At 38.7% G+C, this 72,089-nt stretch overlaps 1 protein-coding gene across 4 annotated transcripts; it reads right to left on the reverse strand.

Moving 5' to 3' along the window:
- Positions 1-2,867: 2,867 nt before the first annotated feature.
- On the reverse strand, positions 2,868-55,078 carry LOC143890009 (uncharacterized). 4 transcript variants are annotated; one of them, XR_013255099.1, is made up of 6 exons: positions 54,879-55,078; positions 48,563-48,630; positions 44,328-47,478; positions 24,621-24,730; positions 22,094-22,163; positions 3,221-3,290 (listed from the first exon to the last, which is right to left on the reverse strand). XR_013255099.1 is itself a non-coding variant. In XM_077394489.1 (5 exons), the coding sequence occupies exons 1-5, from the start codon at positions 54,994-54,996 to the stop codon at positions 3,253-3,255; spliced, it is 3,423 nt and encodes a 1,140-aa protein (XP_077250604.1). In that variant the 5' UTR covers positions 54,997-55,078; the 3' UTR covers positions 2,868-3,252. The 4 variants fall into 4 exon arrangements, 3 of the variants coding, with proteins under 3 accessions (XP_077250604.1, XP_077250603.1, XP_077250605.1); XM_077394489.1 differs by lacking the exon at positions 24,621-24,730 and having other exon boundaries at positions 2,868-3,290; positions 22,116-22,163; XM_077394488.1 differs by lacking the exon at positions 24,621-24,730 and having other exon boundaries at positions 2,868-3,290; positions 54,879-55,075.
- Positions 55,079-72,089: the final 17,011 nt, after the last annotated feature.

The raw sequence follows: 72,089 nt of genomic DNA on the forward strand, positions 1-72,089 counted from the left end.
CCGCTTTAACTTTTATTTTTTCATCTTTTTTGCCAACACCGCAAACCAACCTCGCCTCCCTCTTTATGACCACACTACGTATCAAATTCCTTTTCCACCACCTTTTCTCGTTGGAATATCTATCTTCCGAGATTTTGTTTGAGAGCACCCCCTTTTTTTCTAGCCCAATGAAAGATCCTAACTTGAGAGGTGTGAACCATCCTAATTTAAATACCCTGGAGGAGGTTGTCCCAAGTTAAAAATATGGGGCGAATATATCACTTCCTTTTTAATTTTGCAAAGGTAAAGGTTATATTCGCTTCTGTTTTTTTTACTTGGGGCAGACCCCTATAGTGTAAAAGAGTAATCATAAATACACTTGAGTGGGCTGTCCAGAGTTATAAATAAGGAGCTAATATACACTTGAGTGGGGCCCACTGACATAAAACGGGACCCAGTCATGCTGGAATATTCCTTGCTTATTATTGTAAGTAATTAATTTTAAGAACTTTTCTTTTACTATTTTTACAAGATGGATTCGTTTTGCTTCCAGAAAATAAGTGTCATCTCTTAGGTATAAAACATGAATTAGATAAGTCGTGATTCACATTTTATATTTTCTTTGTCGTTACTCGTTGCCCATAACATCAAATTTGGAGCATATTTGGCCTTTTCAACTTCAAGACACCCAATTGAAACCATTTTAACCTCGTGACTCTTTGGATCTAGGGCAAAAATATTCATGAAAAATAATTATTCAATGAAAAAGAAAGTTCACGATTCGATCACGAATAAAATTTACCTAGAAAACGAGGAAATTTTTTTATTCTTAGAAATACTTTCTATGGAAATTATTTAACCAGGTAAGAAAGCTTCCTTTCTTTCTTTTTCTTCTTTTGTTTTTATGACATAGGGTATCCCACCCAAATTTTTAGGGCCGACTATTATTCCCTACAGATGCGCCCAATCACTCGTAAACCCTGTGCATTGGGCAAGCCCGAATGGATTCGAACTCGCATCAGTGTGGGGCACACCCATGACTCTTTAAGCCAATGGAGCAACTCGCATCAGTGTGGAGCACACCCATGACTCTTTAAGCCAATGAGCCACACCGCACGGGTTGAAAGCTTCCTTTCTTGGTGGCCTTGCTGCGTTATTAAGATCTCTGGGCTTAGCAAGATTGGCAGGTTTTAATCTCAGAATATTGTTAAGTTGAAGATTAAAGGCACCAGAAGAAAAAACCTTTTAGGGACAGATAATTAATCTCTAACTGACCATTGCCAAAAATGACTTATAGGGATGATTTTTTTGGGAAATGACATCTGCGCCAAGGTGTTTTGATAAACAAGCGCTCCACTTGTTTGTCATGTAGTATTTAAAGGGTTTAAAGAGCTTTTTGAGAACCGTAATATCCTCTAAAATCCCTTTAAATACTACACGACAAACAAGTTGAGCGCTTGTTTACCGACACACCTTGATGCAGATATCAATTCCTTTTCTTTTTTTCTCGCAGATATCAATTTCCTTCTCTCTTTTTTCTCTGTATCTTTTGTGACGGGACCTTATAAACCGTTGCCGATTATATACATCTTTTGTGATGGGACCTTATAAACAGCTGCAGATTATATTTCTTTAGCGATGGTAACAGACACACCGTGGAAATGATTTTTGAAGCGCAACTGTGCCCCGTCTAATGGACGGTTTGGATCATCCTATGGCGTGGGCCATACCGTACGTTTTAATAAAGTGAGGACTGTGATCATCAAAATATGGTAGTGGTGATATTATTTCCCTATAATTATTTGTTAAATATAACTGGAGGTTCCCTCACCATAAGTGCAATCAGGCAATCAGCAATGGTGGCAATAGTGTTTTGATGCTATCGCCTCCTAGTCCCACCTAAAATTTAGGGAGATGATATTTTCACTCCCCTGCATTACGTGCACGCTCTCATGCATCATGCATTTAATGCACTTCGACTTTTACATTCTATAAATGCACCGTAGTGAGTCGACCCAAGAGCCCTTTGTTCTCTATGGTTGGTAGAATGAGGGATCCAGACACAGCAGAAGAGGCTTTGGAGAAATAGAAAACAAAAAAATTCCTCTTTATTTAACCCAGAAATCTTAGACTACAAGATTATCTTTGGTGATTGAATTGAATAGAGAACAATTCCAAAGTAATTACTCCTTGATCCACTTCCCGTTCGACTTCGAAGTTTCTTTGATCTTACAGATGCTATGCTCATTCGACATGAAACCTAACTTGCGAGCCACGTTATGACTGGTTGTCGCCTACTCGAACTCATGGAGGGACATTAAAAGTGTAACAGATTAAATAACGCCATCCCCCCTATAGCTTTAAGGTTTTGGAGTAATTGGTCATTTCACATGCTATCAGATCAAAGGTCCACAGTTCATAACTACTTGCTATTAAAAATCCACATCTAATGGCCAACCCAAAAGAGGGACCACATGTGCCATGTGTAGGCCATCCCTAAAAAGTGGGGCCACATGTGATGGGAAGTGTTATATTGGTTGTTTCCCAAACAGGACTCATGGCCGGCCCTGTTTGGATTTCAAGAAAAACATTTCTGATAGAAAATGTTTTTCTTCCCATGATTTAGAGAGAAATATTATGATTAAGATTAATTTAGAACGATATATAAATTGAAAGTCAATCTACAAAAATTGACTGGGTTTGTTTGTTTCATGTGATATTTTTTTCCTGCATAAAAGAGGTAAAAGATTTAGAAATATTTTTCCTTTCCAAATAATTCCAACAATCCAAAAGTAGCCTTATGGATACTAATTTTACAGTTATAAACAGTGGATCTCTTTTTGCATAAAACAGAAAAGCTGTATGTAGCTGAATCTAGCAACCATTCATCTCAGAATCTATAACGTAGCTTGCCATTGTGAACCCTGTACAAAAAAGCCAAGGCTCATGCAATCCACTATCAGATAAGATGCACAGAAGAAACGAGTGTAAAGATGGTTTTCAAAGAGGACAGATGAATAATCCCTATTAACCATCAAAGACAGAAGCAAAATTGATTATCCATGAACCCTGTAATAGGTTGGTTCCCAAGGGAGCAGATTATGGCAAGGAGATTATACAAAACCAATGCAAAAAAGTAAACTGCCTACTGAGATTAGACTGCGTCTGCAAGGCTGTCCGGAACCATATCAACAGGTTGGCTTAATGTGTCCTCAAGTTTGGACTGAGAAGCTGAGAGCTTGGCCTTTTTGTAGCGATTTGAACTTCTCAATATCATGTTAAGCGGCTTCTTTGTACTGGTTTCTGTAGATCTGTTCATATAGATAAACCAAGAACATAATAACAGTTAATTTCACAAACATCTGTTAGGCCCTGTTCGTTTGAGATTATGCTGACCGATTGTAAGTGTTGAACCGATTATTAGATTCAAATTTAAACTTAATTTTGAGTCCGATAATAGGTTCGACACTCACAATCAGTTGTCATACTCTCAAACGAACACGGGCTTGATAGTGTTTAGCCTGTGATAAATGACATCTCATTTGTGCCACCATTGGTGGAAGCAATGGAACCTAAATATAGGTGAAAACTGGGTAGATTTTTTGGTAATTCGGGTTGAGCTTTTACCATAAAATTGGGTTGGGTTTGGGTTAATTAATAGCATGACCCAAAAGATTAGTAACAATGAGAAAATTCAGGAAAAGTAATAGCAGCCACAATTCCTAATGACAACCACAGCTTTAGGGACTCAAATAAAATAATTAAAAGCCTAAAATCTAGGAGATTTATTTGTGTCAAGATTTTACAGCCGTTTTTGGAGAATCCACATTCCACACGCATCATTCCTTCCCTCATAGAAAAAAACTTGTCCTCAAGATTGAATTAATGGAGAAAATGCTTCAATCCACAGGGGTCCCGAATCATATTGGGTATGATTTTGTTGTGTAACACAACTTATGTTGGACCTCCATCTTCAAAAGTAAGGTTCTCGATTTTTTGAATTCCACTTTCAAAATCCGCTACGATCAAACTCAAGAGGACTACAATTTTTTATATTTGTCGCCATCAATTCTTACACTTTTCTCTACGCAAACACCAACATTTTCAAGATTCTGCTTTTTCTCATCGTTGTGCATTTCCTCGATCACAATGCTGATTTTTTTCAAAGCTTCCAAAAATTGATGTTGTCCTTCGATCATTTTCAAAACTAGTGCTTCGGGCCGCAGATTTTCACGTGGATTCGAAAAATTCCGAAGACACAGCCATGGAGCAGGATCGACGGCTCTAATACCACTTGTTACATGCATAAGTGGTTGTAACACAAATGAACAAAAAAAAAAGGAAAAGAGGGGGGAGAGAGGTTGATTCGAGGCAACCGGAGCTCCTAAGGGCTCAATACGAGATGAGCCATGACTCTCCTAAATAAAGACACCTTTGTTATAAATTTCTCCTTTATTAATGATAAACATACATTTTAAATAGAGCAACTCCATCCCACGTTTTACGGTTACATGGATAATAGGATGACCCAAAAGATAAGTAACAATGAGAAAAACCAGGAAAAGTAATAGCAGCCACGATTTCTAATAACAACCACACAACTTTAAGGACTCAATAAAATAATTAAAAGCCTAAAACGTAGGAGATTTCTTTGTGGGAAGATTTTGCAGCCGTTTTTTGAGAATCCATCTTTTTTGGAGAATCCACATTCCGCACGCATCATTCCTTCCGCCATAGAAACAACCTTGTCCTCCAGGTTGAATTAATGGAGAAAATGCTACAATCCATCGGGGTCCCAAATCGTATTGGGTATGATTTTGTTGTGTAACACGACTAATGTTGGACCTCCGTCTTCAAAAGTAACGATCTCGATTTTTTAAATTCTAGTTTCAAAATCCGCTACGATCAAACTCGAAAAGAAATAGAATTTTTTATATTTGTCGCGCCATCAAACACCAACATTTTCAAGATTCTGCTTTTTTTCATCAGTGTGCATTTCCTCGACCAATGCTGATTTTTTTCAAACCTTCCAAAAATCGTAGTTGTCCTTCGATCATTTTCGAACCCAGTTCTTTAATCTCCTGCAGATTTTCGCATGCAGATTCGAAGACTTAACCATGGCGCAGGATTGACGGCTCTGATACCACTTGTTACGTGCCTAACTGTCCGTAACACAAATGAACAAAATAAAAAGAAAGGAAAAGAGGGGGGAGAGAGGTTGATTCGAGGCAACCAAACCTCCTAATGACTCAATTCGAGAGGAGACATGACTCTCCTCAACAGAGTCGCCTTTGCTGTAAATTTCTCCTTCATTTATTAATGATAATCATACCCTTTAAATAGAACAACTCCATCCCACATTTTATGGTTAAGTGGATAATAGCATGACCCAAAAGATAAGTAACAATGAGAAAATGTTTCCTAATAACAACCACAACTTTAAGGACTCAAATAAAATAGTTAAAAGCCTAAAACCTGGGAGATTTATTTGTGAGAAGATTTTGCAGCCGTTTTTGGAGAATCCACATTCCGCACGCATCAAAATGCTGATAGACATGCTGCTATTCCTTAGCCCCCATCTTTTCTATGACAGCAGAGCTTGCCTAGTTTGCCAAATCTAATATAAGTTGGCATCTTACTGCATACCTGCTGTGTGTGCAATCAAATCCAAAATTAAAGATTTTGTCACTGTTGGAAGGTTAAACATAGAGATTTGTGTTCATTAATGAAAATCTGTCCAGGGTTTCATTTTTTGGATAATTTATGTAAATTTTATTAAAGAAACTCAAATTTAATGAAACAAGAAAAGGAGGAAAGCTCACCAATCCTAGCCTGAACCTATCTAGCTAAACTATAAGCTGAGCTAAACTATAAGCTGAATCATTTGCTTCCTTATGACATGGGAAAAAGTTCATATCTACATCTCTGAAAAAAATCAACTATCTCATTCATGATGTGCCAAATCCTCGACGAAACAGCACTTTGTCGTAAGGCCCAACCAATGGCATCTGATGAATCACATTCCACTCACAAACCCTGGTTCACTTCGCTACTTTGAAGCACCTAGACCCCTACTCGATTTGAATTTTTTGAGCTGATCGGGCCCCACTGAATCTTTATTTCCTTCTCTCTGTCATTTTTACCGTCCCCTCAGGATGGAATTGTAGCTGCTGATCTACCGTCAAAAATAAGCTTGAAGGAGCTACGATACATGTCACCACAACTCTGTCCACTTGAGAATGCTCCCAAACTATAGTAGTGCGACATCTCTCTCTCATAGTTAGCTTTTCACATGTTAATAATCAAGATACTATCAACATCCAATTAGAAAAGTGCAAACAAAGCGAGTGGTGCCATTATCAAAATATGGTAGTAAACTTTCAAAAACAAATATCAATACACACACACACACACAATCACTGATCTAGGACTCTAAACTTGAAGGTCCAATATTTTACTAAACTTCAACTTAGAAACCCTCTTCAAAAAAGGTATTATAATAGTTTTGATATGAAATCAAAATCCATGGGCCCTATGTTGATCAGCAAGAAGCTGTAATAATAGTAGTAGTAGTACGACTACTACTACTACTAATAATAATAATAATAATGGAAAATTATTAAAAAAATGCAAAGTTTATGCTAAATTGTGAATGAAAGGTAGACATTTCAATTTTATAAAAAAGGGACTGTCAGGTACGAAAATATGCCCTTTAGGACAAATATACCCCCTTGCTTTTTCCCACCATCTTTTTAGGCTCTAATCCCTAAGCTATTTTCACCTACCCATTTCACCTTTTTCTTTCTTCTTCCCCAACCCTTCCAACGTGAAAAATAGCCATTGCCATACTTTGCAAGCTCGATTCCCATTGTATGTTGGAAACAAAACACCATTACTTGTCACAAATTTCTACTTGGGTGATAAACATAGCTCTAAGTAGGTCCATTCTCCTTTACTTGAATAGGATTTACATCTTCTTTTCATGTTGTCATGTTTTCATGTTATTTGTGCTTTAGTTTATTTTCATAGTCACTACCAGCCTCTTTGTTTGGTTATTACCATGTTTATCTTAACCTCTCTCTATCTCTCTCCCTCTCTCTCTCTCTGTGTATAGAGAGAAGCCTGAATGGACATCGTATGTATAGTTAGACTCGTGGAACCATTACTTAGGCCTCGGAAGCACAATTTAGTGGTTCTGAGGAGGTTAAATAGTGGTTCCAAGAAAGTAAATTATGGTTCCAAAGTGGTTGGTACATTGTAATACTACTTTATTGGTTGTTAAAGTGATCATGACTGTATCATTGGTGCTTTAAACATCATGAAACCATTACGTAGGCCTCGGAACCACAATTTAGTGCTTCCGAGAGGTTACATAGTGGATCCAAGAGTGTAAATTATGGTTCCAAGAGTTCAAGTAATGGTTGGTACATTGTAATAATATTTTAGTCGTTGTAAAAGTGATCATGACTGTATCATTGGTGTTTTAAACATATTTGAACCATTATGTAGGCCTCGGAACCACAATTTAGTAGTTCCAAGAGGTTGCATAGTGGTTCCAAGACTGTAAATTATGATTCCAAAGTGGTTGGTAGATTGTAATACTACTTTATTGGTTGTCAAAGTGGTGATGACTGTATCATTGGTGTTTTAAACATATTGGAACCATTACGTAGGCCTCGGAACCACAATTTAGCGGTTCCGAGAGGTTACATAGTGGTTCAAAGAGCGTAAATTATGGTTCCAAGAGTCCAAGTAGTGGTTGGTACATTGTAATAGTATTTTAGTGGTTGTAAAAGTGATTATGACTATATCATTAGTGTTTTAAACATATTGGAACCATTATGTAGGCCTCGGAATCACAATTTAGTGCATAGTCGTTTCAAGACGGTAAATTACGGTTCCAAAGTGGTTAGTACATTCTAATACTACTTTATTGGTTGTCAAAGTGGTGATGACTGTACATGATACTTACTCATACGGAATTGGTAGAAATTAAACGTTGTTGTAGCCATTATTTGGCCGAAAGTGTACAGTTTTTGGAACCATAATTTTGATTTGGGCATCATTTAATTGTTATTGGATACACCACCCTGTTCATATTGGAACCATTGTTTCTAAATTTAGAACAATTTCTCATTAATCCATCCCAACTTCCAGTGGAACCTTTCTTATGAACTACCTGTGATAAGAGAGGCCAGCGGACTGTTAACAACTTCCATACTGGAACCACTATTTGAAACCCATTCGGAAGTCCGCAACTTTCTTCGGAAGCGCTACTCGAAAGTCCGAACCAAGATTCGAATTTCCCACTGGAGTTAAGTAGATTGGACATTCTACTGGACTCTAGTCGGAAGTCCGAACCAAGCTTCGGATTTCCGAGTCGAGTCCAGTAGATTGGGCATTCTGCTGGACTCTAGTCGGAAGTCCGAACCAAGCTTCGAATTTCCGACTGGAGTGGAACAACTATATTTGACTTCAGAATCACTCTTACAATAGTGGAACAACATTTTCGACGTGGGAACCACTCTCTATCGATATTGAACCACTACTCTCGGAAGTCTGAATAATGTTTTGGAACCTCGAATGAATTCTAGTAGTTTTGGCTTCACCCTGGAGTGTAATCGGAAGTCCGAATCAATCCATCGGAAGTCCATAGGAACATTCGGACTCCCGATTGAGTTCCAGTTGAATTAGCTAGAATCTGCATTGTAATCGGGAATCCGAATGGTTCCTACCCCCTTATTTTTAAAAACTACAACGAGTTCAAAGATCTAAAAGACCTAGATTTTCTATGGTGCGATCTAATTGACGTACATGAAGTCCAATATTTTTTGAAAGGTATAGTGAGACCCACTTCAAAGGATGATCCAAGCTATTCATTTGTTAGGCCACAATGTTGATAGTCTGCACACCACATATCATCTCCATAGGATATAATGATGCTAACCTTCCGATCTATCGAGGTTTCTATAATGTACAGTTGTTGTACAAAAAGGAGGGTTAGGATCATTCTGTGGAGATGATCGATGGGGGACATCCTATTTACGTCGCGGCCCAACAAATGAACGGTTTCGAGGTTTCTATATAATGTACAGTCCTTGTACAAAATGGAAGATTAGGATCTTCATATGGAGATATGCGGGTACATCCTATATACGTCATGGTCCAACAAATGAACGGTTTGGATCATCCTTTGAAGTGAGCCCTACTATTTGCAGCATATAAAATTCCTTGAGAAAGAGAGAGAGAAGGGAGAGAGAGATGGGTAAAAAGAAGGTTTTTAAAAGACAAGGGTATTTTTTGTCATTTCCCATCCCTGACACCCTTTGTCATTATTTTGAAATGTCTACCCTTCACTCACAATTTAGCATAAACTTTGCATTTTTTTAATAATAATAATAAGGGAAAATTATTTAAAAAATGCAAAGTTTATGCTAAACTGTGAATGAAGGGTAGACATTTCAAAATAATGACAGAGGGGGTGTCAGGTACGGTCAAGGATGGAAAATGACAAAAATACCCTTGTCTTTTAAAAACCTTCTTTTTACCCATCTCTCTCTCTCTCTCTCTCTCTCTCTCTCTCTCTCTCTCTCTCTCTCTATGTGTGTGTGTGTGTGTGCAGGAATTTTATACGCTACAAACAGTAGGGCTCACTTCAAAGGATGATCCAAACCGTTAATTTGTCAGACCATGACGTATATAGGATGTACCCGCATATCTCCACATGAAGATCCTAACCCTCTATTTTGTACAAGGCTATACATTATATAGAAGCCTCGAAACCGTTCATTTGTTGGGCAGCGACGTAAATAAGATGTCCCCCACCGATCATCTCCACAGAATGATCCTAACCCTCCCTTTTGTACAACAACTGTACATTATAGAAACCTTAATAGATCGGAAGGTTAGCATCATTATATCCTATAGAGATGATATGTGGTGTGCGGACTATCAATATTGTGGCCTAACAAATGAACAGCTTGGATCATCCTTTGAAGTGGGTCTCACTATACCTTTCAAGAAAAATTGGACTTCATGTACGTCACTTAGATCGCACTATAGAAAATCTGAGTCTTTTAGATCTTTGAACTCGTTGTAGTTTTAAAAAATAATAGGGTAGGGGGAACCATTCGGATTCCCGATTACAACGCAGATTCTTGCCAATTCTACTGGAACTCAATCGGGAGTCTGAATGTTCCTACGGACTTCCGATGGATTGATTCGGACTCCCGATTACACTCCAGTGTAAAGCTAAAACTATTGGAATTCTTTCGGGGTTCCGAAACACTATTCGAACTTCCGAGAGTAGTGGTTCCAATATCGATAGAGAGTGGTTCCCACATCCAAAAAGTTGTTCCACTATGGTAAGAGTGGTTCCGAAGTCAAATATAGTTGTTCCACTCCAGTCGGAAATCCGAAGCTTGGTTCAGACTTTTGATTCGGACTTCCGAACAAAGTTCCGGACTTCCGACTAGAGTCTAGTATAATGCCCAATCTACTGGACTCCACTCGGAAATCCGAAGCTTGGTTCGGACTTCCGAACAAAGTTTCGGACTTCCGACTAGAGTCCAGTAGAATGCCCAATCTACTGGACTCCAGTTGGAAATCCGAATCTTGGTTCAGACTTTCGAGTAGCGCTCCGAAGAAAGTTGTGGACTTCCGAATGGGTTCCAAATAGTGGTTCCAGTATGAAAGTTTTTAACAGTCCGCTGGCCTGTCAAATCACAGGTAGTTTATAATAAGGGTTCCACTGGAAGTTGGGATGAATTAGTGAGAAATGGTTCCAAATTCAGAAACAGTGGTTCCAATATGAACAGGGTGTATCCAATAACAATTAAATGATGCCCAAATCAAAATCGTGGTTCCAAAAAATGTACACTTCCGGCCAAATAGTGGCTACAACAACGTTTAATTTCTAATAATTCCGTGTGAGTAAGTATCATGTGTAGTAACAAGGGTCCCAAAATCAATGCCAGTTTGTACAGAAAAACAAACAATGTAGGAACCACTACTTGCACTCTTCAAACCATACTTTACACTCATGGAACCACTATTTAACCCCTCTCGGAACCAGTAAATTATGGTTCCGAGGCATGCATAATGGTTCCAAGATGTTTAAGACAGCAATGATACACTCATGATCACTATTACAATGTAGAAACCACCGGATTCACTCTTGGAACCATAATTTACACTCTTGGAACCACTATGTAACCTCTCGGAACCACTAAATTGTGGTTCCAAGGCCTACGTAATGGTTCCAAGATGTTTAAAACGCCAATGAGACAGTCATGACCACTTTGAAAACCAATAAAATAGTATTACAATGTAACAACCACTTTGGAACCATAATTTACAGCCTTGGAACCACTATTTAACCTCCTCAGAACCACTAAATTGTGGTTCCGAGGCCTACGTAATGGTTCCAATATGTTTAAAACACAAATGATATAGTCATGATCACTTTTACAACCACTAAAATACTATTACAATGTACCAACCACTACTTGGACTCTTAGAACCATAATTTTCACTCTTGGAGCCACTATGTAACCTCTCAGAACCACTAAATTGGGGTTCTAAGGCCTACGTAATGATTCCAATATGTTTAAAACACCAATGATGCAGTCATCACCACTTTGACAACCAAGAAAGTAGTGTTAGAATGTACCAACCACTTTGGAACCATAATTTACAGTCTTAGAACCACTATTTAACCTCCTCGGAACCACTAAATTGTGGTTCCGAGATCTAAGTAATGGTTCTAAGAGTCCAAGTATGTATACGATGTCCATTCAGGCTTCTCTCTATACACACAGAGAGAGAGGTCAAGAAAAATATGGTAATAATCAAACAAAGAGGCTGGTAAAGACTATGAAAATAAACCAAAGTACAAATAACATGAAAACATGAAAAGATGTAAACCCTATTCAAGTAGAGGAGAATTGACCTACTTGGAGCTCTGTTTATCACCCAAGTAGAAATTTGTGACAAGTAATGGTGTTTTTTTTTCAAAATACAATGGGAATCGAGCTTGAAAAGTATGGCAATGGCTGTTTTTCACGTTGGAAGGGTTGGGGAAGAAGAAAGAAAACGGTGAAATGGGTAGGTGAAAATAGCTTAGGGATTAGAGCCTAAAAGATGGTGGGAAAAAGCAAGGGGGGTATATTTGTCCTAACGGACATATTTTCGTACCTGACAGACCCTTTTTTATAAAATTGAAATGTCTACCCTTCATTCACAATTTAGCATAAACTTTGCATTTTTTTAATATTAATAATAATAATAAACTTTGGTCTGTATGTCAAGGATAACTTCAACTTCTTCTCTCATTTAAGCTGCTTCATACGTTGATTGTTTGTCCTCACCAAGTCCCAATATCATAGAAATCTGATAATATTAAAGATATGTCAGATCATTAGGAAGCTCAAGTAAATAGGCATTTGGCCCACTTACTTCAAATATGAATGGTCCGAACTTCTACGCTTGTAATTTTTTATAGGAACGTGAGGGGAAGGAAAAGGAAGAAGACAGGATGTGCTGCCCAAGTTATCATTTTATATGAAGATCTCTTTATACTGTGCTTCATTGATTAAGGTACAAGTATGCTCCCAGTTTGCATACCCCAAAAGGAAAAAAAAAAAAAACAAGAACCATGAGCCTAGCATTTGGTGTCACCCTTCTTCCTTCCTTTCCTACACATGAGGATTGTAAGGATGTGGTGACGTGACTAGAGCAGCTATGGAGTTTCACTCTAAAGAGCCAGTTGGTAGTTTTAAAATTTAAATTAGGTTGTTACACAATTGTACATGTACCTGAAAACATTCAAGCTGGGTTTGGCTTAACCCACCAAAACCTGGGCACTTTCATAGCTTGCTATTTTTGCAGGGTGCTTTTGATATCACAACCACCACATCCATCTGACCGGACAATTCGCTTCTTTCTTAGGCAAGGTCATGGGTAACTTGCGAAATTGCAGGTAATCGAAATGGCTAGACTATCCCTTACATTATTTATTTTTTGAAAAATGACAAATATATTCATACTAGCAAACTTACAATGGGGACCAGTAGTCCCACCAGATTTACATAGTATGAGATACCTAGGAACAATCTCCTTGGCTCAAACTAAAATCCATTACCCCTTACTGTACCCAGTAATCAACTCCAGCAAAAAGTGCCACATTGAAACTATTCCTTTCTACTCCAATCTATGTGCAGATTTTACATTCCCCTCTGGCCTAAGACTCAAGTCTTTCTCAAAACCCATTGAATATTCTACTCCCTGCGTCAACCCCTTGTAAAGCCTTTAGAATGCCTCACCAAAATCCTTTATTTCTTGAGGTCCCGTCCCCATCTCTACAAATCCTGAGGGAGGCAAAGCATTCATCAAAAAAGACTTGTCATCTTCATCTAGATAGTCATTAAATTTGTACTTTTAGACAAGTCGCCTAAGCGGAACACTTTAAAACTCCTCCACGATATGTTGGATTTGGAGATCCGGCAAATCAAGGAGGAGAGCATCCGGGATCCGATCAAAGAATCCAGGATCTTTTCTGTTCGCTATCCTTTCTTCCACCATCTTAGAAGCTTCCCAAATTTATCTCCTCTCCACCCTTTCTTCAATTGCGAGTAACGATAAATGGGTGTTTTTATCGGAGAGAACCTGCAGAGGCTATACCAAGTGAACCGCCTGACTCATTGTAGACCATCGATTTCAGCCTCTTAAGGAGGTTTTCTAAAACCATGATTTCCATGAATAACCGTCTACAACGCCCCTCCAGAACAAGAAGATGATTCTCCTGAATCACCAGGATTTTCCATTCCTCCTTTGTTAATGGTGAAGACAGATAGAACCAGGAGAGTCCAAAAGATTCTCTTAGTATTTTGTTTCTCTTCAAAATATTGTACTGAGGTACCTTTTAATACCAATTCCTGAGCCTTGAACCATCCGCCCCTAGAAATAAACGCTGGAAAAGAGAAGCGTTGGACAGACGCGAGCTGAATAAATAGAAGTTATAACCCATTGCCCAACAACCAAGATGATAAGATTATAGAGACCCATATACGCTTTTCGAACTATGGTCTCCCGTCTAAAGTAATTGCCCAACAACCGGACTATCCCTTACATTATAATACATTAATAACATCAATATCACATAAGATATTCATAACCATTAGTTTCTTATCATATAAGCCCGTAAACACTAACTCCCTTGAGTCTAGGAACTTCCTTCTCCCCTTTCCATCGGCTGTTCAGAATTGCTTTGCAGGCATCTGGTTAGTATTATATAATAATAGGAAGACGTCGATGGCTGGTATGTAATGCAAGTAAACTAGATCCATGGCATGATGGCACCGTTACAACCATATGTTGGGTAGTACTGATTTTTTGTTCTTCTTTTGGTAGGGCAATAGGCAATCAATTTCTGATTACAGTTTTCTAGCCTTCCCCATTAAGTCGACAACCTTACAAATTCGATTCCCACACAATACATTCATTTCAGCAAACGTTTTGGTAAAGTTGAATTATCAGTTTATATAAAAAAAGAGTTGAATTATCAGTAATATCAATACATCATGCAACCCATAAATGATGAAATCACGTGTAATAAACAATGGGTTAGTCAAATTAGTGCTCAGGATGGTTAGGTTAAGTGAGTTAACCTTCAGGTTGGGTCTTAACCCCTAGTTCTTAAGTTGGGTTTAAGATTTGAGCAGACCGCTAAGTGACCCACTTGCAACACCACTGTCCCATTAGCACACATTAGTACAAGGCTGGAAGAGATTTCCCCTAAAGATGACAAAAATTACAACTTACTCCTACATCACGAAAGATCATGTTTCTAACAGGTATGTCTTGGGCTGATCCGTTGGATCACTGGAAGACCTTGGGGTATGTTTGAAACACTGGAAATCTCCTTATAAAGGTCAAGTAATTCCAAGATGAAACTTGCTAACATTCACAAACCTTGGGATAATTTCATAGCCAAGCAATCACATTCTTTGAGTCTCCTGCCAATAAAGTTACAAATAAATCCTCCTTGAAAATGCATAGCGCAATAAGAAGCACTCTTGCTGCAGTTCATTTAGAACCCACATTCTAATCAGGCCAGCGAAAGCCTTATTGATCTCATGAGTAGCAGCTTCTACATACCCCAACCACACCAACAGTTCCCTTTTCCTGTGAGAACTACCATCAACTTGTGTTTAGTAGTATTTGAAGGTGGAGGACACCTCAATTTCTCCTACACTTATAAAAACCTATCAAAGATCCCTGAAAATCCTTCTTCGAACTTTCCCATTTAATTAAAGATGTTGTAACATCCATTGTAATCTTCCCAATTGATTTATACTCATGAAAAACTTGTTTATTTCCTTCTAATGTGTCAAATCAAAATGTACGACATCACTTGTCAAGGTGTTCTCCCTATTACCTCGTACTGGCCACAACTCTTACCCAAAAAATTGAGCCTAGGAATACCCAATTCATACCAAAGCAAATAAAACTTCCCCAAAATCTTACGAGGTACAATCATGGTTTTAAATTTCCCCGAAATAACCAAAATGTTTCCGTTTCCATCCTTACCGAAACGAAATCTATATGAATTCCTTCCATATCATTATTTCCGTCGAAATTTCCGAAATTTTGAACGAAATTTGACCGAAATTCCCAAAATTCAATCTAAATGGTCAAAATAACAAAAAAAGGAAAGATGTTACGATATGCATTTCCTTTCATTTCATTAATGCAGATAATGATATTTGGCGGGCAACATCAAAACTACATAACAAAGTAACCGTATAATATTATGCCTGAGATGTTAGATCGGTTGGGACCAACGAATGTCACTAGGTGTCCGATGTGATTAAGCCATTATAGATGGCTTTCTTGCTTATATGTTGGTTTCTAAGGGCATGTTCGGCAACCATTAAAAAGTGGTTTCTCCCGATTTTGTAGGCGTCAAAATGAGTAAAGCGATAAAAATCCATAGAATCTTTGTTCTTTTTAATGGTAACAAATCTCATTAAAAAGGGGAAGACTGAGAAGGTGCGCCCAAAAGATACAGAGAGAAAACTAACGAGAGAAACGAAAAGAAATACAAGCATCCCGACATCCCAAATCAAAGGGGCAAAAAATAAAAAATCTCCAAAGCCTGCTTATGAACTCCATCCCTTGCTAGTTTGTCTGCAATCCCATTAGCTGATCTTCTCACATGTTGAAAAGTGAAAAAGTAGCCTACCGTTTTATCCTTAATCTCATCAAAGAAGCGCAGAAATCTCCAAGGGGGAACCAAAGAGCCTTTGAGCCACCTTATGACACATTAAGCGAATCGCCCTCCACTATAGTGTGGTTCAACCTATCTCTTTTCACAAGCAAAAGGCCTTGATGAGCCGCTATAACTTCAGCTTCGCTCGCATCAGCTAAACCAATAGGACCCAAGAAAGCACTAACAACCTCTCCCGAAGAATCTCTTAGAACGCCCCTAATCCCCGAGGGCCCCGGATTACTAAAACTTGAACCGTCGAAGTTTAACTTCGAAAACCACCGATAGGGGGAGGTTGCCACTACTGACGTACTAAAGGGCGGTTTTCCCTGGTGTTAGAAATCACTCTCCCCCTCCCAAAGCACGAAAGCCAAAACAAAGCGGAAGAGAGGAAGGGCCTTGACCCAAGCAACAGATAACGTTATTACCTTGAGGAAGGGAAAATAAGATGATTTGGCTCTACCTTTAAAAAATCTTTCATTTCTTTCATTCCATAGAACCCACATCGTGGCCATCAACGAAATCGACCATAAAACCTTTCCTTTTTCCCTCCACGGCACTATCGACCACCCTTCAAGCAATTCTTTGAGGTTGGAAGGGAATGGTCTACAATCAACATGTTCCTCTCCCTTGGAAAATCCACTGTCTGAATCCGACCTCAAAGGGCCGCCTAGCCGAAAGTGCAAACCCACGGAGGGGCTTTGATCTTCCAAACTTTTGCTACAATTGGAGACGCTGGATATGGAACCAGTTGGTTGTAAAAAGACTTAACAGAAAACACCCCGGAAGATTCCCATTCCCACAGTCTTTTGTCATACCTAGAGAGAAGCTAATGGACGTGTCTCAAGTAACTGAAGAAATCTATCAACCGACGGCAGCTCTCTGTTGAAGAAACTTCTCCGGAAAGTTGGCTTCCAAATCACTTTATCTCCTCCTCACTCAAAAGAATCTTTCACCATCGTGATCTTATCAGCAGCAACTAGAAAAAGATCAGGAAACATTTCTTTCAACGTAATAATGGAGCACCAACACATATCCCAGAAAGAAATTCTGTCACCAGAGTAAACTCTAAATCTTATGCCTCGATCGGAACTGTAACTCATGCACATAATGTCCCTCCGCACTGTAACTCCGGGTTTATTATAGCAATTCGAAGCTCTCCAATTACCTGGTTCAAAGCCATATTCATCAACAATTACTTTGGCCCATAGCTGCGACTGCTCCTCACCAAACCTCCACAACCACTTCCCCAAGAATGAAAGATTAACCTGCTTTATCTTCCTAATTCCTAAACCCCCTCCTCGTACCTTTTTGCACACATCTTCCCAACTTACTAAAGCAAAGCCCCTCTTCTCCTCTGATCTTTTCCCCATAAGAATCTCCTATGAATCTGTTCAATATGATTAACAACACTCATTGGACATTTAAATAAAGATAACTGATAAATAGGTATATTCGCTAACACCGCCTTTATCAACGTTATCCTACCTCCCCCAGAGACCAAGTTCCTTTTCCAAGTATCTAGCATTCTTTCTATCCTTTCCACGATGGGATCCCATGCAAATTTGTTAGGTCTCCCTATCCCCAAAGGAAGGCCAAGGTACGTTGTTGGGAGGCTCTCCAAGGGATAACCCATAAGATTGGCTAAACCAACCGCTTCTGCCTCTGCTACGTTCACAACATACGTCCTAGATTTTGAAATTTTTAATCTTTGCCCTGTAATAAGTTCGTAGCACCTTAGAACTGCCTTAAGATTCATGATCTTCGAGATCTGAGGGGAGCTGAATAATAAAGTATCATCCGCAAACTACAAATGCGAGACCTCTACTCCATTCTGGCCACATTTTACACCATTAACAAGACCCATGGATCTGCCTTTCTCCATCAGCAAACTCAAAGCTTCTGCCACAATAACGAAGAGAAAAGGAGATAAGGGATCCCCTTGACGTAAACACCTCAGGGACTTTTGGGGAGCTTTTAATGAGTATGGAGAACCAAGCAGAAGATAAACAATTCCTTATCCATCCCCCCCATCTATCTCTGAAACCCATCTTCCGAGGTAAATAATCCAAGCACTGCCATTTTTTTATAAGAAATCCAAGCACTGCCATTCAACTCTGTCATATGCATTTTCCATATCTAACTTGCATATCACACCTCCCATTCCTGTTTTTACCATCCAATCCACCGTTTCATTCGCCACCAAAGAGCAATCCAAGATCTGCCTCTGACTAAGAAACGCACATTGAATTACAGAAATAATAAGAGGGAGCACCCCCTTTAATCGCTCAACTACGACCTTTGCCAAAATTCATAGAGGCAGCCCACCAAACTGATAGGCCTGAAATCAAAAACCTTCACTGCACCCTTTACTTTTGGTAATAAGGCAATAAAAGTCGCGTTGGTGCCTCTGTCCAACTCCATCCCATCAAAAAATTCTCAAAAGAATTTCAAGATATCCTCCTTCATATAGCCCCAGCAAGACTGGAAGAATGCGAGACAAAAACCATCAGGCCCCGGGGCTTTATCACGGCTCATAGAGAAAACCCCTTTCTCCACCTCTTCCGAGAAAGGTCTTTCCAAAGCCACCCTACTGTTCTCTTCTAGGACTTTAAAGGCGACCTCTTCTAACATGGGGCGCACTATCCCTTCTGAAGCGTATAGCGACCTATAAAATTCTTTCCTGGATATAGCTTTTTTACGGTAATAGATAGTCCCATTAATCTCCAAAGCCTCAATTCTGTTATTTCTCCTTCTGGCACTAGTAATGCTATGGAAGTAACCTGTGTTTTTATCCCCCTCCTTTAGCCAATTGGCTCTAGATTTCTACCTCCACGAGATTTCATCCTGCAGCGGTAAACATTTGTGTTCTTCTTTGAACCTCCCCAACTCATTCAGATCCTCCTCTGAAGCTAAACCGCCCTCGTCAACCAAAGAGATATCCTTGATTCTACTTTGCAACCATAACTTTCTTTCTGAATTTGCCACTAACCTGTTTGAATTCCACTCTTTTAGTCACTTCTTCACAGATCTGAGTTTCTCCCCAATTACAAAGTCCGTCGACCCATCAACCCTATACGAAACCCACCATTCCCCCATCATCTCTTCTAACTTCGGAGTTTCAAGCCAAGCCAAATCAAACCTAAAGGGAAAAGGGCCCCACGAATCCAATCTCGGGTCAAGCAATAGTGGGCAATGATCCGAGACTAAATGGACAAGCACCTTCTGACAAAGATCAGGGAAAAGGGAAACCCACTCTAGGCAAAACAAGAATCGGTCAATACGACTAGAATTTCTAGCCCAAGTGAATCGTGCCCCTATCAATGGAATGTCAATCAACTCATTATCTATGATGAAGTCCGAGAAAGCAATCATATTCTGATTCGATCGTCTACACCCAAGTCTCTCTTCAACGCATCTGATTTCATTGAAATCACCCCCAATACACCAAGGATGAGTACACTTCCTTCTAATTTCTATGAGTTCTTCTCATAAATATCTTTTCTCCTCCCTGACTGAAGGGCCATAGATACTTGAGAAAGTCACTGTTACCGGTTCCCCACCTTCCTGAGAACAATCGACACCGAGTATTTACCTAGCCAAGAGTCTTGAATCTCCCATTTTGATTGATCCCAAGTAGTTAAAATACCCCCTGCTGCCCCATCAGTGTCCAAAGAAATAAAATCCAAGTTTGCTTTTCCTCCCAAACTCTTGACAGTAGCCCTGTTCACCGACCCCAATTTAGTTTCTTGAATACAGACAGTCTTTGGCTTATTAACTCTTACTAATTCCTTAACTTGCGCCTTTTTTGCTAGAGACCCCAACCCATTGACATTCCAAGATATTATCTTCATGGATCACTTGACGAAAGAAGTTCACTTCCCCTGGTGTAATCTCCCCTATCACCCCTCACACTTTTACCATCCTGCATTCTGTTTAATGAACCTCCATAATTTACATCCGATTTAAGCTTTGCTAGCTCCCGTAACATCTTCCTTATATCCTCTAAACTCGAGGGATCCGAACATATTCGCTGGTCTAATACTCTTCCTTCTGCAACCCTGAACATATTCCTCAAATCTTCTTCCGGGCACGAGTATATCAGAGCCAATGCCCTACTAGTAGAGATGATATGATTCACAAACACTTCTAAAATCTCAGGTTTTGGGTCTACCCAGGAGATGGGCTCCAGGTTTTCCTCTATACCGATAGCCAGAGCAAGGCTATTTCTCTCTGTTCCATTCCACAAAACTGACTCACTTCCCATTATGTTTTCCTCACTAATACTCTCACAGCCTTCTCTCTGTGAAGGACAATCTAGTGAGAGATCAGGGAGAAAAAGATGAACCCTTTGACCCCGAGCGTAGTTTTCCAGTAAAGATTTACATGGTCCCATCGTCACCGAGACAGCATCTCTCTCTTGGAAAATTACTGAGCTTTGCTCTTCATGGGCCTCATCAGAGAAAGCTTCGAACAGATTAGAGATGAGACAAGAGTTTCCGTTTCGTGATCCATTTCTAAAATTTCTCATCAATCCACTTCTACCCGTTTCATTCGGAGAGATTGAGAAGCCTTCCCGAACAGGCCCTAAGTATGTATTTGTGCTTATTCTAGCATTTCCCAAAGTTTCATCTTAAAATTTTATCATTTGCATATGATGTCATACGTTTCAGTGATTTTACAAGATTTCCACCGAAACCGAAATGTTTCCGTTTCCGTTTCCGTGCCCAAGCGAAACTAAAACCGAAATACAAAACCTTGGGTACAATGCAATAAACAATGAGTGGCCCGCAGACTCTAACTCACCTGCTAGCAAATCTCTCTTTTCTTTACTGACTCACATGTATTTAGCTATCAGCACCACCACTGCTTTAATACCCGTGGAGGTATCAGAGAAGCCCATAAACTCACCTGCTAGCAAATCTCACATTTCTTTACTGATTCACAAGTATTTCACTATCAGCACAACCACTGATTTAATTACCCGTGGAGGTATCAGAGCAGCCCATAAACACGCTACAGAGGAAAGTGATTCCTCAAAAACGAAGGATGTCAAAAGGTACTAAGCCAAAAATATTCAAATCCTTTTTCGGGTTCAAAAGGAGAAATATAGATGCTCCCAAGAGATTTAAGAAGAAAGAGTGGATGCTAGATACTAATATTGCCTGAGGATTCTCCTAAAAGGTAATGCCGAAACCACCCTCCTGTCCCCTCTCCTCTAATAACAATCTTTGACGCTCATCCATCTAAGGTCAACTAGGCAATATAAACTCAGAAATACATGACATACAAGGGAGATTCATATAACCATCTATCTTCCCAAAATTTTATCACCTTCCCCACCACATTAAACCTAATCTCAACTCAAAATTGACTCGAGATGAACAAATGGACAGACATGCTCCTAAGCCCCTACCTACCAGCAGTTCCTACACTCCAAACCACCCAACTCATCCTATATTTGTTCCCAATAATTTTTTACCTTTTAAGACATCTTTTCTTCCCCTTGTCCAATATAAATTTTTTTAAAGGCTAAACAAGATATTGCACTAAAAACGTAACTCTTCTAGCAAGTTGAGAGGAGAATGAGTGGAAAAATCTTGTGGCTTAAGAAATAATTTGTAAATCGATATTCGCACTACCATGTATTGATGATGAGGCGAACTCACCTTGTCTTTCATTATTTAACCAGCTGTCAAAGGCTATTATCGTTCCCAAAAAACTCTCAGCAGCCAATTAAAAAAAAAGACAAGTTGAGATTGTTCCATTATCAAAACATGGTAGCGCGAATATCAGTAGCCTTTTTAAAAAATCATACAGGTTATCGCATTTCAGAATTCTACTTACTGAAACATAATAATGTCATTACCACCCTTTTCCCTATATTTTCCACCATATTTAGCTGATGGCGCTGGTCCTGCAATAAAAACAATAAACAAATAAGTCAACTCCTAAAGAAAGAATATGGGGCCAAATTACTCTTTAAAAAACATGAGCTAAACAGAAGATATTAAGCATCCCTATATATGAAGAAAGATCATAGTATCAGGATTTTCTGAAAGAAAGCCAACCCAAACAGAGAGATCATAGTATCAGGATTTTCTGAAAGAAACTCAAGCCAAACACTATCAGTTCCTCTCCATTCTCTTTGATCTATTCTCGCCGTTTGGCTCTCCCTTTTGCTATCAGATCCGAGGTCTTAAGCGTTATAGTCTTCTCTGCTATCGAAGCCAACATATCTTTTTGCCTTGTCCTCTATTAGAGTCGTTGAATCTTAGATGTCATGTCCAATTAAAAGCCCTGGCTCCATCCCTAAACCATTCAAAATCCTCAAGCTTAACCTCATCCCCACCAATTCGAACCCTAAACTCCATCTCCAAACCCTAATTCCCAACCCAGATCTCCCATCCCATCAATTTGAAACCCTAGCTCTGCCATCCAATCAATAGGAAACCCTATCTCTATCATTCCACCAATTTAAAACCTTGGCCCGACAATGCCACTGGCCAATTTGAAATCATAGTTCTACCATCCAATCAATACGAAATCATAGCTCTATCACCAACCAATTCAACACCCTAACCCTACAATCCCATCACTTCGAACATTTGTGGAAGACGCCTTGTTGCTCTAGTTTTTTTATCCTATGTATAGCATTTTGTGCTGTATTTTGTATTGGTTAGGCCTTTTTTCTTTATTAATATATTATCTAATCAGAAAAATAGTGTTTCAAAACTCAGATAAAACAACCTGGCCACGGTAAAAACGGAGTCAACTTGAGGAAATCAATGATTAACACAGTCAATTTTTCATTTACTTGGGCAAGCCAAAGGAGTTTTGATTGACTTTTTTTTTTTTTGTAAAGTTTGTTTTTTTTTTTAAAGTTTTGATTGAGTTTTGATTGACTTGGTAGCACAAAACTCAGATTCAAATGAGAACTTGGCCAGGGTAAAAGGGAGTCGACTCATGCAAGTCGAATATTGATACAAGAAATTGTGAAAGGCTGCTTCGAAAACCCTAGCTCTATCAACTCGTTTTCGAACCCTAAACCTACCTAATCCTCACCACACCCACCTTTGAATCCCTAACCCTACTCCTAACCATGGTTTTAAATTTCCATTGAAACTGACATGAAACAACCAAAATGTTTCAATTCCATCCCCGCCAAAAGGCAAAACAAAACCAAAACTGTGAGAGTATATAGGTATACTATATTAGTATATGTTATGTAATTAAATTTTTATTAATTGCATATGATGTGAAATCTATATGAATTATATATGAAATGTGGTATGTATTGAATTCTCAGACATGCGAGTGTCACTAGGTGTTTGATGTAGTTAAACCATTATGGATGGTTGCCTTATTTATGTAATGGTTTCTAAACATGTATTTGTGCTTATTCTAGCATTTCCTAAAGTTTCATCTTAAAATTATATCATTTGTATCCGTTTCCATGCATTTCCATGATTTTATAAGATTGTCATCGAAAATTTCAACCAAAACCGGACTTTTCCCTAGCCTAAATCCCTAACCCTACCCACCTTTGAATCCCTAACCCGGAACCTAATCACTTTTGAGTGGTTGTTGTGATCTCTTTGTGGGCTATTGTGACTTGTGTGTGAATGTTGCTCCTTCTTGTGGATTGTCATTTTATCGATAAAGTGTAGTGCTCTCTTGTGTGGTCCAGTGTGCCATGTTCGGACTGTAGTCCCTTCATGTGACTGTTGTGAACCTTTTTGTGGGTTGATGTGCCTTGTGAGGTACCGAGGACCATTGTTCCTTTCTCTAGACTGCTAATTATGTGTGTGGATTGTTGTGTTTATGAGTGAGCACTATTCTATTCTTGTGAATTGTTGTTCCTGTGTAGACTGTTGTGTTATAGTGTACATTGCGCTGCCCCTCTGATGGTTGGTCTATCTTGATGTCCGTTTATCCTGTGAATATGTTTTAACATAATATACTTATGTTACTCCTCTTGTTGTGATTCTCTGTGATGAATGGGACTGAGTGAAATATCATGGAGGTTATAAGGGTACAACTTACTAAAACTTTGCACAACGGCCCAATTAGCTTCTCTAGGCTCGACCAGTAAAGGTAGCCATGGGTGTCAAGGGTAAACTGAAGTGTTTGACTGAAGGCAGGCCTAATAGAACCACTAAGTACAAGGATTGGCTCGAAGAGAATTATCATATAATGAATTGACTTTGGAACTATATGGAACCACAAGTCAGTGCCAATGTGAAGTTCCTTTGTAACGACCCAGATTTGGGGCAAATATTTTTTTTAGACATGATTTTTTTTAAATCCCAAAATCAGAATCGTTACCCCAAAAGGGAAACAAGCGGACTAAAAAAAATCCAACACAACTCACAAAGTAAAGGCATTTTGCCCGACAAGACCACATGGCCAAACACTCTTTTCTCGATCCCTTTAACTCCCTTATTTTGTGTTCATGTCATCATGTCAACCTACAACCAAGAACTGTAGTAACTGAGTCAGAACGAGCTGAAGAAGATCCTTTATTGGGCTCATGTAATAAAAGTGCACAGTAATAAAATTGTATTATAACAATGATCCTTATGTCAATGGATAGAATAGACAACAACTCGAATAGAGATGTGGAAATCAAAATAAGAGTATGAGTACGATCGTCAAAAGATATGAGAACACCAAAGAAGATATAATGATAGTACAGATAAATAACGCAAGAATCAAAACCTTGTATTTGAGGAAAAACATAGATAGGTAATGTAAAAAAAATCACATCGTATACCAAAGTATACGGTCTCAAATCCGAATCATCATATGTATATATCCCAAGTCATCATCACCTGCCCGAAGCGGGTGGAAGCATATGTCTTTATATATATGCCACGCATATATATATAGGTCAATAACATTACCATGGAGCTAAGTTATCAATTCCGTTCCGTTCAGGCCGGAACGCATCGGAATTCCGGTTTCGGTCCGGATTCCGGAGCGGAATGCCTATATTTTCCATTTCGGTCCGGATTCCGGTCCGTTCCGGTCATTCCGGCGGGAATTCCGGGCGGAATGGGCGAAACCCCCTATTCCGGCCGGAAGTGCTGGAATGTTGGAAAAAATAAGAAAAATTCCAAAAAATTACAGAAATGCCCTTATGGCTGTTGGGGAGTGTATTTTACATATTTATCCTTGTTTTATGACCATGGGGGTGCTGTTGGGAGGGCTATTTTTGTCTTTTTGCAAAAAATAAGAAAAAATTCAAAAAATTCCAAAAAATTCCCCTCGCCGGAGCAGAACAAAAAATTCCAAAAAATTCACTATACCCACTGGATTTTTTTCATATTTTTAACTATTTAAAAAAAAAAATCCCCTCACCGGAGCGGAACGGAAAGTTTCGAAAGAAACGGCCGAAACACCGAAACGTTCCGTTCCAGTAGCCAAAACGGAACGGCGACCGGAAAGGAATTTATAACTTAGCCATACAGCGATAAGGAGTATATGCATAAGATCATACATCTTTTTTTTTAAATCAAATCCTTTCAAAACCCTCTTTTTTTCTTTGAAATTCTAAGGTACAGAAATATGATGCATGAACATAGAGAACATAACTATAATATCAAAACCATTAAAGGAACCATTATTGTGAGAGTCCACTATCACTTGCCTCAGTGTTTGACTGTAGAAGGAGATGGAAGACTCTAAGTATTAATCGAAAAGCAACCACGAAAACGAAAAACCAATCAATGCAAAAACGTAGCTTTTCTTATTCGTTTCTCACTCTTCCTTTCCATCAATTATTAGGTGATTAAAAATAACACTAGATGGGTTTATTTATAAACTTAGTCTAGAGTTTTATTTCAAGAAGGATTCCAATTATTAGATTCCTAATTATAATCTAATACTAGCTTAAGAGGGATGGAAATATCAATATTGGGTTTCCTAGCTAATTCTAATATATTATTAGTATTTAGGTTATATTAGGTTACTTTTACATTTATCTTTTTTTAAATAAAACAACTTAAAAGTTGCCTAATAAGACAAAACTCATAACTATGCCGAACCCTAACAGAAAAAGAGTCATAACTTGCGCAAATCATGTCCAAATCGCCGCAAATTGGGTCCGTTGGATAGGTATTCGAAATACTCATCTACCAGGACCAAAATCATGTCGAACGGACAAGATCTGATGCCCCAAAAATAGGTGACGAAAATACACTATGACCGTCGATTTTTAAGATCGTTTAATCTAATGTGGGATAGGAAATACACAAGAATCTTACAGATTGGGGATCGATCCAATATCTAATTTACATATCCTACGGTCCAAAAACTCAAAATCGAAGATCTAGCCGTTAATCTTTGATCGAAAGATCTACGGTCTAGATTTAATTAGGATTTCTATCTTTATTGGCCCTTGGTGGGACTGGGTCATTACATCCTTTGTCCGGCAAATGAGATAATGGGACACTATCTGTGAGCAAGGTTTTAAATTTCAGATTCAGTTTCTGTTTTTGTCACAACTGAAACGGAAACGTTTTGGTTTCGGATTGAAATTTCAGTGGAGATCATGTAAACGTATGGAAACATATATAAATAAAATAATTTTTAAAATGAAATTTCAGGATATGCTAGAATAACTGAATAAGTACAAATACACACTGAGGGGCCGTTTAGATACGTGGATTTTAGAATCTTAGATTTCATCAAAATTCTGGATGAGAGATGAGAGAAGGAGACCGTCCGTCATTTCTGATTTCCCGGCCTTCTTTCCGTCGGGCTAGAGAGTAGGAGATCGTCCCCTGTTTCCAGGTTTTAGGAATCTCAGGATGGGGGGAGATTTCTAAAACCTGGATTTCTTACTTAAACCCTTCATTTGCAACCTACTTCCCCCACATCTGCAACCTACTTCCATTGTAAAATCCAGAATTTTACACAGCTTTCAAACTAAAACCTCGATTCTAAAATACACTTATCCAAACAGCCCCTTAGAAGCCATCACATAAGCAAGACGGTCATCCCAACATTGAATGCCTAGAGACACGCACTGTCGGGCATGGCTGATAATTCAATACATACCACATTTCACATGTAATTCATATAAATATTTATACATACTACATGCACCACATTTCACATGCAATTAACATAAGGCTACTAAGTAGTACTATGATGTTTTGATAATGGAACTAACTCAACTTGTCTTTTATTATTTAATTGGCTGCTGAGAGCTTTTTAGGAATTGTAATAGCTTTTGACAACTTGTTAAATAATAAAAGAAAAGGTGAGTTAGTCCCATTATCGACAGTGCCAATATCAGTAGCCTAAATATAAATATAAATATATAACACATACTGATATAGTATACTACTGGTACACTTAAGGTTTTGGTTTTGGTGTGTTTCGGTTTCGGTATGTGTTACAATGGGATGTAAACGGAAATATTTTGGTCCTTAGTGGGATGTAAACAGAAATATTTCGGTCCTTTTGTACCAGTGGAAATTTAAAACCATCTCTGTGAGATATATTCTTCAAATGCCAATATCTCAAGTGTCCGAGTTATTCAAGAACAATAGTTTGAGTGAGTGATAAAAAATACTCTAGTGGTATATTGGAGTTGATTGAACATGTATCAACCGCTCACATCTGGAGTTGATTGAACATGTATCAACCGCTCACATCTGATCTCGAACTCTTGAAGAGGCAACAAGAGGCGTTTAATGTTGATAAATTCCTCTCTTGGCTTGGCCACGAGTATAATTCCACAGATCTTTGCCAGCAAAGAGCTTACTTCTTTGAATAACATTTACTCATCAATTCAACATGTTGGTCAGTCTACCTCTTCTTCAGATCCTACTATTAATGAGTTAGCCTTGACTTTGTTGGAAAAGGTGATGGTGGTAGAGGATTTGGTGGTTATGGAAGATCGTGACAATGGTAGAGGACGTGGTCATAGAAAGTGCACTCATTGTAGGATATAAAAAGCTGCTCTCCAGTGACAACTATAACAAGATTGTTAAGAACACTCAGCAATTACCACTTGCCCTTCATCGTCCTTTACCTCTCACGTAATGCATCCATTCTAATTTTTAGTCATCTCTCTCGTTGGACCATAGAATCAAGTGACTCTCATCATATGACAGGTGAGCCATCAATTTTTACATCATTTGATAAGGATGTATTAAATTCATTTATTTCATTGGATGATGGATCCCTAGGTCTTACTATTGGTTAAGAGATTGTGTCCTAACAAGTCTCTTACCCTATCCTCTTTCTTTCATGTTCTCAAGTTTTCTTTAAATTTATTGTCTATCAGCAAATTAACCAAGACTCTTTATTATTCAGTAACTTTTTATCCTTCATCACCTGTGTTTCAGTGTCTACAGACAAAGAGGACAGATCATGGCGGTATTGAGTCTAGTGGACTCTACTATTTGAACCGTATCCTAGTAAATGTTGCTTTACATTCTATAATCTCTCATCGACTTTGGAATCATTGACTCGAACACTCGTCTCTCCATAATTCACAGTTAGTGGTTCCTAGTCTTCAGTCTATTTCCTATTTAGATTGGGATGTAAGTCAGATAGGTAAGCATCATAGAGTTCATTTTATTCTAGAGATGATAAAAGGAAGATATTTGGTCTAGTTATAGTTATTATGTCAAGTCATAAATACTCTGTTATTTTGGTGGATGATTACCCACGTATGACTGACTTATTTTTGTGGATGATTACTCACATCTGACATGGTTCTATTTGATGAGGGAAAGAAACGAGGTTTTGTCTATATTTCAAATGTTCCATAAAGAAACTAAAAATTAGTTAAGTAAAATTGTGTGTAAAGTTCAAAATTTCAAATAATGCTTAGGAGCATGGTTTTAAATTTCGACCGAAATTTTGGATTTTGGTGAGGACCGAAACTGAAATGTACCGAAACCAAAATTCCCAAAATTTACCAAATTTGTTGGAAATTTTGTAAATTTCAGGAATTTCGTCGAAATTTAAAATAAAATATTAATTTTTTATTCCGTTGAAGAATTTCGATCGAAATTTCGGTAATTTCGATCGAAATTTCATCCAAGAAAACCAGTATTTCAAGCGTTAATACCAAATTTCGCCCGAAATTTCGGTTTCGGATAAGTCTAAAATTTTAGCCGAAACCGAAATTTAAAACCATGCTTAGGAGTATATGTCAAGAGACTTGATAAGGAACATAATCTTGTAATAAAAATCTTGTGTTATAATTATGAAGACCACTTTGTTTCATTTGGAATGGACAAAATGTTTGTACTGCTCCACATAAATGAATAAAGAATAGAATGAAACATCGTTCAGGATTTCGTTTTGTTTAGTACTATTTTGGTGTGTTTCATTTTCTTTTGTTCATTCTAGACAAAACAAGGCAAAAACACCCAATTCCGTGCAAAATCATGGAATTTTTCTACAAAGAATCCAAAACCTTTTTTTTTAAATGGCGACAAATTTTATTGATTGCAAAAAAGACTGACGTGGTCAAGATACAAAGAGAAATACAATACAAAGATGTTACAAAAGCCATATAAACTCACGGCGGAAGCTCATCGTAGAGGACAGAAGAATCCTTGGAGACTCCATCTTTTGGTATTCTATCCGCCACCTTGTTGGCCGAGCGACACACATGCTTAAATTCAAGAGAGAGAGAGAGAGAGAGAGAGAGAGAGAGAGAGAGAGATCACGTCCAATCTGACATGTCATCGAACCATCTATCAAATCTCCAAGGAGGATTTTGGGAACCCTTCAGCCAACGAATGACATTTAAGGAGTCCCCTTCTATCACCACATTATTCAATTCAAACTATCTCTCACCATCAACTTCAAACCCTGATAAACTGCACGCACCTCCGCTTCGGTAGAATCCGAGATCCCAATGGGGCCTACATATGCCAAAGCACCTCCCCTTTATCATAACACATAACACCCCCAACACCGGCCGGTCCGGGATTTCCCAAGCCAGATCCATCAAAATTTAACTTCAAGAAACCGGAAGCAGGGGGCAACCAAGCTTCTTCTCTATTTTTTGAAATGGCAAGATGATTTCATTAAAGAAGGAAGCGGACCAAGATGGACCACCCCCAAATTACAAAGGACATATAAGAAAACACTCAAGGAGGAAGGAAATCGAACCACTCCAATTTCACCTGACTAACCCCACCCCTAGCCAAAGAATCTGCCTCCCTATTCGCCGATCTCCGCACATGGTTGAAGACAATAGAAGACCCCTCAATTAAGTCATCTATTTCATCAAAAAAAATGAGAAAATCTCCAAGGAGGCTCTCCAAACCTTTCAACCATCGAATCACGTTTAGAGAATCACCCCCCACAATAGTACAATCCATTTTTACTCTATCAATCCTTTTTATGCCTTGATATGCCGCCTTCACTTCGGCGTCAGTGGCATCACATACTCCAAGAGGACCGAAATAAGCCCATACAACGACACCATCATCATCCCGACACAAGCCATCCATCCCGGCAGGTGCCGGATTTCCATGACTTGAGCCATCAAAATTAACTTTGAACATTCCACAAGGCGGAGCTTCCCATCTCTGAACAACATTAGGGCAATCCTCCCTACTAAAGCATACATACCTCCAACCCTCCCATAAGGCGAAAGCTGATAAAAACCGAAATGCCGGAAGACTCCTCGCCCAAAAAATAGAAAGAGAAATAATTTTCATATACAACCAATACAGAGATTTTGCAACCCCCTCGAAGACTCTAGAGTTTCTTTCTTTCCATATCACCCACCATGTAGCAAGAAGACAAATATTCCACAACATAATGCCTTTCTTTTTCCACGACGCAAAGCTCCAATGATGTAACAAATACGAGATAGAAGATGGAAAAACCCAACTAATACTAAATCTCTGAAATATGTGACTCCATGACGAGAGGAGCAATGGATGAAAAGATGACTCACGGATTCACCATCTTCCAAGCATAGAGGACAATGGTCAACAAGGATCATGCCACACTTCCGTAGAAAATTGATCGTTTGAATCCGATCGCAACATACCACGCATCTGAAGATACCAACTCTAGGCGGCCAATGGAAGTTCCATACCTTAGTTGAAATGGAGGATACACCGCAAGGCAATAAACAAAAATAGAAAGATTTAACAGAGAAAATGTTGGAAGATGCCTTAGTCCATATTCTCTTATCCAAACCGCACCTCTTACTATAGCACCTATCTAAAAGCTTAAGAAATTGGAATACCGACTCTAACTCCCAATCAAAAAAGTTCCTCCTAAATCTAGGTGACCAAACTATGCTAACCCCACTACGAACAAGGTAGTCGCACACAAAGGCCTCTTTCTCAACAGCCTATACAAATCCGGGAATAGATTCCTAAGAGGCTCATTAGAACACCACACATCACTCCAAATTATCCTTCCACTTTTCCCATAGATCATATGCAGATACAAATTTCAATTGGGGGAGTGGTTTAACCCAAGCAATTGTCAAAGTGATTGCTTTGACAAATAGGAAGGCAGGATATTCAGATACCCCTTTGAAGACTCTAGCATTTCTCTCCTTCCAAAGTACCCAAATAGTAGCTAAGAAAGATACATACCAAAGAATTTTTACCCTTTTCCTTCCATGGATTCATCGCACAAGCCATTAAGAGGTCCAAAATCAAAATTTTAGTAGGAAACACCCAACAAATGCCAAGTCTTTTTAGCAACTTGCTCCACACTTCCCTCGCAAATTTGTAATGGATGAGAATGTGATTAGCGGATTCCCCCACTTCCATGCATAGTGCGCAATGATCAATGATGAGAATTTTCCTTTTGCGAAGAAAGTCCATCGTTTGGAGCCTTTCGCAAAGAGCCACCCATCCAAAAGTGCACACCCTTGGGGGAGCTTGGATAGACCACACTCTTGCTACCTTAGAGGAGACCGAGCTAACTACCAAATGAATATAAAAGGACTTGACAAAGAAGTCGCCAGATGTGTTCCAGATCCAAACCCTTTTGTCTTCCCCATCTTGTTTAATGTAACCCTCTTCTATCAATACCATAAGCCTATCCACTGATTCCACTTCACGGTCAAAGAAGTTTCTTCTAAATTTCGGCAACCAAACAACCTTCCCATTGCATTTTTCCATGTTATCCTTCACAAAGCTATACTAGGACAAAGCAATGACAAACAAATCTGGAAGCAAAGTTTTTAAAGAACTATCTGAGCACCATTTATCTAGCCAAAACTGAATTCAATCCCTTGAATAGACTCTGAATCTGATACCCAGGTCAAAAAAAAAAACACAAAAAGATAGAATGTCTCTCCACACTCTGAATCCAAAACCTATTTTTTGCCGCGATTTTTCTAGTTTTCCTCGTTTACCCTCCTTTTTTATTGTTTATGGTTGTTTGAAGGCATTTGATGTCTTTTAACCCTCCCATAAATGGGAGGGATTTTAAAAACATCAATCCCGTCATGTTTTTTTAATGATAAAACATCAAACCCGTCATGTTTTTTTAATGATATTAAATAATGACAAACCCCTCACTTTGACACACTTGCAAAACTCATTTCTTCTATTAAACCTACCAAAGGTTGAAGTCGTGGATTTCTTAATATTTTCTAGTTCAATATCTTCCTCCATCACATTCTACATGAAGGGGAGGATTCTTTGCTTCCATCAACGCAATGATTCAAAAGAGGTATCGTATTTTAGGGTTTACTCTGCATTATTTAGGGTTTTTCTATATCTTTCATTTTATATTAATCTCTCACCTAAAATGAGTTCAGGACCTTCTGGAGAAGCATCTTCCATTGGTTTTGCTCCTGCTAGATTGGATTAACTGGAGCTGGCATATGGTACATTGGTGTGGGGTGAACAAAATAATTACTTGCATAGTTTTAATAAGCCTCTAATTGGTGGTATTACCTGATTAAAAGAGCATCTAGCGAGTGTTCCGGGTGAACAACAACATGAAAGGTTACACCAGATATGAAATGGAGAGTCGGAAAGCTTTTGGAAGATCACAAAAAAGTAAGGTCTAGAAAGAATATAACTATGGAAAATATTTTTAATACATATGATATGCCAATGAAAGTTGAAAGGGGGAGGGGGGAGATAATGATGTGATCCTGGGGAACGCATCAGATAATGAGGATGTTGCAATTACTAGCCCCCTCAATAGCAGATTGGGGCATAAGGGAAAAGACAGATGCAAAAGGGAGTGGAAAGAAGGAAAAGGGATCAGGTCCAAACAAATTTTTGCCCCAATAAAGACCCCCCCAAGCTAAATCAAGACTAAAAAGTGCTTTAGCTATGGAAGAAATGGTTGATGCCAATATATCTTTCCCCCCAAGCTCAATCAAGAATAAAAAGTGCTTTAGCTATGAAAGAAACAGTTGATGCCAATGTATCTTTCAATATTGTTAATTCTTCATAATGGTAACCAATGTTTGATATGATTAATATTGTCAGGTCAGGGTTTAAAAGTACGCCACTTTTCATGACCTGAGGGAGCAATATTGAAGAAAACAGTGACGAGATCCATCAGTATTTGGATAAGGCCAATTTCTCAAGGAAATTCATTGGCTTTAGTATTATAGCCAATGTTAGAATGGACACTGGATGTCTGTTAATTAAATTCTTCGTTTATAGCCTCATAGGATTTATTTGACTTAAATCTATAGATGTATCTGGAATAGCAGAGAAGGTTGATGCTTTATTTTTAATTTTTATTCGATTGTTACAGAAGTTGATTCCAAGAATGTTGTGTAGTTTATAGCAGTGAGCCAAGCTAAAGCTCCAAGAAAGAAGTTGAAGATTAAATATAAAACTTTCTATAAGCCCACCACTTGTGCAGCCCCCCCTACATAGATTTTCTGCTAGAAAACCCGGCGAAGATAGAAGGGGTCCCAATTGTTACTAGCACGATAGAGAGTGCTCGAAAGATAACCCCGATTTATCTATAACCGTGGAGGATATTTGCACTTGATGAAGAGTAAGTTCACAAACAGGAAAGATTTGAGTTGTCCTTGGATGAGATTTGCGAATTTGTTTACCATAGTCATATGGTGCATGAGAATGCTTAGCAATAAATGTTTATGTCCGATGGCTATTCTCCTGGTCAGGACATTAATAGCATATTGTTGGATAATGATTTTTGGTTAAACTGTATATTCATTCTCAATATTGGTGAGCTCTTGGTCAAAATAATTTACTTGGAAAATCTCTAAGACAAACCTTCCATGGGTTAGATAAGGCCAAGAAATCTATATGGGAGAGGTTGAAGGAAAAAAAAATCAAAGTCCATATCAAATTAGAAAGTTATTGATATTGATATAAGATGGGATAACCAGCTTCAGAGTCCCCTTCATGTAGTAGGCTACTTCCTTAACTCTGTTTTATTTTTCATCCCCACCTTCTCCAAGAATAATGAGGCCACCAAAGGCTTGGTGGATTGCATTAGCAGATTGATACCCAAAGAAGATACCTAGGATATCATTACTGCTCGAGTTGAGTATTGTAAAGCCTCGAGTTATTTCGACATAGTTATGATAATCTACAAGCGAAGCAAGTTAGGCCTAGGTAAAGTAATTTTTTTATGTTTTGAAATTCATTTCATTTGAAAATTTAATGACTCCTGGCTATGAGAAATTTATAATTACAGTTGCATGGTGGACGCTTTGATAAGGATATCCCGAAACTGCAAAGCTTTTTTAACCAGGATACTTAGACAAGCTTGTAGTGTGACACAATGCAAAAGGAACTAGAGTACTTTGGAGCACATCCACTCTGCAAAGAGGAACATGTTAGAGCACCCGAGATTGGATGATCTGGTGTTTGTCCACTATAAGTTGAAGTTTCGAGAAAGGTATAGTGCTTTTAATTAATGTTTTCATTTCTCAAGACAGACTTTCTAGTTAAACTAAATACAATTTCTGATATCGTGTATTAGGAATTTTATGAGGAAGACATCAACCACTAGCGACCCCATTAGCCTAGACAACCTTGGCATCTTGATGGGCTGGATAGGAGCGGATGATCCTGTTGTTTACATCCTAGAGGATATAGGTTGGCAACAAGTAAAACAACCTCTTGGTGTTGCTACCATAGTTGTCAAACTCTTACGAGTCGTACGAGTCAACTCTCGAGTCGAGTCGAGTCGAGTTGTTGGGCTTTCGAGGCGAGTCGCGTGCGTGAGTCGCCTCTGTTGAAGACTCTTATGAGTCGTCTTGTGACTCTTGCGTGACGCCGCGAGTCGAGTTGAAAAAATAAGACTCTTACGAGTCAAGTCAAGTCTCTAGGCCTGGGCTTTCTTGTTTTGATGGTTGAAAACTTGGAAGTTCGAACTTAGAACTTAATTATTATATTTTGAATGGTAGGCAATTGCATTAAATGTGAAAAAAGGAAAGAGGAGGTCTATACAAAAAACGAGGAAGAAAAAGAAAAAGAAAGTCAAGAACAAGCCCCACTGCAAGGATCAAGGGAGGAAGTCAAATAGCTCAACTCTCTCGAGACATCATGTCTAGCTAAATTGTCCGTCACAGCATTAGCTTACCGCCTAACATGATGGAAAGAAATCGATGCATCCCCCACCCTATCTTGGAACTCATCGAAGAAATGGACGCAATGAGAGACACTAAGCCACCTTATAACATTGAGCGGGTCTCCTACCACCATTGTTTTGAAAATCTTACGATTTACGATTCGATTTTACGGATCAAATCAAATCTTAAGCAAAACGATTTGAATACCATGATTGAATCTTAATTTGTATGAATCTTACGATTTTCGATTGAATATTACGATTTGATTATAAATCATTCGATCCATACGATTCATGCGATTTATCCAAATTAAAGTTCTGTATAAAAGAAAATAGAACTTTCTTTCGAAAGATCTCATTTCTTTTCTACATTACAAGAAGCCTTCGCAATCCCTTTATTAGAAGGAAGAAGACATTGGAGTGGGAATTCGAACGAATCGAACCCGTCAAGCACAATGCATGTGATTGAGGGCATCATTTACATCGAGGTGGGAGATGACTATAATGAGCACAACACCGTGACTCCGGTCTTTTATGATTGATATTGGTCATTTGATGTTTGAGACTTTGAGAATTAATATGATCTTGTGACTTTTTATTTTTAAGATTATTATCCAATATGCATGGATTTGGATGAGAAATAGATGATTAGTATGTGTCAAGTTTGTAAGCGAACAATTCGTATTACGATATTAAATGGCTAATCATGGTAGTTTCTATTTGAATTAATGATTTCTATTTGAATTAATGAATTTGGATGACAAATGAATGATTAGCTATTTTTTATTCTTAAATTTATCTATAATTTTTTTATTTTATATATATATGAATGAATCTTATGATTTATGATCTGGTACGATTTAAACCTTGTTATGATTTACAATTCAATTCTGATTTTTAAAACATTGCCTACCACTACCTTATTGAAATCTTCATCCTCAATATACCTTATTTCTTGGTAGATAGAACGCACTTCGGCTTCATTAGCGTCTGCGACTCCAATGGGACCCACAAAAGCCCATTTCATAGCCCCAAATTCACCCCTCAAGATCTCCAATTCCGGCAGGACCAGGGTTCACATACTAGACCCGTCAAAGTTTAGCTTAAAAAACCATGTGTGGGAGGCTCCCAGTCCGGACAATCTTGGGTTCTTGGTCCGAATCACCACAAATCTCCTTCCAACCATACCATAAATCATGGGCGGATACAAATCTAAAGCAAGGAAGGGTTTTCACCCATGATTATGTTCCAACCAAGACTTAATTATTTTTGTTCATGCAAGTTACAAGCGTATAGTTATTTATGTTTTTGGCTTAGTGCTTTTTATGTGCTATTAGGTTATATTTTTTACATGCTTCACTTTTTGATATATAATTATATTTTTTCAACTAAATCGGGTTGACAACTATGGTTGCTACAACTTCGCGCTACCGTCTCAATACAAACTCATTTACCCACATTCGCCACATGAGGGGAAGGAAAAGGTTGTGCGCCTAATTTCTCACCAGAGCCATGAAAATTTGCCTAAGTATCTCTTTCTCCATAATTGAGAGAACACCTAGGAGATGAACAAAGGATTGCTAGTCAAAGGCCCACGAGGCTAGCTGACAACCACTTGGAGCATTCCTTCCGAACAACTTGCATACAAAGCGAGAGATTCCTACTGAAGACCAGTGACGGCTTCGAAACAGAGGTAATGGCTGGGATATGATATATATATATATATATATATATATATATATATATATATAGTTCTCTCTCTCTCTCTCTCTCTCTCTCTCTCTCTCTCTCTCTCTCTCTCTCTCTCTATATATATATATATATATATATATATATATATAATAGTAATTTTTGAACTTAATAAGAATAGACACAAAATAACATGGCGTTAGATTCAACCTAGACGAAAAAATATTCCTTGAAACTTGGCGAAGTCCAATTGAGCATGGAACTAAATAAAACTAATTTTGATTTCAATGTAGAACCAAGTCTTGTCTCTAAACCTATGATTCGTCAACACTTTGAAATATCAACCTAGACCCATGTCGACACGTGTCTACACTGACACGTCTCTGGATATGTGTCAACATGCTGTTAGACATAGCCAGGACATTTCTGGTTTCTCTTCTTCCCTTTACCCAAACATAAGACTGGAATTCCAGATAGTTCATAAAAATAGAAACTTCAATGTGCAGAAAATAGAAATTTCAGAAAAATATAAGCTGAGCTCCTACTTGTAGCTGTTTACAACTTTATATTTTACTGGCAAGTCTTTTACTTTTTATAGTTTACTTGTTGTAAACATATAAGTACGAGTCTGTCATTAGCTTTTATATTTTAATAGTTTATTTACTGTCAATCTTTACCTTATTCTATTCTTATGTATTTTACACTGTCAATTGTATAGCTGTGGGGCTTGTTGTCAAAATATAAGAACGAGACTCCCATTAGCTTTTGATAATTTAATATTTTATTTATTGTCATAGCTTTTTCAATTCTTATATTTTTATTTACTGTCAATTGGATAGATGTGAGGTGACAGCCTGCTGTCACCAACATACACATACAAATATATTAAGAAAGATAGGAACTGATTTTATAACCAAAATAAAATATATTAAAATGTAATAAAGACTGGTCTTTTCAGCTGCACTCTCAGGAGAGAAAAAGGTCACTATAAGAAAAATGTTAACAGGTCTATCACCTCTTTTAATATTTAGTAAAACTTTATATATATATATATATATATATATAGAGAGAGAGAGAGAGAGAGAGAACGGTTCCTACACACATGTGTAGATAAGTTATCTACACACTAGCTTAAAATACAGTGGGGGCCACATTATTTGGGTGATCCAAACCATTCATTTTTAAGGCCCTCTCATAGATAGGGTGTCCACAAAAAATCAGATCCATAGGATCATCCTAACCATTCGAACTGTGGAGGCAAAAAATGGACTAATTTGTGAAGGCTTAAAGACACCCATTTTACCTCCACAAATGGTAGGGTTGGGATGATCCTATGGATCTGATTTTTTGTAGACACCCTATATATGTGAGGGCCTTTAAAATGGATGGCTTGGATCATCCAAACAATTTGGGCCCCCACTGTATTTTAAGCTAGTGTGTAGAGAACTCTCTACACATATGTGTAGGAACCGTTTTCTCATATATATATATATATATATCTTAGAAATTATATATTCGCCCCCTCTCTTTTACTTGGACAGCCCTTTCTAGTGTAAAAGAAATATCGGTCATAAGCGAGAGAGAGAATTAAAGTAACCTCCATTAATAGTTTGACATTATGACTTTTTTAGTTTTACATTTCTTCTTCTAATTGATGATTTAATGTTTCATTTTGAATGGCATGTTGATGAAGACCGGGAAGTGAAATAGAAGAAAGAGAAGAAAGAAGAAGAAGAAGAGAAGATTAGAAGTAGAAGAGACGAATTTAGGGAGAAGTAGAAGAAGAATAGGAAAAGAGGATAAGAATAGAAGAGGAGATATAGAAGAAAGATGAGAAGAGAGGAGAAGAAGAGAATAGAAGAATAGAGGAAGAAAGAAATCCGTAGGGGAGAGAAACATAAATTCAATTCAATAATTATCAAAGTTATCATTCCTAATACAATGAAGCCTATATATAGGCAATGGAATAAAATTCCATGGAAAATAAAAGTCCTAAATAACATGAAAAATAAAAAATCCTAGAAACTAAATAATATGGAAATAAATCCCCAAAAGTCCTAATGGGCAAATATGTCACTTATTTGGCCTACAATCTGCATTATCCTCCCCTGCATGAAAAGAACTCGACCTCGAGTTCTAATCCACCTGGATCAAATATGTAGATGAGCAACTCAAGCAATAACAGTAGTAACACATCAAACTATCTCATGTGTAATGCGCATGATAACCATGAGAAGCGTCTGAAACGCCGATGGAATGAGAGTGAAGAAATCGCCCATGTAGAATCATAAATACGCGAACCACTCCTGACAAGTAAGGAAGCTGGAAAAATGGCAATGTACTCCTCCTGGATTGATGGGATTAGCATAACAGCTATGGGCAGTACCAATCCATGACCAGCCTCAATAAAGATATCACCTACTGCTATCAAATCCGGCTCAATGGAATCAGCAACAAAACCATCTGCTAGAACTGTATCAGGCTCAGGGATGTCAGGCTGACAATCCTCCTAATGAGCATCATGTGCACTGAAATCCTCTGTCTCAACCTCTACAATCAAGTCAATCAGGACATCTACTGGAGAAGCAATGATGTCACTGGGCTCATGTAATGATATGGAATCGGTATCCTCAAGGAACTGATCGTGCTCTGCATGATCTGGCAATGCCTTAACAGTCAGGTCACTCGCCTCTGACTCATGACGGTGCTCGAGCGACTCTGTCAATGGATTAGCCTCACGTGGCTCTAACACAATATCTGTGGAAGTCTCAAGCTGTCTCTCTAGATGCTCGGCAACTGGTGCTGGGGAAATCTCTGAGTCGGCTCTAACACAATATATGTGGAAGTGTCAAGCTGTCTCTCTAGATGCTCGGCAACTGGTGCTGGGGAAATCTCTGAGTCGTCATGCTCGTCGATGTCGGCCTCAGCAAACATTGGACTCTCTGGCTCTATATCGAAGATCTCTGACTCAATATCTGCCATCATGGACTCTGTATCTGATGTAAGGGCTCAACAACTATAATGATCTCATCCACAATATCATCGGTCGGACCAAGAGCATCATCTGTGTCTAGCTTGTCAATAGTGATAGCAAATTCCTTCGCTGCTTCAATTTCGGCCTCTCGCGCACGACGGGCTGCTGCTTCACGTTAGCGGCGGGCCGCGGCTTCACATTCGCAGCGGGCTGCCGCCTCGCGTACTAATTTCCTCTCATCCAAGTCACGCACTATCCTTTCCAAGATTGCCTGAACTTCATCTTCTTGTGCGAGTCAAGCAACTTCTTCTAGTCGAGCGGCTACTTCACGCATCAATCTTTGTTAAGACACTGCTCGCTCATGTTTCAATCTTTGTTTATAATGATATCCATAAATGTTTATAAATTCATAACGAACTTCTTCCCATAGACGGAATCGTAGCTTGCCTAAGTCACTGCGCTCTAGGACGAAGAATTGTCATTTCGACTTGGCGTCTCTGCATAATGTATCCTTGACACAACGAATGGTTATTTGATGATTATAACCATAGTACTTATGATATGCATCAAGTGCATTGATCAATTCTAAAAACGCATCCTCGACCTCTCCGTAGGGATATCGGTAGCCATCATAAGTTCATAACCATAGTACTTATGATATGCATCCGTATGGAGCAAATGGTGGAGCCATAACGATCGGTGTTAAAAACTGAAATTAACCGTTTGATTTGTCTGTCATGTCGAAAGAAACGCAATGCTTTTCGTGGATCTCAAATCGGACTCCTGGATTGCTCGGATCTCAAATTGGAAGGGGTGCCTAAGGGTAAAAACTGGGGGGTTAATTGGTGTTTACTTAATGGCAAGGGGTGCCCAAAGGAGGAAGGGGGGTAATAACCCTTTTTCTTCAACTTATGTTCATACTCACGTGACTGAATGTCATGTGAAGTTGAAATTAAGAAAGGGGGGTGTCCAAGTAAAAAAAGAGGGGGTGACTTTCTTCTTGTTTTAACTTTACTTATAGAAGGGGGTGCCCAAGGTAAATAAAGGGGGTGCTTTGCAAAATTACCCTTTTTTTAGACTTCTATAAAAGTAGGTCAGAACTTTCTCTCCCTGACACGTAAACCAACTTCAGTTGCCTCACTGAGAAGGCAACTTGCCCTTTCTTTATTATTATTTTTATTTGGAAATAACAACTTGCCTTAGTTACTTACCAAAATAAAATTCTCCGGTTGCCTCCTTCCTCAAGACTGGAGAAGAAAAAGTCGGTGGGTTTCCTTGTTGAGTACGGCAAGAAGACCAAAAGCTTGCATTGCTTTGGATATACAATGATCAACAAGGAGTGGATATCGTGCACTGTTCACTAGAATTCAAGTAGATCTCCTATGCTTCGAACCCTTCTCTAACCCCAAAAATCTGGTTTTGAGGAAGATAGATTCATATGAGATGGTTTTGAGGAAGATAGACAGATTACAGGCCAAATAAGTGGCATATTTGCCCATTAGGATTTATATTTCCATGTTATTTAGTTTAGAAATTTATTTTCATGTTATTTAGATTCTTGGAGATTTATTTCCAAAACAAATCCTAGAAACTAAATAATATGGAAATAAATCCCTAAAAGTCCTAATGGGCAAATATGCCACTTTAACATATTTGCCCATTAGGACTTTTAGGGATTTATTTCCATATTATTTAGTTTCTAGGATTTTTTTTTTCCGGCAAGCAGGTCAGTGATGGGTTGGGTATTTGAGTTGTTGCTGGGGTTTTAGTGACAAAAACAAAGAGGGTTTTGAAGATGGGTAAGGGCTTCGGAAGGCTAAACAAAAGGAGGCGGTGGAAGAGTTCTATCGGCCAGGATTTAGGGTTTATATTGCTCGTCTAAAGCTAGGGAAGAAGATGTTGCAGAAGGGGTTTGGAGTAGAACCGGAAGAGAGAAAGGATGTTGGGATCGCCTATTGGGGACTGATTAAACAAGAGATGTGGTGGCTGTTGTAAGGGGTTTTGGGGGCTGGTGGTGATAAGTGGTTGAGATGGACAGTGGTGTGAGATGGGTAGGAAAAAAGGGGCTGTTATAAAAAGGTTTCGACAGATTTTTGGGGTGAAATTTCCAGCGATTCGATGCTCAATCTTCTGCAGATTTTGGGAATTTCAGAGCGCTTCAAGATTCGATACTCGGAGACTTGGATCTTATGCTTTGATACCAAATTTGGTGTAGGACCGGGAAGGGAAATAGAGGAAAGAGAAGAAAGAAGAGGAAGAGAAGATTAGAAGTAGAAGAGACGAATTTAGCGAGAAGTAGAAGAAGAATAGGAGAAGAGGAGAAGAATAGAAGAGAAGAGATATAGAAGAGAGAGGAGAAGAAGAAAATAGAAGAATAGAGGAAGAAAGAAACTTGTAGAGGGGAGGAATATAAATTCAATTCAATAATCATCAAAGTTATCATTCCTAATACAATGAGGCCTATATATAGGCAATGGAATAAAATTCCAAGGAAAATAAAAGTCCTAAATAACATGGAAAATAAAAATCCTAGAAACTAAATAATATGAAAATAAATCCCTAAAAGTACTAATGGGCAAATATGCCACTTATTTGGCCTACAATCTGCATCACATGCGCATTGCATATTTAATTATTTAAATTCATAATCTTTATGTTGTTTCAGATTTTTATTGTGTGTGTACATGTGACGGTGTCCCCACTGGTAGCCGTGTTCCCGTTTCTACAGTTTGGGAGGTCATCGTGCCCGACACTCAGTGTCCATGTCCACAAATCATAGCTCTAAACCATATTGATCATGACTTAACAAAGCTTCCAATAGCAAGACTAGGTCAGATCTTAGATAATGTCAAGTACATGTCATTGTTGCGACACTATTGTAACTTACATCAGTAAACAAAATTCTAGTTAAGAGACCATATTATAAAAGATATCACTCAAGAAAAAAAAAAACAAATCAGATCAAATCAGTTGACCAATTCATATCTTCAACATGGTTGGACGAGACTATTCCCTATTAGTAGATAAGCAATGCCTCGCCATAAAGTGGATCTTAAGATATTCTTACATATAGTTTGGATATAGGGAAAAATCGGTTTTTTCCACGGAAATGAATTTTCCAGTGTTTGGAACACTCATTTCCATGGAATTTTTTTCTGAAATAAATAAGTTTTCCTTATTTTTCAAGGAAAACTGAAAACCTACTTGAACCTAGGATTTTATTTTCCATGGACAATATTAGTTTCCATAATTTTCTTTACACTATATCCAAACACCCCTTAAGGGATCTTTTGGAAAAAGCATGAGAAGGACGCAAGTTAACTGAATGCATGACTGCATATGTGTTATAAGGGAGACACAATTCAATCAATAATATACTGCTTATAAAACTTATTATTAGCTCAAGGAAAACAAACATTTTTTGCAGAAAACATAGTGAAATATTCATAAGAGAACTTTGCATAATAATCGGTTCTACTCCTAAGCTACAAATAGAATTTTTTTAACTGAGCAAATGAACGATCATAGGGAAGTAACAACTAATAAGTGCATATGATAAACAAGACCATGTAGTACTCAACCTCAGTATAATTGTTAATGTCAATTTAGATTTAACATAAGCAAGAGGCATAAGGTATTGACTAATCATGGTGAAGTCAGCATAGCTCTGCATTTGCTTGGTAATTTAGGATCAATCTGGTCTAAAATGCAAGCAATTACTAAAAACAATTAGGTCACCAAAACATCAATCATTCACCAAGAAATACAGGGTTCACAAACAAAAAACCATCTCCATGCAGAATAATAAAGATAGACAGTCACAAAATTCATTTTGAAATTCTAATTCAAGAAATGAATGTCCAGAAGTGGAGAAATCAATAATACCAGTTCCAGGTGGCTCCATGTTTTCCCGGTCTCTTCGTGACGGAGTTTTTAAATTTCTTTCTTCCTGTTCTCCATCAGAGTAAGCAGATGTAGATGAACGATCAGGACTTTGGGTGGTTGCCTCTGAACCATTTACTCCATCATCTTGAGAAGACTCACTGCTACTGTCCTGAAAAATTGACTCTGATGCGGCTAATAAGCTCTTTTCCTGGTTAGAATTGTTCAAAACTTCACCCAATTTCTTACTAGATACTTTTCTGACTGCCACGTGGTAACGGTTTGGTTCTGATAGCTTTCTTCCTTGTTTATCAATGTAAATCATGTCCTCTACATATTCAGGGCTAGCACTGAATGCCACTGGATAATTGTGAGCACTAACTATAGGGGGATCTTGGACCACAGGAGCATGTTCAGTGGTACTGGTTCCAAACCCATCACCAACCTTTGTTGTTCTAGAAATTATTGAAGTTTTCTCACTAGAATGATGCCCGTGTTTGTTCTCATCCTTTGAAAGTGGCCCTTGGGGTTCAAAACTATCAAGGCTACCATCTCGAAGTTTCTTTTTAAGATTGTGGTGATCATTTGAATTGATTGAGCTCTCTAAACCAGGAAAATTATCTTGAGAATGCACATCAACTTTTTGCGCCCGCTTAATATTTTTCTTCCTATGAGGTTTTCCTTGAATCTCCTTAGCGGCAATCTCTTCATCAGGATCAACAACTTCACGCTGCCCTGCCTTAGGCACAAAGTAATCTCTGAAATCAACCTTATGAGTTTCAAAATTAGGAACTTTATTAGCTTCATCAAGATTGCCAGGTGAAAGGTAATTGTCATCTCTAGCATTTTCTCTAGGAGACCTCTCATTAACATTATGTTCAAGAGTATCTGATAAAAGTTGTGCTGACCTTTCACTATCAGATAAATGGTTCTGTGAGGTACATTCAGCACTAATAGTGGTACCTTTTTCCCCTTCAAACATTGACCCTGGTAACTGATTCTTCAGAAATATTTTTTCTGACCTCCGTTTCTTCATATTTTTAGACATAGGATACTCCTCATTCTTGTTTTCGTTACTCTGATGGATATCAAGATCTTTGCCATCACCTATGGTTTTGTCCTCATTACTAGAGGGTGTGAGATCAACAGAGCCACCATCATGATTAAGTTTGAGACTTTTGATCAACAGAGCCACCCGAGAGGACAACGTCATGTGATCGACCTCAATTTCATTCGTCTTATCTGCATCCTTATTAGGGATCAACAATGAATCACTTAAGTTTGTGGTTTTTGATGTTTCCGTTATTTCAGTCTGGATGAAGACTTTATCCACTTCCTTAAGTTCATCACCGCGATGAATACTTTTAAGAGTTCCGTCATTATCAAACCCGAGATCACTAGAACTAACATTGGGATTTCTAGCAGTAGAAGCTCTTATCTTCTTGGACTTCCTTTTTCCTTTCTCATCCCTAACAATTGCAGTCTCTTCAGTTATGGTGTTTGGGACTAACTTCAAAGAATTAGCTTCACTTTCACTCACCATATTTGGTTCCTTGTCAATGCACAACAATTCAGAATTTAAATTTGCTGTTTTGGATGTTTCTACCATTTCAGTCTGCAACAAAACACAATCCATTTTATTAATTTCATCAATGCACTGACTGCTTTGACCTTCTTCATTATCAAATGTGGGACCACGAAAGCCGACGCCACTCTCTTCCATTAATAATTCACTAGGATCATTTGAAGTGGAAGCTCGAGTCTTCTTGTGCTTCCTCTTTCCTTTCGCATGTCTAGTATCTGCAATTTCTTCAGTTCTGGCGTTTGGGACTAACTTCAGGGAATTGGACTCATTTTCACACGACTTATCTTCCTTGCCAATATCAGCTTCCTGGTCAAGGTCCAATAACTGATCATTTAAATTCGTCCTATTTGATGTTTCTGTCTTTTCAGTCTGGAAGAAGACATTGTCCATTTCCTTAATTTCATCACCGTGATTACTGCTTTTAAGAGTTTCAGCATTCTCGACCCTTTGATGATCAGACATCAACGGAGTGACATCTCTAGCATCATTGACGTTTTCCACACCTGAACAATGTTGGTTCTTTTCACTAGTAAGGCTATTTTTCTTTGACTTCCTTCTTTTTTTATCTCTAGAACCTTCTGGAAACTTCAAAGTGCCAATCCCATCTTTACTATTCATTCTTCCTTCCTCCAGAGCCAATGAAATGCTATTTGAAGTACTTCTATTCGAAGTAATTACTTCATGCCCTTCACTCCTCGACAAGGTATTATCCCCCTTCCCAGTTTCATTAGTTTGAAGAACAGCAATATTCTCATTACCAAGGTTACCACTCTCATATCCCAAAGGCGTGATGTCCTCCGTCAGATCACGTTCTTCAACCAAAGATGGGTTGGAGCCTTCTATACTAGCAGCTCGGTGTTTCTTTCTCTTTTTTGCTTTTCTATCTCTAGATTCCACTGCTTTCTCCAAAACTTTGGATTTATTTTCCATCTTACCGCCAACAATTTCATCCACAGCAGAGTCTACAGCAAGTCCACCTTGATCAATCGCGGCATCACATTTTAATGGAATATGTGCTTCCAAGCCTTCATTTTCCTCATCAACTAGATCAAATTTTCTATGCACTTCAGAATCAGACACATTTGTAATTTCATCGGAAGAATCTTTTGGTCCCACATTTGAAACTTTTGATAATCTGCCTTTGTCAGAAGGATCAAACTGACCATGTGAAGGAACTTGTTGGTACTCAAGATGGCAACTTCCAACTTGAGGAATAGATGACTTGTTGGGAACAGATAGCATTGTGCAATGAGGATCACGCAACTCTGACTCTTCACAATGATCAAATGATTTAGTGCCATTAGGTTTAAGGACATTTTCTTGCGTTAAATCACCATTCATGATATAACTCTCGGTTTCTCTTGCAACACCGCCCTGCAACTTAATACCCCGTGGCTCCATGGAAAGTAAATGAGGCGTTTGTAGTTGCTCATCGGATCCAAATTGATTTTTCATCTCACATGCAGAGGCAGCATCCATTTGAAGAAACCGAGTACCTTTATTTCCATCAAAAGCGCTTTTAACAAGCATGGAATCTGGTAGGTGATAAACACATGACTTGCGCCTTACCTGTGCAGATCACCACTCCTCAATGTCAAAGAATAGGATTTAACATGAATTACAACTGATGGAAAACTAAGGTTATGGTGAAAATGACAGTAATTGAAAACACTAATCAAAAGCACAAAAACAACAGAAACTATGCAAAATAGGGTTCAAAGGTTCCTGATTTTTTTTCTCAACAACAACTCTGCAAGGGTATGGTGAAAATGACAGTAATTGAAAACACTAATCAAAAGCACAAAAACAACAGAAACTATGCAAAATAGGGTTCAAAGGTTCCGGATTTGTTTCTCAACAACAACTCTGCAATGTATATGACTTTAAAACAGATAATGTTTACTAGGCTTTGTTTGCTTGTCTTGCTCCGCTTTACTAGGAATTATTCACAGCTTTGGGGAACCAAGTCGGCTACTAGGGGCATTTGGTTGCCAAACAGCAGCAGAATTACTAGGAGACTATTTACTGGGTAGGCTCAGGCAGCTAGCATCCATCTTAACCTTTATCAAACCACTAGCAAAACACTTGAAAAAAGAGAGGTTTGGTGGTAAAACCCTGGGACTAACCAAACCATTAGCAAATGCGTCATCTTCTACTTTTTCAACATGCTACTAGCCTTTTACATGATAGCCAACAACACTTCGGGAAGTCTACTTAAAGGCAACTACACAACTATTTCACTAAGAGATCAGTTGACTAGTACTCTGCAGGGACCATAGTTAGCAAAACGTGATACCACAAAAAAAAGGATGAGAAAACTCATGGTTAATACGTTTAAAATTGTAATTTACAAAATATAGTGGACGATGATAAATTCACACCCCCGTGGGATAATTCGCACCCCTTTAATGTGAATTGATGTCAAAAAGCATTAAAGTCTGCCACATACCCTCCTTTAAAGGGGTGTGAATTATCCTATAAGGGGTATGAATTTATCATCGCCTAATATAGAAGGGGTAAAGTTGGAAAGTTTTCCAAAACACTTTTAATACATTTAAAAAATGTTTTCCTAAAAAACCGGTGTTTTAAAACAAAGTTTTGTTAACCATGGCAGGGACACAAGTAAGACAACCAAACAAACCCTTAGGAATACCTTCAGTGCATGAATGTTGATCTTGCCAATGTCAGGAAAGCAACAAGGGTGTTCAATCTCTATTTTCCCTGAACAACAAAATCAAAATCATGACAGTTAGCAAAATATCATTAATTCAATAAAGAAAAAATTGACAATTATATTTTAATGATAGAGGACAAAGTGTAAATATATAAATCCCTTGGAATAGAAATCAAATACGTTAGTATAAAACTAAGATTAAAAAGTGATAAAAAAGGATTTTAAGCATTGAACAAATGCAGAGAAAGAACTCATAAATATAAATAACAGTAAGCTGTGTCAGTTTTCCTAACAAAGTGAAATTCAGAAAAACAATAACAGTCTAGAAAAGAAATCAAGTAAAAACAGCAGATATAAGTCACAAATTGGTGAAGTTCAGTCAATACAAGAAAATGAACTGATAAACACTCCAATAGTTAAAGTCGTGCAGGATAAACTGCAGAAAATTACACCAGAATCCTGTGTAAATCAATTCAAACGACCACAAATCTTGTTTCCAATTATTCGATACCACCGTCAAATCTTATCAGATTACCAATGACAACCAAAACACCTCTTCCTAAGACCTAGGAACTTTTCTAGAATAAAAGATAGCATGTACTTCCCTAATAGGACATGATGTTTTATGATTTTTGGTTTTGCAAAGCCTTCTAAGACAGGACCAAAAGCCAAATTAGAATCATGATAATTCACGAACGTGAAAAAGGTATCCTCTTTCTCAATGGCATAGCAAATAGTCACTTGTGGCCCACTTTCTCAAATTAGTACAACGCCATGTTGACTTCATCCATTCAGGCAAAAAGGCCTCTTTTGTGATTCTCTTCTTCCCTTTTTTGCTACTTGTACTCATTCAAAGATGTTCAGACTGAACCAGTTTGTACAACAATCAGAAAGAAGAGAATTCTCATTATACCACCAACAAGTACAATTAAAAACTTCATCCAATAGACCTCCAAAAAACACATGGTACCATATTTGACTTTGACGCCCCAAAAGAACCAATACCACCTTGGTTTTCTACAAAGACAGGTTCATTGTTGCAAATCATAGTAAACTAGATGCGGGTGTTTTGGCATAACAAGGGCATCTTTAAAGACAACGGGTAGTTGAGTAAAGTTCATCAATATTTTAAATGAAGACACCTTTGTTGCAGAAATGAACAAAAGAAATTATGAAAATGGGCAGAGGTTGCCCAATTCATAAAACTGAAAGACCTATACCTTCTTTAGCCAAGGAAACCACTAACTAATTTTCCATGAGCATAGAATGAAGCAAAGACAACTTTAATCATGAGATAGAAATCTCGAATTTCATCTAGGATGTGTTCCAAAATCCAAGGACACAGCCTTCCAACACTTCTAATTATCATGGCTATTTTCTACCCATCATCCTATGAATAAGGCAAATTGAAAAAATGAACCCCATTTTTTTGCCACAAATGGGGATGCAGGACCAATAGGGAAGAAAACTAATTCATGTAGCTTTGACACCAAAAATGATACAGAACAAGAGAGGAGAATGGAGATCCAAACAATTTAACTAGAACAAAACCAAATAACATTCGAGTGAACTATAGTTCGGATGTATTTTCACAAACATAATCAAATCTCACCGTTGAAATCAAAGATAATATCAAGCATTTGAGTCCAAAATAAAAATTATTATTATTGGTATGTTGGATTTGTGATCAAGTTCATATATAAATCCAGTGATTGAGATTGATCAAATCAAGCATATGGTTCGAGGTCAGATTGAATCACTTGAATCTTTAACACATTTTCACTCTAAAACAATATCCTTATATCCCACAGAAACTTTTGTATCTTTTAAACTTAGCTACAAATGGGATTTCAAGTTTCCAACAGAGAGTAAAGTAGAGAAAAGATGAGGAACCATTAGATAGAAAAGGAGAAGCTTCAAGGGCACGATAGCACGGGCATCACACCAATATCCCTCAAAGAAAAGTTCTTTGTGATTTGCAAAGCAAGAAATTTTTTCATTCATTCATTCATCATAACATCATCCAAATGATGGCCTTAGGGAATTTACAAACACTCATATCTCTATTCCCTTTAACTATCGGACATGTGTCTTTGGACAAACTCTCCTATCTATATTCCCTATTCTCGTGTCTTTTGGTTTTCCCTTCAGCTATTAGATATGAGACCTTAGACTTTCATTCCCTCTATTGGTGTTGTTGCATCTTGGATCTTTGTTGTCTTTTCCACTATAAGACGTTGCATCTTGGACTTTGATTCTGATAAAAAAAACCTTAATTTCTACCATTCATATTTCACTGCATTTGAGATTGAATTGCTTGAATCTTTAACGCATTAACTCTAAAACAATATCCCATGGGAACTTTTTTTCCTTTTTTTGAAAAGGACATAGGAACTTTTGAATCTTTAAAACTCAGTTACAAATGGGATTTCAACTACAAATGGGATTTCAAGTTTTTAACATAGAGAAAGTAGATCAAAACAAGGATGGGATCCTCCCCCTCATGATTGCCTTAAGGTTAATTTTGATGGATCTAGTACACGTAATCCCGGGCCGGCAGGCATTGGAGGAGTTATGAGAGATAAGAGTAGAGAGGTCATCTGGGCTTTTGCAGGGCCAATAGAGGTCTCAGATGCGAACGAGGCGCAGGTTCGTGTTGTTCATCAGTGGATAAAATGCTTAGACAAAGGCTTCTTGGATCGAGTGATTGTGGGGAGAGACTCTCAATGTCATTCGGTGGTTGCGAGGCTCTCTTGTTCCTCCTTGGAGATTTGCACAGTTTTTTTATGAGATTCGGGATATAGTGGGAAGCTCTTCGATCACTTTCATTCATATCAGGTGGTCTGGCAATTCTGTGGCGGATCAATTAGCGAGATTGGGAGTCCTCAAGGAGGGCTTTGAGATGTTTGATTATCTTCCCCCTTAAGCTTTCTTCCTTATCTTTATATGTTTTTCTTTATGTATGCTTGCTTCTGTATCTCTTTCGGTTTGACCACCTTGGTCTTTCCTTATTAATGAAATTTTGCCACCATTCAAAAAAACAGAGTAAAGTAGAGAAAAGATGAGGAATACAATTAGATAGAAAAAAGAGTTGATAGAAATTCTAGGGCACCACACCATGGGCATCATACCAAAATCCCTCAAAGAAAGGTTCTTTGGAGAAAAGAAGAAGATAGAAATTTCATACCAAAATCCCTCGAAGAAAAGTTTCATACCAAAATCCTCGAAGAAAAGTTCTCTGTGATTTGCGAAGCAAGAAGTTTTTTCATTCATTCATCATCATAACATCATCCAAATGATGGCCCTACGGCATTTACAAACTCTCATATCACTATGCCCTTCAAGTACCAGACCTGTTTCTTTGAACAAACTCTACTATCTCCATTCCATATTCTCATGTCTTTTGGTTTTCCCTTCAGCTATCGGATCTGAGACCTTAGACTTTTGTTCCCCTCTATCGGAGTTGTTGAATCTTGGATCTTTGTTGTCTTTTTCCACTGTAATATGTTGCATCTTGGACTTTGAATCTGATACAAAACCATAATTTCTACCATTCAAATTTCTCTCCCGAAACCATATTCCCTACATTCGAATATCATACTCTAAAAACCCTAATCCTGATCGTGACTTTGGTTACCCGCTTCACCACGCGGGGGTGGCTACGTCCGGGCTTATTATTTCAGAATCATACATACGGCCGAAAAGCTCACTTTGACAAGAAGTCAGTCGCTGGTCTTTGCCATTCAAACCCTCTTACCAAAAGACTATATTTCCATTAATTTCAAACCCTCATCCAAAAAGCCTATTTTCCATTAACTCCCATTCGAAACAATACCCTACATCCCAATCCCATCCCATCTTAAATCCCTAAACCCTAACCCTACTTCGATCTGTACCCAATTTCAAACCCTAGCTTTACGCTAACATCGTATTCCTTACCATTTCCAAACATTCCGTTGTTTCTCTCCCTCCTAAACTTTTTGGTTGTGTATGGTTTGTTCATTCTCTGGGTCCCGGTTTAGATAAGTTGGATCCTCATGCAGTTGAATGTGTATTTATGGGACTCTTGTACTCGAAAAGGATATTGCCTTATAATCAAATTTTGAAGAAAAAATATGGTTGTGTGTGTCATCTTCTTTTGAGGAAAATCCTTACATCTCTTGCTCTGGTAATCATGTACTAGATTTTGTACCTACATTTTCTCCTCCTCTGTTACCTAATTTGGTAATTGCTTCTTCAGATGAAAATTCAGAACTTCATATTGTTCCTAAGCAACCACTACAGATTAATACAAGAAGAAAAGTAAGGGATTTAACTCAACCCATGAATCAGCTTAAATCCACGTATGAGGATCCTGAGATTGATCGTATTCCTTCGAATGTCCCTATAATTGTTTTGAAAGGTAAAAGGTCTTGTAATCAGCATCTCATTCCTATTTTTGTTTCATTTAATTTTGTATCTCATTTGTATAAAGTTTTGCTGGCATCACTTTCATCTAAAATTATATCTCGTACATGGCAGGAGGCAAACATTTGGCAAACTAAATTCCATGAGTAATTATTTTTATTGTCGCCAATCAAGATTGACCAACAATGCTTTCTGGACATGGAATTGAATTATGCTTTCAATAAATAAGCAGTAGAGCTAATTTAGAATAGGTACCAAGATGAGATAGCACCAGCTAAATGTTAATGTAGCTCCTGCAACCCACCTTCAAGTCTTCGATACTTTCTTATTCAGTGGATCTGATAGTTTTTTGTTTATTATGACATTCGGTAACCGCACTTAATGTATGTCACATAACCATCCATGTTAAAAGATCTTTTCAACCTGATGTATGGGCAAGTTTTTTCATGTAGAATCCATCAAGCATTGTAATTCTCTTGTTAGAAAAGTCATATATTTTCTGAAACACGCCATCCTACAGGATTTTACTGTCAAACAACCAATTATTCCAAAAGCTTAAGCTCGTATGCTTTGTTTGGTTCCTTGAAGTTCGGTGGGAGATTAGTAGAAGAAGTGGTCAAAGGGGAGAAGACAAGCATGTATTGGGAGAAGAAATGTGGAATATTGGTACGGTGGTGTTTGGTTACGCAGCAATCCGCGAGAAGATTAGCGGAAGATGTAGGGTGCCATTACCAAAATGAAGGGTGAAAGAGAGGGAAAGGGGGAAAAGAGAATAAGACAAGAACTTCTTGAGATCTTCTCCTCAAATTCCATCAAAATGGTGAAATTTGGGGAGAAGATTATGGGGGGAACATCTCCGCCACTTAGGCGCCAGCTAGGATAAAAGGCAATAATGATGTCTAGAAGTTGTCTAGTGGTCAAAGGTCTAAATGACAACCAAACATGCTTTGGGAAGATCATTGGAAGATCTCAAGCATTTGAAACTACTACAATCCCCCAAAAAATGAGCAACCAAACAGAGCATTAGAGTTTGTGGTAATTAATCATTTAGCGGCCGTTTGGATACTCGGATTTTAGAACCCGTGATTTCTTCAAAATTGTTGATGAGAGACAAGAGAAGAAGGGGACCAGCAGTCATTTTCTAACTTTTCGCCCTTCTTTTCGTCAGCAAGAGAGCAGCAGATCATCCCATGTTTCAAGGTTTTAGAAATCTTTGGATGCGGGAGAGATTTCTAAAACCTGGTTTTCTTAGTTAAAATCCAAGAAACGCTGCCACGAGAGCATGCAGCAGCTTGATTGTGAACACTCTTTTACACTGTTTTCAAGCTAAAAACCTGGATTCTAAATCCGTGTATCCAAACGGCCCTTTATACTTCAACACTCCCCTCACATATGGCCCCTCTTTTTTGGGGTTGGCAGTACACGTGGCTTTGTGCCCTCTTTTGGGTTGGCCATACACATGGATTTTTAATATCAAGGAGTTATTGGGTTAAGAACCCAGGACCAGCCGTGAGGCAGCAGGTCTGATACCATATGAGACAACCAATTGCTCCAAAAGCTTAAGCTGTTAGAGTTGGTATTATTTAATCATTTATACTTGAACATTTACATCATTTCTTGCAATTCTAGGTCACTTCACACATCATTTTCGATACAACTGCATCAACTGGATAGTCGAAAAACAATGCATTAATTACAAGCCAAAAGTGAATCTTAGAAAATATGGAACAAACCATAATGTATACCCTAAAACCTCGAACAAGCAAGAAATAGTTGCCACAACAAAAAGGGTATAATCAGACTTGTCATAAAGAAAAGAAATATAAACCAAAACCCACATACGAAAAACAAACAGAAGATCAAAGAAATAAAGGCATTTTTTTGTTACTTTTAAGATCACCGACGGTATCTGCATCCGAGATGATCATGCAGAGATGGGTCTCCAAATTGCTGTCTATAAAGACCGTGAAATGAGCAGCTGATGAAGAACAACTCACTTTCTCCATGGAAGAAGAAAGGAGATGGAAGGTTTTAGGGCTCCGATTTTGAGCATTAGAGCGGGGATTTTATAGGGAACAAAATTTGCACTTGCTAGTAGAAGTAGAGCCGTAGGGGTGAAAGTTTGGCCCTGTCAGCCCGGACCCACCTGAGCCCGAATAGAGTCTGGGCGAGATTTTCCAACCCTGAGGGCGGGTTAGGGTTCATTTTCTAGGCCTTGAGTCAGGGTCGGTCGGGTCGGGTTTAGGGTTAATACCTCAGGTCGGCCCAACCCAACCCTAAGTTTTCTATTATAGAATTGAACCATTTGTGCATGTTTATTTTGCTAATGTTTTCTATTATCTTGGAATGATGTTTCTTTAGATTACTATTATTAATTGATTGTCTCTGTTGCCCATCATATTGTTGAATTCATAGTCTTATTTTGTTTCCTTTCTCTATTTATTGATCATTTTGTTTTTTATGATATGTAGTTGCTTTATTTTTGGCACTCTTAATAGGTATCTGCACTAGGGTCAATCAGGGCCAGCTCGGCCTGGCCCGGCCCAATCAGGGCCAGTCAGGGCGGGCCACGGCCGTGCTGAGCCCTGTAGGGTGGGCAATGGGTTGAGGTTTTTCGGCCCTGACTCAGGGTCAGGGCCGAGATAATGGGATCCAGGGTTGGGCTAGGGTTTTGAAAAACCCGACCCTATTGCAACCCTAAGTAGAGGTGTCAAATGGACATAGACGGTCCAATGGATCCAAAGGATCCGAACGGGGACAGGATTTAGGCACAAGTAAGTATCCTATTTTTGTCCGTATCTGAAGGTCCGAAATTATTTCGAATGTGAGTTATGTGACGTAGATGTAGCTATGGCGAGTTTTTAAATGGTACATGTGCGCATGAAGTCCAGTATTTTTCACAAAAGTACAGTTGGGCCGACTTTATGGGGTGATCCAAACCGTTCATTTGTCGTGCTACAACACAAAATAGACTGGAGGAGCACCATGCTGTGCTGTCTGAACGATGGTTTTAAATTTCGACCAAAATCCGAAATTACCGAAACCTACCGAATTTCAGAAATTTCGGTAATTTCGGCAAAATTCCAAAGAAAATATTAATTTTTTATTCCTTTACAAAATTTCAGCCGAAATTTTGGCCCCAAAAACCGACATTTCGCGCGTATGTACCTAATTTCAGCCGAAATTTCGGGGTTTCGACAGAAATTTCAGTTTCGGCTAGGTCCGAAATATATGCCGAAACCTAAATTTCAAACCATGGTCTGAACTAATTGCACAACAAGTATGTCCTTTTTTTATTAAGTGAATCACTAACTTTTTCAAATAATTTGCTGCCATCTTTTGCGAGATTGAGTTCGAATGGAGCTTTGGTAAGAGTGAAAGCTAGCGATTAGGAACTCGGTAAAGAAATTTGGCTCGAGGGCCTATATTTCCACTGGAGGGGGAAGGGAAGTCCTTGCTTAGCATCGCTTGCGAGCCCAACCGTAGTGGCCAATACCACACTGGATGCAAAGGATCGATCAATGAGGTTTTGGAATATCGAAAATAATATGAGGAGAGGAAACCAATCGGTTGCACTCTTCAAATCAAATCGGTTGCACTCTTCAAATCGAATGAGAAGACATCCATTACCCCTTGCAACCTCGCGAGCCGGGCTTCTAGAGATGAGTCCTTTTGGCGAAGCCAAGTCAATTTCGGGCCACCAAACCCTGCAAGGTCGGATTAACGAGGAGGGGAAAGCCCTCGGGTCCGAGCCAAAACACAGGTCTGCCTTTCTCGGGCGCAATCAAAAGATATACGTGTTAGAGTATATGCCCTGAAAAGCCATTAGAATGACATTAAGTAATCAGTAAAGCTTTATTTCATGACATAAATTCATAATTATATTAATGAATGTGTGTGATGTGCTTATTTTAGGACACATGTTCGTCCTTAGGTAGCATAGTAGAAATGCCATGCTCAAAGGATTCACAGATCCAAGGGAGTAGGCAGATATGGCATCTCGATTCTATGCAAGCCTTAATAGTTCTTGGTTAGGAAAGAGACTAAACATCTCTTTCTGTATACAACCAACACCAGTCTTGCCCACATGCGCGTGTCGTGAGATGACTTATCTCGGTCATCTAGATAGTAGACCTTAAGCAAGAAGAGTGGTGCGACGATTGGATCACGCAACTGAACCGGATCAAACAAAGAACAACTTGTGGACAAGAGAGTGTAAAGTTGTTCTTCCAGACAAGGAACCTTCACATGTCCTTAGACCTGAGGGATCTTATTGGTTTGTCGGCCCATTCTAGGGTCTTAGTCTATCGCATAGTGATTCTAGTTTAGAGTCACATTCAGATAGAGCTATATCCTAGAGTAAAACCCTCAAGACCAATAGTGATACTCAACATGGGGATACTTTGCCCTAAAATTTAGGGATTGACATCTATGATTTTTTTTAGAGTGGTAGGCCTATTAAATAGCCTGGCCAGGCAGATTTGATAAAAGGTTTATCGAAATATTTTATGAAACATTAAAAAGTTTACAAAGGATTTTACAAATGCATTTGGAGGCCAAACACCGTTAAACCAAAATGGTATACCAAGAGTGGGGCAAGGGGGTAAGAGGTGTCCACCCCTAGTATGACTCAACTCAGTAGATGTAGTCAAGAAGAAATGACTTGCACATACAAGATGTGTCTAAGGGTAAGATGATCTGACGGTCATATTCAGGGTTACATCTCGATGAAGGCCACTGACCTAATGCGAGCGTAGCTTAACTATAGAGCGAGATCGCAGTGGGGCCCACCATAGGGTTCTACAGGATCGACCGTTGGATACTTGTAAAGATCCCACTCATAACTTGAATGACCAGGTAACATCCAAACAGATCGGGGTTCCGCATTTTATGTAATTGCACGGATGGATATGATCCGTTAGATCAATGTGGATATTTATTAATTAAATATATTTATGTGTATTGATATATGTGTATATATATATATGCACGTCTTTGTTAAAAGTTAACAAGAGACTGTAAGAAAAAATTTTGAGAACAAAATTGAAGCCAAATAACTCCTATTGGATGCGAGTTATTAATTAATTAAATTATTCATTTATTATAGATTATTGTGTATTATTAATATGATTAAGGAAATATTATTAAAAATATGCAAAGTTTTGTCTAAATTGTGAATAAAGGGCAGTGATTTGAAAGGTACTGTCAGGTGAGAGAAGATGGCTTTTAGGACAAATATACCCCTCCTACCTCTTTTTTCTCTCCACCTTTTTGCACCTATCCTATGCACTTATTACCTTCTCACCTACCACCTTCTTCTTCCTCAAGGCTTTTCTAACGTGGAAAACTCCACGGAAGGATTTTGTAGGTTGCTATTTACAACAGGGTTTCGTATTCACGAGGGTTTATTCATGATAAACTTATCGAAGCAGTTTTACAAAATGCAAAGAAAATGGATTTTGAGTTTGAAACTGAATTTTGTTGTTTTCCCCATTTTCAAGATAAATCCATTTTCTTTGCATTTTTGGATTCTAAAACATCAAAACCAAGCTTCAATTTATGGTTGCCTGCATGACACTAAGATCACAACGTATATCCCTATTATCCTTGGAATTATTACTCAATTTGAAGATAAAAACCCTTGGAATTATCCCTATTCTACTGGCTTCCGTCGGAAGTCCGAACAAAACTTCGAACTTCCGAATGGGAGCCAGTATACGTAACCATATTACTGGTTCCATTCGAAAGTCTAAAGGTTTGTTCGGACTTCCGACGGAAGGCAGTCGGACTTTGTAGTTCGGTAATTGTCATATGTTAGTACATCCTTTTGTTATTTTTTTCATAATTTTACTACTTTGCTTCCATTTTTTCATATTTTTTCATTTAAAACTTAGAACTTCTGCCACAAATCCGAAATGATTACTATTTTTTGCTATTATGTTTTTGCTAGCCACCTTTGCACCCATGTTACTTCTGCCAATCTTTGCATCAAAGGATGGGCCACAAGCCAACAAGTGGCCTCGGCGAAGGTGGCTAGCAAATTCCTATACAAAAAAAATCTTAAAAAATACAACAAAAATCCGGGTGACCTATGGGTCGACCCGGCCCGTACGGGCCTGGCACGGGTCCAGGCTCAGTGACCTGTAATTGTCAGGTCTAAATAAAACTCAAAAGATAAGATTTGCCCAAGAATTTCTCCCATTTTTTCTTCATTTTGGAGAAATGTGTTGAGAGAGTTTAGAGGGTTCCACGTCAGCAGACAAGGGCCCGACAACCCCAGTGGTCAAACTCCCCATTTTTGCTAAATTCCAAACCAAACAGGTTTAAGCAAATCAGTAGAATAACATTCCCTGGTATTTTTCTCAAAAAAAGGTAACCAAAAAGAGCATAGTGGTTTCGGGGTATAAGATGTGGTTCCCTAATGGTTCTGGGGTATAAAATGTGGTTCCCTAGTGGTTCTGGGGTATAAGATGTGGTTCCTTAGTGGTTCCGGGGTATAAGTTGTGGTTCCCTAGTGGTTCCGGGGTATAAGAAGTGGCTCCCTAGTGGTTCCGAGGTATAAAATGTGGTTCCCTAGTAGTTCTGAGGTATAAGCTGTGGTTTCCTAGTGGTTCCGGGGTATAAGGTGTGGTTCCCTAGTGGTTCCGAGGTATAAGATGTGGTTCCCTAGTGGTTCCGAGGTATAAGCTACGGTTAGGGCTGCACAACAAAACTGCTCAAACCGAAAAACCGAACTGAACCGGGCCATTCGGTTTGGTCCGGTTCGGTTTTTATATCTACCGGTTCGGTCATGGTTATGATTTTCACAAAACCGATCCAATCGGTTCGGTTCACAGTTCAGAAAATATTAATCCGCAAAACCGAACCGAACCGGCAATTGATATGAAAACCGAATCGAACCGGTTCAGATATCTCTTTTTAGTATTTTTTGCCGTTCAACTTCAAACTTCAAACGGTTCGTCCATTATCCCCAAAATCAAATGGTCCAAAGTTGTCCATTATCCCCAAAATCAAACGGTTCGTCCAATATTAATCCATTATGTCTTTTTCTATTTATGACTGCCCATTACTTATAGGTAAAATACAAATAAACCGTGAACCGAACCGTTGGTTCGGTTCAACTGCCAATCGGTTCGGTTACGGTTTAGAAAAAATCCAAACCGATGGGATCGGTTCGGTTTAAGAAATTCCCTTAAACCAAACCGGACCGAACCATGTGCAGCCCTTGCTGCCGTTCCCTAGTGGTTCCGGGGTATAAGATGTGGTTCCCTAGTGGTTCCGAGGTATAAAATGTGGTTCCCTAGTGGTTCCGAGGTATAAAATGTGGTTCCCTAGTGGTTCCGGGGTATCAGTTGTGGTTGCCTAGTGTTTCTGAGGTATAAAATGTGGTTCCCTAGTGGTTCTAAGGTATAAGCTATGGTTCCCTAGTGGTTCTGGGGTATAAGCTGTGGTTCCCTAAGGGTTTCGGGGGTATAAGATGTGGTTCTCTAGCAGTTCTGGGGTATAAAATGTGGTTCCCTAGTGGTTCTCGGGTATAAGATGTGGTTCCCTAGTGGTTTCGGGGTATAAGATATGGTTCCCTAGTGGTTCCGAGGTATACAATGTGGTTCCCTAGTGGTTCCAGAGTATAAGATGTGGTTCCTGAGTGGTTCCGGGGTATAAGATGTGGTTCCCTAGTGGTTCCGGGGTATAAGATGTGCTTCCCTAGTGGTTCCAGAGTATAAGATGTGGTTCCCTAGTGATTCCGGGGTATAAAATGTGATTCCCTAGTGGTTTCGAGGTATAAAATGTGGTTCCCTAGTGGTTCTGTGGTATAAAATGTGGTTCCTTAGTGGTTCCGAGGTATAAGATGTGGTTCCCTAGTGGTTTCGAGGTATAAAATGTGGTTCCCTAGTGGTTCCGGGGTATAAGATGTGGTTCCCTAGTGGTTCCGGGGTATAAGATGTGGTACCTATCAATGTGGTTCCGGGGTATAACACCTCAGAACCACTATATTATGTTTCCAATAGGTTCAAGATAGTATTTTAGTGGTTTTAAAAGTCATCATGGCTCTATTATTGGTGTTTAAACCTATTGGAACCATTAAGTAGGCCTCAGAATCACTATGTAGTGGTTAAATAGTGGTTCCAAGACTGTAAATAATGATTCCCAGGTGGTTGGTAAATTGTAATACTACTTTATTGGTTTTTGAATGGATAATGACTGTATCATTGGTGTTTGGAACATATTGGAACCATTACATAGGCCTTGGAACCACAATTTAGTGGTTCCGAGAGGTTACATAGTGGTTCCAACACTCTAAATTGTGGTTCCAAGAGTCTAACTTGTGTTTGGTACATTATAATAATATTTTAGTGGTTTTAAAAGTCATCATGGCTTTATCATTGGTGTTTAAACCTATTGGAACCATTAAGTTAGCATCGGAACCACTATTTAGTGGTTAAATAGTGGTTCCAAGACTATAAATTATGGTTCCCAAGTGGTTGGTACATTATACTACTTTATTGGTCTTCAAAAGGGATAATGACTGTATCATTGGTGCTTGGAACATATTGGAACCATTACATAGGCCTTGGAACCACAATTAAGTGGTTCTAAGAGGTTACATAGTAGCTCCAACACTCTGAATTGTGGTTCCAAGAGTCCTACTTGTGTTTGGATGTTATAATAGTATTTTAGTGGTTGTAAAAGTCATAATGGATGTATCATTTGTGTTTTAAACCTATTGGAACCATTACGTAGGCCTCGGAACCACAATTTAGTGGTTCCGAGGAGGTTAAATAGTGGTTCCAAGAATCCATATCAAATCTTGTTGTATGACATTCGAAATGATGATGAGCTAGCAATGGTGATGATGCTTTTTGAGAATAGCCTCTTCAATTGTATGATCATGTTCATGCGAAAGTCCCTACCAAATTCCATATTATAGTTAGATAGACGGTGGAGGATCTTAGGGAAAAAATATAGTGGGGCCTGCTTATTTCAGTGATCTAAACCATTTACTTGCTAGGCCCTTTCATGTAGTGCCATAAAATCTTCTCTACAGGATGATCATAACCCTCTGATTTATTAAGGCTATTTTTATGGGATCCATTCATTCTAACCCTCTATAATCCTAATGGTTCAGATCATCTTATGGGATCCATTTATTCTAACCACATTTTCTACCCCGGAACCACTAGGGAACCACATTTTATAGTCTGAAACCATTAGGGAACCACATTTTATACCCCAAAACCACTAGGAAACCACATCTTATACCCCGAAACCACTAGGAAACCACATCTTATACCCCAGAACCACTAGGGAACCACATTTTATACCCCGAAACCACTAGGGAACCACATTTTCTACCCAGGAACCACTAGGGAACCACATTTTCTACCCCGAAACCACTAGGAAACCACATTGTATACTTCGGAACCACTAGGGAACCACATTTTATACCCCGGAACTACTAGGGAACCACATTTTATACCCCGGAACCACTAGGGAACCACATTTTATACCTCAGAACCACTAGGGAACCACATTTTATACCCCGGAACCACTAGGGAACCACATTTTCTACCCCGGAACTACTAGGGAACCACATTTTATACCTCGGAACCACTAGGGAACCATATTTTACCTCGAAACCACTAGGGAACCACATTTTATACCCCGGAACCATTAGGGAACCACATCTTATTCCCCGGAACCACTGGGGAACCACATCTTATACTCCGAAACCACTAGGGAACCACATTTTATACTCCGGAACCACTAGGGAACCACATCATATACCCCTGAACCACTAGGGAACCACATTTTATACCTCGGAACTACTAGGGAACCACATCTGATACCCCAGAACCACTAGGGAACCACATCTTATACCCCATAACCACTAGGGAGCCACATCTACTGCCTTCCATCGGAAGTCCGAACGTTTGTTTGGAAGTTCGACTTAGAAGTCCGAACAAACCTTCGGACTTCTGAATGGAACCAGTAATTTGGTTACGTATACTGGCTTCCATTTGGAAATCCAAAGTTTTGTTCGGACTTTCGACGGAAGCCACTAGAATAGGGATAATTCCAAGGATTTTTATCTTCAAATTGAGTAATAATTCCAAGGATAATAGGGATATACGTTGTGATCTTAGTGTCATGCAGACAACCATAAATTGAAGCTTGGTTTTGTTGTTTTAGAATCCAAAAATGCAAAGAAAATGGATTTAGCTTGAAAATGGGGAAAACAACAAAATTCAGTTTTAAGTTCAAAATCCATTTTCTCTGCGTTTTTTAACACTGCTTCGATAAGTTTATCAAGAATAAACCCCCGTGAATACGAAACCCTATTGTAAATGACAACCTTCAAAACCATTCCATGGAGTTTTCCACGTTAGAAAAGCCTTGAGGAAGAAGAAGGTGGTAGGTGAGAAGGTAATAAGTGCATAGGGATAGGTGCAAAAAGGTGGATGGCAAAAAGAGGTAGGAGGGGTATATTTGTCCTAAAAGCCATCTTCTCTCATCTGACAACACATTTTTTTATAAATTTCTAATTACTACCCTTTATTCACAATTTAGACAAAACTTTGCATTTTTTAAATAATTTTCCCTATGATTAATAATAAGTATAATAATGTGAAATCCAAATGAAGACAATTATTCCCAAACCAGTTTTGAGGAGCGAAATTGGAACGGAATAGGGAATTGGAATTGTCCTACACTTTGGGAACATGTGGTGGGGCCCACCACACGCCCAACACTGATGGGAGACTTGGGAGAATGTTTCCCATTGCCTCAAGAAGTTGGAGTTGCACCAGAAATTCTCTTTGGCGATTGAATTGCTAAAAAGAATGATCTAGAATCCAAGCAATTCAATTCCAACTCGAACACTTATAGGATAAGGCCTTAATGGGTTGGAGAGAGACTTCAAAAAGCGCCCCCCAAGGAGAGAGGCGCGTCCCAACTGAAGCCAAGAGTTGGCTTTGGTAGAGTTCAATTTGTTTGGGAGTTTCAATGCAACTTGTCTTCTTGTTTTGATAGGAATTGGATGAGAGAAAGGACACGAAAAGACAGACTCTTCGTTAATAAAATAGGGGAAAGGGTTAGACGGACGAAGTCCAGAGATTGAGCTCTCCAAAATCCACCCATATACCCCCTGAAAATTCATTTTCACTTCTCTCTCTCTCTCTCTCCGAATTGCAAAAGCTACATAGAAATGGGCCAATTTAGTTCTCTAATATCTACAACAAAGGTACTGATTAGATCAGACCTTATTCAAGTGGTGGTACTCACATCCACAATCAACGGTACAAAGAAAAGAATCCATCGATTGAACTTGCGGGGTTCGCGACACTCAGAACTATCGCAACCGTTCGAGGAGTAGATCAAGCAGCGTGGTTTCTTGATTTCTTCTTCAAAGAGGTATTTACTGATGTTTAGTTAACAATAATAGCTAATCTTGACTCTAGGATCTTGGGCAAAAGCAAGAGCGAAAAGAAAATTTAAAGTTCTATGCGAGTTTTGTTTCCGCTGCACATAGCGATCTTGCCAGAAGGGGATAACCTTCCTTCAATACGGGGTTAAGGGATTTTACACTCGTGGGTAATCCTGTGAGTGGATGGGCTTTCTCATTCCAAAAAGCAAAAAATACTACACTATGAGCTGCTTGAATATGAAACCCTAAGCATTCAACCCTAACAAGCATGATCGATCATTTCCCGATTGAACTAATAGCTGTTCTGCTTCCCCCTAGCTCCCTTGAACGAGCTGACCAGAAGAATTGTGTGAAATAAGTGAATTTCTCAAGTTGAGTCCTATGAAATTGGGCCCTACAATACTTTCTAAAAAAAAGACGAGACTTTGTGTGCACACTCCATATAAAATCTACAAGCTAATGGTTTTATATGAATAATGATATGGGGACCGAGAGTGGAACCCTCTTCACACGTTAGAAAATCTTGGGTCCTAATTTTTTGGCTTTTTCCTCTTTTAATGTCAAAACTAATCCCCTCATGCATGTGGCATGTAAGGATTTGTTCAGTTGTACTCTGGGTTTCCTTAGCAGTGTTGGTATTCATCATATTAGCAATGCTGGCAACGGATCTCGGCGATCCAACTTTGAGAAAATGAATCAACTCTATGGTTACATAACAAAATGAAAAGAAATCATACTGGAAGCCATGAATGTCACTTTCCTCTCACTGGATGGGTTTTTCTCTCTGGTGTTTCACCGTGCTCCACAACGGACGGTGATGAGGTTCAGTTTCCTCTTTTTTTTGTTTACCTTAGGTTACAAAGGTTTGGAAATGAAAGTGGATGTGTCCAAGCAAGAACCAGAAGAGAGAATTTATAGAGGTTTGAGGGAGGAATACGACCCTCATCACTCCCCTTTCCCTTCTCAAAAGACTCTCCATATCTCTTACACTCTTTCACATTAAGAGTTACATCCATTCTTGCAATTGTTAACTAATTGAATTGATCATGGCCCTTGATCTTACTAAGGCCACATCAACGGTAAGGACAATCTCCTAACATTCTCCCACTTGGCTTGCAAGATCTCTATGCCAAACATAAAGATCATAACTTAAGTTGATTGAGTATCAATAGGGGTGTAAATGAATATTCAAAAATTCGATTACCATTCACATCCAAATCCGTTTAAAGCGAATACTATCCGAATCCGTTTCAAGCGGATATTATCCGAATCCGTTTATGAGATATCTGCCTCTTGGCGGATGCGAATCTGGTAAATGGTACATCCATTTAACATTCGAATTCGAAGGACATCCATTTATCCCGAATATCCGTATCTGTATCCGTATATCAGAATTCGTATTTGAATTCGATATCCGAATTCGATAAATTATTTTTACAATAATTTTTAATATTTGTGATTAAATTATTAATAATATCATCAAAAAAATGAAATAACAAGTAAATCCTCAAATATAATTTTATTTACATTTTTGCCATAAAAAAGAGGTCAATCATAGTCATTGGTGGAAAAGGCAAAGTTAATGTAAAAACAATGAAGTAAAAGTTCGTCGATCCACAGATTCTCCGCGCGGATGTCAATCTGATCATTGGCATTGAAATTACAACAACACTTTAATGAAAATTTCATTATCGCTGGCTACTTAGGTTAAAAATAGAAATATTTGGGCTTCACGGCTTTGGCTTTGGACTCAATTTATGATTTTCATAGAAGAAAAGGAAATGATATATTCGCCCCTTTTTAAATTCAGGACAACATCCTCTAGTCTAAAAGGGGAGAAATGGAGAATATATCACTTCCCTAGCAAAAATACTAACAAAGAACTTAATCTTAAAAATTGTGTCCCATACCTAATTATGATCCTCTTTGTAAATTTGGTTTTCATAAGCAACTAGAGAAATTATATGGTGTAAGCCCTTATAGTCCAGTATTTCTCTAGAAATACTGTACGGCCTGCACCATAGGACGATCAAACTGTCCATTTGATGGGCCACAATGTAAATAGGTTGTGCCATAAACATTATTTCCAAAGGATGATCATAGCCCTTCAATCTATAATGTTGTGGCCCTTCAAATGGGCGGTTTGGATCATCCTATGATGTGGGCTGTAGCGTTCATTTTGAAAAATAGGGGGTGAATTCAGACATAGAAGAGGTGAATTTATCACTGCCCTTATGGAAACCTATATAGATGGGAGGGTTGAAACTATCATAAGCATATAATGTTTTGGGCAACACCTATTTATGTTATGTCCCATCAAATGCATGCTTTGGATAATCCTATGGTGCAGTCTGTACAGTACATTTAGAAAAATACGGGACTATAAGGGCTTACACAATTACACCATATAAAATCTCCCAAAACTATCTACATCGCACAAGAGGGACCAAAACAATTTGATTAAATCAGCATATTTCTAGAAGATTCCCAAGGGGAAATGATCCTAGCCCTTAGAATGAGGGCAACTAAGTAGATGACCATTGACCAACATTAAATGAGTGCAAAGCCTGCTAGGGTTTCTCGAATTTGAAAAAGGGGCTCCTTTGGTCGTGTGAAAAAAGGATTAGTAAAAGACTAAAAGAGGAGCTTTGCTAGGGTTTCTCAAACCCATCTCCACTACCCTTACCTTCTACCTCTGCCCCAAGGCCCCCAACCATTTTCTAATTTCCGCCCTCATCCCCATCCCCATCCCCATCCCCATCTCCATCCCCATCCCCACCACCATCACCCCAACACCACCAACGCCGCCATCACCATTGGCTCAACCCACCATTGCAAATACCATCTCTGACCTTCTCTAACCACCACCATCTAGCCACTGCCCTACCCGAATCACAGCTACAAGCCATCTCTTTGTCATCTCCATTATCATATCTCTCCCGAATTCTTGGGTTTAGAAGCACAGGAATGGGGTCTTTAATTTTTGGGTTTTAGGGTGTACTGAAGAACTCATCTTAGGATTTGATTCGAAGGAGCAAAAAAAAGAAAACAAAAGAAAATTTTGGAATCTAAGTAGGGTTTATGTGATATTCACCTATTCGCGGTTCCTTTAGGATTTTCAGGATATTATCTGTCTTTTGCGATTCATCTTAGTTTTCGGGATTGCTTTTCGAAAGTTTTTGAGGTTCTCATCGAGTCTAGGGATTCCATCAATTTCGAGCACATTTCCGCAGAGCTTTGGCAACGACGGATGGAAAACCTTCTGAGCCAAAACCCTTTTCAAAGAAGGTAAAAGCATAAAATACAAAATAAAATAAAATTGAAAAACACAAAAGCAAACAAAAAGAATTTCAAAAGCATAAAAATTAAAAAAGGCGACGACGGACGGAAACCTCCTAAGCCAAAACCCCTTTTCAAAACAAAAGGGTTAAAAACATAAAAAACTAAAAAACATAAAAACTAAAAAACACAAAAACTCAAAAAGGGCAAGGATGGTGATCGCTAGGTCATTCAGAGCCCGCCTTTCCTTTCATCTTCGATTTCGATTTCCCGGATTCCATCAGTTTTTCACTGGTTTTGTGTGACGGCGTGGTGAGTTCGACACCTGATGTAGGGATCACTCATTGAGCCAATGGGCGATGATCTTGCGAGACTGTTTCCTGTTTTCAGGATTACTCTCGTAGAGCCCGGTGATAGGTGATGACGATGCCTTTCCGAGCCTATCACCTTTCTTTTCCTTTCCTTTTCCCCTTGCATTTTCCCTCTTCAACGGATTTCTCAATTTTCATTTGGATTTTCCTCTTTTATGTGTTGCCTTTTTGTTTACTTGCATTTTTTGGATTTCTTGATTATCAGTTGGATTTCTTATTCTTTTGCTTGTTGCTTGCTTGTATGTTTACTTTCCAGCATATGTTTGGTTACTTTTTAGCATTATCTCTTGCTTAGTTGTAGTTGGTGTAGACACCCTCATTTTGCTACACTTTAACCAACAATCCGTAGAATTTCACTGGTAAAATATGCATCCTCACATTCCCTGAAAACCAAAATGATAAAGAGATGTACCTGGTGAGATGATTTGATCCAAAAAATTGAAAAATACCCTGATTGGTGACTTCAGTGTGTTAAATTCATGTGAGAGTCCCTCTTTCATGGATTTATATGTTTTAGGTTATTAATATCTCGATCTGACTTTACGTATCATCAATCGGGACAAAATAAGCTAGGGTCATTTCACAGCCCAGGCTCTGATTCCATCCCGATTTCCGTAAATCGTCAGATTGAGGGCAAATCTTGACCTGGGTGGGTGTCTTTCTTTGCCAAGAATTTGTGATCATTTAGTCAAAATAATATCAATCAAGGCTAATCTCAAATCTGGATTAAACATTGGGTTACTTAATTGAGCAAAAACCTAGTGAAAAGTCACGGATCAAGGCAGGATGAATGCGATCCGTTGAAATTATCTCATTAAATCATCGATAACAGAACTTTTGAATGTCTTAATTGGTGTTGACATCTTGGCTTAATAGTTTTAACCGCTGATCCAAAATTGATCGAGTCGGTTGGTTCGTTTGGATCATCGATTTGCCCAATCTTTGGAAAATCGATTTGCCGATGGAGATCGATGGCTCTCATTGGTCAAAAAATTTGAAATCAATATTTCTATGGAAATATTGGGCTTAAATGAAAGTGGAAAAATCAAGGATTCCAAATTCGAAAAAATTATCAAAAACGGACACCAAGATCTTCAAAAAATGGCATTTTTGTATTTTCCCACACGTTCTCTTTCTCCTCTCCCACACGTTTTCCCCACATTGGAAAACATGTAAAGACAGCAAGGAGTCATATTTTGAGCATTTTTTACACTCCTAATTTATTCCCAAGATTTGTAGAAAGATTGCATGGGATTTGGGATACTATCTCGGCCGTTCTTTCGATTTCCTGAAGATTGCAGGCAATCTTGGCTATCCAAATTGTTACTATTCTCCATTAAGGCAATGAATCTTGGGCTTTCTTTCATGCCCAAATATGTTTCCTTATTTTTCAAGATTTTGGGGACACATGGCGTCATCTTGTTCACCCATTTGTTTCCCAAAATTATGCTATTGATCTCAATTGTCCAAATTCTTTCCATTTCAAGCAAAGAGACATAATTTTGGATGTTTTGCCTTACGGATTAAAAGTAGTTCCAAATAAGAAGATTGGATATCCTCTCACATTTAATCATGTCCTTTCACTTGTTGCCTTAATTTCCTACTCGATCTCCACTGTACATCTCACAGGCATAAAAAAGATGGCAACCTTGTCCCATCCTCACCTATAAATACCCCCTCAGTCTCCCCCTTTAAGAGAGAAGAATCTCAGCGCTCTCCCATCTCTCAAAAATTCCATAGTCTCTCTTCTTCTATTGCTCCAACCTCCATTTCTATTCTCTATCTTTGTCACTTTGGGTTGAAATTGTACATCAATTAAGGAATCATTATTGGAATCACCATCAACAATAGGGGTGTTCATTATTCCGTTATAACCGAATCGAATTGGTTTGGTCAGTTCGGTTCGGTTTATTTTCTTTTCGGTTCAGTTTCGATTTTTTTTTTGGAAATTCGGTTATTCGGTTATCTAAAAAAAAAATTGGTTAACCGAATAACTGAAATTATGGATGAAAACCATTTTTTTCCAAAAAAAAGTGCTATATGCGCACTCCGTAGGATGATCAAAACCATCCATTTAATTGATCACAACTTAATTAGGTTGTTCTCAAAAAATCATTTCGATCGGATGATCCTAGCCTCCCGATCCAAACCGAGATTTTCCCTTTCCCCTCTTTTTCTCCCACAATTCGGTTATTTGGTTATAACCGAATAACCGAATTGTTAATCAGTTCGGTTTTTAGGAATTTCGGTTCGGTTTCGGTTACCGAAATTTGACAACCGAAATTTGACAACCGAAATAATTTCGGTTATCAAATTTCGGTTTATTCAGTTCGGTTATAACCGAATAACCACCCCTAATCAACGAGGGATCATCTTCAAAACGTTCAGAATTCAAAAACTACATCAACAGGTTTCACAAGAGGTAGGCTCCCCCAATTTTGGTGCTTCTAGTAATAAAACGTGCAAGTTTCTCTAAATTTTCAGAATTATGGGAGTTAACAAGTTTGGCTTTTCCGAATTTGAAAAGTCACAAATTCTAAATTTTTGAAGAGGTAAGTTCTTTGATCAATCTTGGAAAAATGCTAATATAGTTAGAAAGTTTAAATTTTATTTGATTAAATATCTACAATTTTGCATGTCAAATAAATGAAGATTAGATATTGGCTCTGCATCTTGTCTTCGTGAAACCCCTAAGACGCATGGATAAGCCATTAGGCCGTAAGCCAACCAAGCCCAAAATTCATTGTGTTTAAGAATGCAACCCATGAACCCATGTTCCCAAGCCCAATGGTCATTCGGTCAAAGCCCAAATCCATTTGTATGTGATCTAAATCCCATTACTTCCTTAAGCCTGTAAACCCACGTGTCAAAGGAACCATAGTTTCCTAACCCATGAACCCCACTCCTAAAACATCTTGGCTTGCACTCTCAACCCTCGGACAGAATCATTACATCCCACAGCTTAATCGGTCCTATAATCTCATAGCTATTTAAATCCCATACAAATTACCATGCCACAACATCAAACAACCCTTATTCTCATAGCCCATACTTCCATCCCATAGCCCAAACATCCATCCCAATTCAATCGGTTCCACACCATATAGCCCACCCCCATCCCCATATCTTTTGCCCACCATAACTCATTCGGCTCACCCTCATCCCCATTTCTTTTGCCATTCGGCTACACATTAGCCTTGTATAATTTAGCTTAAATTCCACTTCCCAATATAATTGGCCTCACCTTGCCCATTACTCGGTCCAACTCGGACCCAACTTGAACCCAACCCGTCGCACCCGGATTGGACCCAACCGAACCTGGTCCAGCTCGGACCCAACCTGAGTCACACAATCCAACCTCGACTCACCCCGGTTCAACCCTAAGCCGCACCCCTAAATCTCACACACCCAGTGCCTAAGACGAAGGCACTCAGTTCCTAAACTGCAGGTACCCAGTGCCCAGGACGTTCATCCAGTGCCTAAGACGCAGGCACTCTGTGCCTAAACTTTAAGCACCCACTGCTCAGAACGTTCATCCAGTGCCTAAATCACAGGCACTCAGTGCCTAAGATGTGCGTCCAGTGCCTAAATCTCATGCACCCAATGCCTAAGACGTGCACCCCGTGCCTAATAGGGTATGCACCCGATATGCACTTAGCTAAAATTAGATGCCTAAGATGGCATATTTCAGATCCCAACCCCAGTTCTGCCCGGACCCTAACCCAAACCAATCTAACTTACCCCCACTTATACCCGAACCTAACTCGAGTCCAACCCGACTCGAATCACAACTTAGAGTTTAACCCAAGTCCAAACCAAGTCGACCCGATCCAACTTAACACGAGTTGGGCCCTAGCCCAACCCGATTCAATCCTACCCCGGTTCAGCCCGGACCAACTCGGTCCAGCCCCGAGTCAACCCATTCCAACCCGAGTCAACCCGCACCAACCAGAACCAGCCCTGACCCAACCTGATCCAACTCGGACCTGACCCAATTCAACCCAACACATTCCAACCTGGTTTA

Source organism: Tasmannia lanceolata, unplaced genomic scaffold (genome assembly GCF_043159265.1).
Source record: "Tasmannia lanceolata isolate RefF3 unplaced genomic scaffold, GAP_Taslan_0.1 ptg000013l, whole genome shotgun sequence".
Lineage (NCBI taxonomy): Eukaryota > Viridiplantae > Streptophyta > Magnoliopsida > Canellales > Winteraceae > Tasmannia > Tasmannia lanceolata.

What these genes read in the sequence shown, in the direction of transcription:
- LOC143890009 (XM_077394488.1), bottom strand. Translation starts at nt 54,996, where the DNA reads ATGGAGAAAGTGAGTTGTTCTTCATCAGCTGCTCATTTCACGGTCTTT. An exon ending in CATGGAGCCACCTGGAACTG is followed by an intron (nt 22,164 to 44,327) that starts GTATTATTGATT and finishes TTTTTATTGCAG; the next exon opens with GACCAGCGCCATCAGCTAAA. An exon ending in AATGACATTATTATGTTTCA is followed by an intron (nt 3,291 to 22,093) that starts GTAAGTAGAATT and finishes CTATATGAACAG; the next exon opens with ATCTACAGAAACCAGTACAA.